This window comes from Elephantulus edwardii, unplaced genomic scaffold (assembly GCF_000299155.1).
Source record: "Elephantulus edwardii isolate Elephantulus edwardi_28Jun2011 unplaced genomic scaffold, EleEdw1.0 scaffold00011, whole genome shotgun sequence".
Taxonomy (NCBI): domain Eukaryota; kingdom Metazoa; phylum Chordata; class Mammalia; order Macroscelidea; family Macroscelididae; genus Elephantulus; species Elephantulus edwardii.
Genome location: NW_006399761.1, coordinates 5,354,452 through 5,426,103, shown reverse-complemented (window position 1 = coordinate 5,426,103; position 71,652 = coordinate 5,354,452). Strand labels below are relative to the sequence as shown.

Below are 71,652 nucleotides of genomic sequence, written 5' to 3'. Positions count from 1 at the left end.
ATACTGGCTCTGGGGGCATAATAGCATGTGGTGCTACTGTCCAAAAGGCTATGCTTCTGAGGGTTTGAATCGACACGTTAGGGGGGAAATAAATAGTCCCTTCCTTTGAAAGGTTTACAGCCTGGGAAACTTGGTGGAGTGTCACTAGGAGCAGAGCAGGACTTTGTGGAAATGAGTTAGAGGGTGGGGAAATGTTAAAGCGTCAAGTAATTTTTGACTTGGGTCCAATAACATATTACTGATTGTGGTAGTATTATTGTTAGGGGGTCAGTATAGAACAGAAGGTAAGACCATCAGTTCCTGAATCACATCCCAGTTCTGCTACTTCTGGGTTCTCTTTGCCTTGAATTAGAACTGACTCGTATTTGGAGGGTAAGTGAAAGAAAGATCCCCAATAAAAAGCATTGAAACAGTAATTGTAACAGTGGGCTCAAATGTGTCAAAGATGGTGAGGATGACACAGGTTAGGGCAGGGTTCAGATCTGTTGTTCATAGGGTCTCCACGAGTAGTACTCAGCTCATCCACACTTAACATGTTAACAGCTCATATGGGAACAGATTTCATATGTGTCTCAGACCTTTTTGTGGGTTCATACTGACAACGGCATCTTCTTTGAGTTAGCAGAGCAGCGCCGTATAGACTATGCTACTAGAGCCAGCCACAATGGGCTTGTGTGTGTGCCAGAAATCGTCAGAATTGCACAGGACAGAACAGGGTTCAGATCTCACTATGAGTCGTACTAGACTCAACAGCACCTAACTACTAGAGCCTGACACTGACTAGCTGTATAAATTCTACAAAGTTAACTTTTTCAGGCTTCAGTTTCCAATCCATAGTAATAGTATCAGCCTCTTAGGGTAGTTAAACCCACTATTTTTGAGTTACCTTCCCATTAGGTTTCTGAGGCTGTAAATCTTAGAAGGATACTGTCCATCTTCTGTGAAGCAGCTGGTGAATTTTCAGCCACCACCACTTCAGTTGGCAGCCTGGCAGCACACTAGGTTCCTACTCGTCACTGCCGTACACTGGGTTTAGGGCTCTAAGTCTCTGGGAGCAGACTGTCCCTCTTTCTCTTACAGAGCAGGAGGGTTTTAGCCACCAGTTTCTTGGTTAGCAGCCCAGCGTTATGCCATTAGGGCTGCCCACGATGACGGTAATAGTAGTGGATGTTCACATTCTTAACACAGTGCCCAGTTTCTAAGAAAAGTTTAGTAAATGTCAGGTATTATTACTTCCTAGCTTGGCTCTTCATCCTGTTTGACTCTGAGGGTTATCTAAAAAAATCCTGTGTGCCCATTCAGGATGAGTTACTGTCATAATTGTAGAAACAGAGGTCTGTGGGCAAGATAAAAATGGGGATAGCTTTAACAGATTAATTAAATAAATCAAGGCCTTAGAGTCAGTGTACCAAAAAGAATTTGTCAGTATTCAGAAAAATAAGTAGGTAGATCATGTAACACAGCCATTGAAAATCCTGTTTCAGAAAAAAATTCAGGATGTTTATAATAAACATATTCCTTCTTCATATGAAAATTAGAAAGATACAAAGCAGTACATATAAGATTTTAATAACATTATGTAATTTGTGTTACAGAAAACACAAAAAAATAAATTTAAAAAAACAAAAAAAGAATATTTTGAAATAATTAATGGTGATAAACAATAATGAGATTTTAAAGAACCTCTTTTCTTATTGTGTACTTTTCTTTGATACTTTCATCATCTAAAAGAACAAATAATGCTTTTTAAATTAGGGAGGAAAATAGTATGACACATATTTTTGAACTGTGCAAGGGTTGTTGAAATTATTTTATAGCGCTACAAAGGCTATAGGTAATTTAAAGGAGATAGTATCCCTTTTGTCAGTGGTCAGCCTTTGGCGATTGTGCATCTGTTTGAAATCTCTTTTATTGTGACAGGGCCTGATACCTTCCTTTATTCATTCTTCACTCCTTTCGCAGTATTTGTTCAGCACTTGTGCCAAACTGTCTAGTATGGATATATCTGTATTGCCTGTTGAAGTGAAACTTTGTATGTATTTTTAATAGTGTTTTAAGACATCAGAGATGTGGTTTCTGAAGATTGTTTTCAGTAGCCAAAGTATGTCTGTAATTTTGTTGTTGTTGACTCATCCAAAGTAAGTGAGCTCTCCTGGCATAATCCATAGATAGTTGTGCTGGCTGCTTTGCTAGTTCGAATCTGGTAGTAGCTCCATGGAAAAAAGATGTGTAATCTCAGGCAGTTTACAGCGTCCAGAAACCTGCTGGAGCAGTGAGTCAGTTTGTACTTGAGGGCAATGAGAGAGAGTGGTAATTTCAGTAGGTCATGTTGTGGTAAAAATTCAGCAGGAGTTTATATAAATATATATTTGTTCTAATTGAGTACATTAATAAAAGTATTGTTACAGTATCCTGAGTAATTAATTAAAATTTATATTCAGAATAGTTAGAAACTATCTGACTACATACAAGAAGCTTTTTAGAAACAGGTTTTTTTATAATATCTACTTCTGGATACCCTACATTAATACTGCATTTAAAATAAATTGAGTGTTGATTTCACTTTATTCATGAATATTTTTAGTAGTTGGAGAAAAGCTGTGGTAGTTCCCAACTGTGTTAGAAACAGTTGTCAAGTGTGGTTCTTTAAACCGTGAGACTGGGAGCTGTTTCTAAACACAGTTGTTACTAGCACAGATTGGCCTAAGTTTCCATCCAGTCTGATCTGCGGCTATGGGTAAGGAATAGAAACTATATATAGTGTTTGTGGGGAGTGAAATACTTAATTCCAGAAACTACCTTCAACTTTAGAACTTTAGGCTAATCTGTAACCAGAAAATGTATGGATTTTAACTCTTAGTTAAATCAGTAATATTGTTTCCAGCAAAAGCTGTAGTTGTAAAGGTATTCAAAATTGAGATATTCAGCTCTCTCACAATGTGAGATTTAAGTCTCTTATTGAAGTGAATCCCAATATAAATTTTCACTAGGATTTAAACAAAAAATCTGGAAGATTATTTTTTCACTAAGGAATCATATTTAAACTCTAGGAAATTTTACTTATTCCTGTGATTCTTATTAGTAAGGAAGATTCTTATTTTTACTTTAATGGCGTTTGGTGAGGATTTTTTAAATATAATCTAAAATTGTACTGACCACACATCATTGCTAATGAGTTCTTGGGGTAAAATAGTTGAAATTGGAATGTGCTGAAAGTGTTAAAAAAACGCATTGAAATTTGAAGATTTAGTCTAAAAATGAACTATCTCTAATTTTACTGATTACATGTTGAAATGGTAATAGATGTTTTGGGTTGAGTAAATCATTGAAATTCATTTCACTGGGTTTTTTTTAACATTTTAAATGTTACTGCTCAAAAATTTATGAAGATATAATTTCTTTTTTAAATTAAAAGATAAGTGTTCTAGAACTTATGATTGAAATGTAATATTTTTGTATTGAGAATTGCTTTGTGTTTTGTTGATTTGGGGGTTTGTTCCCTTCTTTTAAAATGGGCTTGTATTACAGTTTGATGTCTAAATATTTGCATTCATAGCTGTCAAATTAAAAAGCTGAAAATTCCAGTAAAAATTATTGAGGCTTTGTAGTTGTCTCCAAAGTATAGCTAAAATACTTTACATATTTATTTTTATTTGGAACCAGTTTGGCAGTTACCATTGATTACTTACTGGATTTATTGTTTATTTAACAATTTTTTTTTATTTTGTATGTGTTAAGTCTTTTTGAGGGAATGTTCTGTAGCTTTAAAAGGGAATAAGAAAATAGTGTATGTACAAGTAAGTTATTTTATGGGTTTGGAGATAGGAACTGTGTCTAGCCTTTTCTTTTTCTGTGAGATAAAAGTAATTCATAACCTCCTACTGATGATTTCTGGAGGAAAAACTTGTTGAAATGTATAATATTAAAGAGTTCTTGGTGGGTGAGAGCCAACATATATTGAGGACTAAACCATAGGTAGGTACCAAATTGAACACTGAGGAAGAATATATAAAATCTTTCAAAGGGCTCGTGCCATCCTGTTTTAAAGTTTTGTTAGAGAATCATGGCATATATACCGGAAAAGTGAGTAATTAATCAAGGAGGGCACATGTGCAGCACAATAGAGGAGTTTACGTGATGATGAGACACTGAGGACTGGTTGTTCTGTGTCAAGTCAACTGTGAACCCAATCTGAACCCTGCTGTGTGCCATCTTCACTGTCTCCAACACACTTGAACCTATTGTTAGTCTTGTTAGTGCTCTAATGACATCAAGTTGGAACTGACCCATAGCAGACCCTCCAGCAGGTTTTCCGAGGTGGTAACTCACACTGGAGGAGATAGTCCACTGGCCATGTTTCTCCTGGATTGGAACCACTTATTTTTGGATTGGCCAAGTCTCTAATGACAAGTTAGTGTTCATAGAGTCATAACTGACTCATAGCTGACCCTCCAGTGGGTTTCCAGAGGCAGTAAAATTGTAGGGGAAGAGATTGCCCAGCCTTCTCCCAAAGAGCAGCTGGTGGATTCAAATCATCAGCCTTCGAGTTAGCGCAGCTCTTTACCACTAACACACCAGAGCTCCCTCTAATGACTCAAGATTCTTACAAAAACTCATTGCCATCAAGTCAGAGCCATTGCTGCCCTCCAACAGGTTTTCTAGAGCAGATTGCCCGTCTTTTTTCTTTTTTTTTTTTCTTTTTTTTTTCAGAGCAGCTGGTAGTTTTCAACCATCCACCTTTGAGTTGGCAGCACAAAGCTCTACCCGGTAGGCCCCCAGAGCTCCTTGACTAGAGATTGTTGTTGTTAGATGCCTGCAACTCATAGCGATCCTATGTACAACAACCCTAAATCCTGCTCTATCCTGTGCCAGTTTCATTGTCTCAGACTCACCTACCACCATTACCCCAGTCACTGAGTCAATCCATCTCATCGAGGGTCTTCCTCTCCTGTGCTGTTCCTACATCCTCCCAAGCATGGTGTCCCTATCCAAGGACTGGTCCGTCTTGCAACATGTCCAAAATATGTCAGATGAAGCTTCAGAATCCTTGTATCCAAAGAGCAGCCTAATTTCACCCTCTTTAGGATGAACCTATTTGTTCTCTTACCAGTCTATGATATACTCAGTACTCCAGCACCACAGCTCAAAGGCATCAATTCTCCTCCTATTATCCCTAGTCATTGTCCAGCTCTCCGCATCAGGCATACCTTAGTCTCCAGACTGACATTGTTGCTCTTCAGTACTTTGGAGAAGTTTCTGACAGCAAACTTTTTTCAATGCAATTCATCTTTTCATTTTCTGACTGCTGGTACCAAAAGTATTGATTGTGGATCCTAGCAAACTAAAGCTGTTAACAATCTCAATCTCTTCACCATCTATCTATCATGCTGCTGCTGCTGCTGCTGCTGCTGCTGCTGCTGCTGCCAGTTGGCCCAGATGAGAGAATTTTTGTTTTCTTGCTAATGAGTTTCAATTGTTATTTAAGGCTGCAGTCAGTCCTTGACCTTCTGCAGCAAGCGCTTCAGATCTTCCTCATTTCAGCAAGCAGGATTGGGTCATCTACATAACGCAAATTGTTGATGAATCTTCATCCAATCTTGATTCCACAGTTCTCATAGAGCCCAGCCTCCCAGGTAATCTATTCTTCATTCAGATTGAAAATGTATAGGGATAGGACACATCCTTGATGTACACTCTTCCCAGTTTTAAGTATGCAGTGTTTCCTTGCTCTATTCTGATGACTGCCTTTTTCTTGGTCCAAGTACAGGTTTTGCATAAGCATAATTTAGTGTTCTGGGATTCCCATTCTTCTCAGAGTTAGCCACAGTTTATTGTGATCCACACTGTCAAATGCCTTTTAGTTAATGAAACATGCATAGACATTCCTCTGGTACTCCCTGCTTTCCTCCAAGATCCATCTAACATTAGCTATATTATCCCTAGTACCATAGCCTTTCCTAAACCCAGCCTGCACTTCTGTCATTTCTTTGTTGATGTGCTACTCCAGTCGTTTTTGGATAATTTTCAACAGAAGCTTGCTTACATTTGATATTAACAATATTGTTCAATAATTTCCACACTCTGTCAGGTCACCTTTCTTTGGAATGGGAACATACACAGATTTCTTTCAGTCAGTAGGCCAGGTGGTTGTCCTGCAGATTTCTTGGCACAATTTGGTGAGACATCCAGGGCAGTATCTATTTGTTGAAATATGTTAGTTGGTATGCCATCAATTCCTGGGGCCTTTGTTTTTTGCCAGTTCTTTGAAAGCAGCTTGAACATCTTCCTTCATCACCTTGCTCATACATTGTTTCATTAAATTCTTCTGTTTCGGCCATATTATTTTGGTACAATGACTCTGTATAGTCTTTCCATCTTCTTATAATAAATACTTCCTGGATCATTTAATATTCTGCCCAAAGCATCCTTAAGTATTAACAACTTGAGGCTTGAATTTGTTCTTCAGTTCCTTCAGCTTAAATGCTGAGCAAGTTTGGCGCCTTTGATTTTCTTACTCCAGCTCTTTGCACAATTCATTATAATACTTTGTCTTCCCACACTACCCTTTGAAGCTTTCTGTTCAACTTAATATCTTGATTTCTTCCCTTTGCTTTGGCTTCTCGGCGCTCTAGTGCAATATTCAGAGTCTCTTCTGACATCTATCTTGTTCTTCCTCTGACTTTGTAATAACTACCTGCATTATTCCTTAACGATATTCTTGATAGCCTCCTCCCACAGCTCATCTGGTCTTTGCTCATTAGTGTTCAAGGCATCTAACCTGTTCCTGAGATGGTTTTGAAATGCAGTTGGGATAGACTCAAGGTCAGATTTTGGTTCTCGTGGATTTGATTTTCCTTATCTTCAGCTTAAACTTGCATATGAGTAGTTGGTCTGTTACACAGTCAGCACCTGGCCTAATTTTCACAGCTGATGTTGGTTTCTCCAGCAATTCTTTCCACAGATATAATCGTTCTTATTCCTATATATATAATCAGGTGAAATCCGTGTATATAGCCTGTGTTTGTTTCTTATAAAATGTACTTGCAATGAATAATTGTTGATTGTGCAAAATTCTGTTATTCTATCTCCAGCTTCATTTGTCACCAAGTCCATGTTTTCCAACTATTGATCCTTCTTCTCTGTTCCCCGCTTTTGCATTCCAGTCACCCATTATTATTAATGCATCTTAATTGCATGTTCGATCAGTCTCTGACTGCAAAAGTTGGTAGAAGTCTTCATTTCCTCCTTTTTGGCTCTGATTATTGGTGCATATATCTGAATGATGGTGGTATTCTCAGGACTTCCTTGTAAGTGTATGGCTATTACCGTGTCACAACATTGTATTTCAAGATGGATCTAGAAACGACATTTTTTAACTATGAAAGGAACCCCATTTTTCCTCACCTTTTCATCTCCAGCATAGTAGATCATACCACCGTCTGGCTCAAAATGTCCCATGCCAGTCCATCTCATTTTGCCAATATCTAGTATGTCCATATTTAAGTGTTCCATTTCTTTCTTTCCAGTACCCAATTTTTCCTACATTTGTGGTTCTCACATTCCATGTTCCACTCACTATTTCTGCTTAGAACTGTTCCTCCTCCTTTGTGCTTCCATACTTGAGGGCTCAGTCTCAGTTGCAATATTTGCTAGTCTAAGTGTGCTCTATTGTACACAGGGTTTTTGAAGGCCTGCTGTTTTGGAAGTGGATAGCCAATCCTTCTTCCTAGTCTGTCTTAATTTGAATACTCAGATTAAGAACAGTATCTGATAGACAAACTATTTTGTTGTGTGTTTGTTTTTTTTAAAATTCTTTTTTATAGACATTTTACAGAAAAGAGGAGATAAAAGGTATTTCCCCAGTTGTAGAAATAACCAGTAGATTCACGTCTTTGCTTAAGCCAGAAAGATCCCCTTGTTTGAGTCCCTCTTTTATTATGCTGATTCTCAGAAGAGGTAATGATAGTTTGTTTTGAAAACTGTATTAAAATTTAGCACAGTTATTTTTGGAACTGAGCTTTGAGTGCTGTAGAATAGGAGAGTTTTTGGAAAAGGAAAGTTGAGAGATCTGTGACATGCATGATGATTTAAATGTGTAGCTTCTTGGATTTATTTGGTGTGACTGTCAGGCTGCAACTAAATTAGCTAACACTTTTTCTTTCCTAGTATCACCTCTGACTTCCCTCTTTTTCACTATTTGCTATGTTGCCAGTGAGATAGAACAATTCAGAGCTGGGGATGGGCATCTGCCGTTAATAAAATCTTGCTGACTTTAGACAGGTTGGATGAGGTGGGAGAGAGAGAAGGAGTTATGTAGACTACTAGTAACTGGCCCACTCCTGGGAGCATGGCCCACAAGAGCTCATGGCAGTGTCACTTCCACACAAACACAGACATCAAGCACATGACAAGACTAAATTGTAAGGAAAGAAGGAGCATATCGCGGGCTTCCAGAAACAAAGCAGCAGGTGGAAGCTAGAATTGCTGTGAAGTACAGGGGCCTCATAATCCCAAGTATACATTTTAAGAAGAGTTAATGGCGGTGCATTGTGTAGCATGTTGAACAGTGGTTCAGACCCACCAACTGCTCTGCAGAAGAAAGATGAGGGCAATCCCCTCGAGATAAGATTTATAGCCAGGGAAGCCCAATGGAGGGTTGGTATGAGTCAGAACCAAATCTCAGTGGGTTTGGTTTTATGATTCGTGTTGTAATGGGTATAGGGTGGGATTTTAGTGCAGGTGGGGCTAAGGGATGTGGTCTTGGACCTTTTCAAAAGAGGAGAGTTTAGCAATGAGACTTAAATGTGAGGAATAGGGCCTAAAATAATTCATGAATTGTGTGCATAGAGATTAGAAAAAGTTGCCACTAGTTAACCCTCTAATAAAAACAAATCCAATCCTAGAATTTTCTAAAAGATAATGTAAAATAAGTATAAAATGCCTGAAGGGATAAAAGGAAAGGAAACATGATGAAGTAACAGAACAGTATATTAAAATGAACAGTAAAACTTGGAAAACAAAATCAAGTAAACTTTTAGAAATTAGAACATAGCTATGGAAATTAGAGAAATGGCAGATTAAACAGATAATCCTTCCTTGACTGAAACAAGTAACTGTGTATGTGTATATATATTTGGTGACAGACCTAAAATACACACAATTAAAAATAAAGGACTAAACACGTAACTTACTCTTGCCTTCCAGGAAGAACGGGCTCATAGCTGATCCTCCATTGAGTGGTTCTGTAACTGTAAACTGCCCAGGAATAGATGCCCACCTTTCTCCTGCAGAGCTGCTGGTGGATTCAAACCCCACACACCCCTGATGGACTGTGCCACCAGCACTCTTTAGACATAACTCATCAAAAGCTCATTGCTCTGGTGTGGGAACTGACTCATAGCTGACCCTCCAGTGGTTTCTGAGGCAGTATACCACACAGGGACGAGATTGCCCATCTTTTTCCCCTTGGGGGGACCCAGTGATGGGTTTGACAGACAAGCACGCTGTGCTTTTGAGTTAACAGCACAGCCTTGACAGACTAAGCCAGCAGAACTCCCAAGATACAACCAGACAAAAACCCAAAACTTCAAACTGCTTTTATCAGGAAAAGTGGATATTTTAACAGAGAAAGCATTATTGGCAGAGCCATCACATAATGATGAAAGGAGTGATTGACCAGGAAAGTATGAGGTTAAGTCTTCATGTCCACATGACATTATCTCTGAGTACAGAACAACAAAAATGTAGACTTCTGAGAAGAAATGGGCTTCCTATAAATACAGTGGGAGGCATTAGCACATACCATTAGAAACTCACAGTCCTCCGCAACCTCCAGAAAAATTAAAGACAGAATACTTGAACAGTACAGTTAACAAGTGTGCTCTTTTGGACACATTTAAACTGTCTTCTGGGAAAGACTGTTTATATTCGCTTTCAAGCACATGTGCAGCATTTCTAGAAACTGACCACATTCACATTAGGGGGCTCTGCTGATGTAGTCCATACGGGCAGTGCAGTGCTGACCTAAAGGACTCTGACTCTGCCCAGTGGTTCAGATCCACCCAGGGCTCTGAGAGACCAAGATACAGTCTTTTCACTGGAGATCAGCTGTGAGTTGGTTCCATCTTCACAGCAGTGAGTGAGTTAACCACATAGATGACCATTTCAAGGCTCCCTTAGTGGCAGTTGTCATGTCACACAGCTATATTTTCTTAATACAGTGTTACTTGTTGTTGGCTACTGAGTTGACAGCAACTCGTTGTGACCTTAGGAACAACAGATTGGAAATTTGCCCTACCCTGCAACAACATGGAGATCTCAGCCCTGCTAAAGAACGTTGTTGCAGGCTCATTGTTGCATAATTAATGGAAACATTAATTTATTTGGTTTTCCACATTTCATTTGAAAGACATTTATATAGAAATGAAATAGCTAAAACATTGAAAACTTAGTATGAACTATAACATCCTCAGACATAGGTTAAGCTTGTTATGAGGGGGAGACAGTCCCTGGAGAAGGGCATCATGCTTGAAAAAGTAAGTCAGCAAAGAGAGAAGACTGTCACCGAGATGAACCAACGACACTTGCCCTTACATGTGGCAGAGATGGTAAGGGTGGTGCTCAGAAGGGTCCCTGTGAGCTAGAGCTGTTGTGGTGATGTGACAGTGTTTTGTATATGTGGTTTTATTTAGTTCTTAAATATAAGACAATACTGGGAATATCTCTTGAGAGATGGAAAAAACCTGAGGCTTGAAAATGTTTATTTGCCCAATAGCTGTTAGCCAGAAAAGTTCTACTTATTAAGTTTTGCATTGTTATAGCTTCCCCCTTTCAAATACTTTTTTTTATTGCAAAATGTAGCCAGATAGAAGAAGGTATCTAAAAGCAAAAATATGACTTAAATTATTATTACATCATTACCCTTCTTTCAATACATAAGAGCGGAAAACCCCAGATGAGATGGATTGACACAGTAACTGGGGGAATGGGGATTAGATGTGTTGGAGTTAGGGAGACTGGCTTAGGATAGGGCAGGCTTCAGAGCTACTGTGCACAGGGCCGCTGTGAGTCTCAGGCAACTCTGTGGTACCTAATACAATACCTAGAGGTCAAGAACTAGAACTTAGTTGACCATTACAGCCTTTTTTTAAAATTACTTTTTTATGTGTGTACCGTCATATCAGATCTGACTGGTACAGGAAGAGATTGTTCCTCTTTCAGCAGAGCATCTGGTGGATTCGAACCACACACCTCTGGGATTGCAGTGCAGCTTCTTGCCACCATTACAGCCTTTTTATGTGCCCCGTTCTGATAGCTTCCTTCCCATTAAAAATGTTTTATAGTAATCCATTTCCAGCCTTCTTTTTTTTTAATAATAGCTTTACTATAAAAGTGTATATTCCTAAACAGTATATTTTGGTCTTGCTTTTTCTTGTGCAGTTTGGTTTTGCCATGTAGGATTTCCAGTAGGTGAGGTTTGAGGCAGCCTTCCTAGGTCTTGGTGTATACTTTCAACAGGAAATATATGATGTGCAGTAACTTTTCTTTCACTAATACAATACTCATTGTTAAATTTATTAACTCATTCTAGATTACAAAATAATCTGATTTCCCCCCCCCCTCTTAAATTTTCTGTTCATTGCTGGAAAGTTAGAATGTGTCTTTAGGGAACCTTTCTTCCTTTCATCAGCTAATACTCCAGGTGGGTCCCCCAAGTATAAGCCCTGCCCTTTATATTTATTTACATACTTATATTTTCATGAGTAGACACATATATGAGCATAGGTTATGTTTTCATTTACTTTAAAACATATGCACAAAAAACCTATATGCACATACTAAACACATTTTTGTATAGTTTGGGTTTTATACTTAATATGTATTAGAAATACTTTCACATTAGTCTATATAGAACTGTTTTATATTGTTTGTACTAGCTAATTCACAGGTGCCCCAAGTTACAAGCATCTGACTTATATGTTGTTATGTGCTACTAAGTCACCAGTGACTCATAGTGACTCTGTGCACAGCAGTTCTGAAGCCTGCCCTATCCTGAGCCAGTCTCACTGACTCCAGCACACCCGTTACCCCAGTTACTGTGTCAGTCTGCCTCATTTGAGATCTTCTCCCCCATGCTGTCCCTCCACCCTTTCAAGGATGAGATCCTTCTCCAAGGACTGGCCCCTCCTGGCAACATGCCCACAGTATGTGAGATGGAGCTCCAGAATCCTTGCTTTCAAGGAGAAACTTGGTTTCATCCTCTTCTGGACAGATCTGTTTCTCTTGGTAGTGATGTTTTGTTCAATACTCCAGCACCACAGCTCAAAGGCATTTATTCCACTTTTCTAGTTCTTAGTCATTGTTCAGCTTTCTGATGCATGTGAAGACTGACTTATGTAAACAACTCTTAAAACCAAAACATACTGCCATTGGGTCAGTTCCTATTCATAGCAACCAACACAGAGAAAACTGCCTTCTGTTTGTCCCAAAGAGTGTTTGGTGGGTTTGAACAACTGACTTTTTGGTTAGCAGCCTTAACCACAGTGCCCCAAAAGATTTTAGATAGCTCTTCCACTCCCCAAAAATATTCTCAGTTAACTACCACTGAATCAGTTTTGACATAAAATCACCCTCCCTTGTGTTTCCAAGGCTGTACATTTTATAGGAGGAAGTGGCCCATCTTTCTCTGGTGGTGGATTCAAACTACTGAAGATGGTTATCAGCACAACACACTACAGACAGCACAACCAAAGCTCCTCACACAACTCTTAGTTGCCATTAAATGTATACATTTGCCCTCACTTTGCAACAGTTGAACCTGTCCCTACTCTGAACCACTATCTCTTCTACTTTGCTACCTGCTCAGGAAGCTTTTAAGAGGACTTTGAAGGCCAGAGCTTGTTTTGTTTTGTTTTCTCTTACTGCATTTTTCTTTTGTTTTGTAATTTAAAAAAAATTTGTATTGGTTTGCTTACAACATTCGTATACATTGTGTTTCGGGCTATCCTTGATTTAAATTGTGTACATGAAGCTTTTAAACCATTGTCTCGGTTTCACTCCTTGCACTAAAGTAAGGCAACATAAGAACCACATGCACCTGTTCTGACTCACAGGTTCCACTTAAACACAGAACTAACTAGCTAGCTCGTGTTTGTGAGCTGGAGGCTGCCTCCACCACTAGCTGCCCTCAGGTTGCTTTCCCCTCATGGCAGCCCCATCTGCCATTTCAGTAGCATTTTGCGTCAGAGAGTTTCCAGGGGCTGATTTTTCAGAATTAAATGCCAGGCCTTTCTTCCCAAGGTGTCTCAAACTCATTGCCATCAATCTGGAACCAAGTCATAGCTGTTTCTGAGGCAATAAATTGCATAGAAGGAGAGTTTGCCCATCTTTGACCCTCAAAACTGTGGGTTGATTCATTCAACCAGAAACGAGGCTTCTGGGTTAGCAGTGCAGCTCCACCAGAGCTCCCTAACGTGTCCTGGATGGCTTCAAACTGCCAACCGGTAGGTTAGCAGTTAAGCATTTGCACCGCCCCAGAGACACTATAATTTTATTTAACATATCCTTATTCATGTGTGTTTTCTTGTTATTTGTATTATAAACAGTGCCACAATAAATATCTTGGTACAGACTACACCTACTCCTAAATACCTGACATTTCATTTTACAGTAGTGGTAAAAAATATGCCATCCAACTGTTAATAGTGCATTAATAGCTTACATCTGCCAATAACAAAAGCCACGGTGTGAGGCAAGAGTGTTGATGGCTGTTATGGCTAAGAACCATGATTTTCAGTATTTTGGCAGGTATATATGTGATGCATTGTGACAGTCCCTGGGTTACAAATGAGATCTGTAAGAATTTGTAGATGAGTTGAAACAAGTGCATGTGGTTTTTATTTAGGGTTACTCTAGCAGTAGTTGGTTTAGCTTAAGACAGAAGCTCAGGTGATGCAGTGGGCTAAGCACTGAACTGCTAACCAAAAGGTGGTTGGTTTGAACCCTTCGGCCATTCTACAGAATAAAGAGGAGGCAATCTGCTCCTGTGACAATGCCTCAGAAATCCTCTGTCCTAGACTGTGGTCAGAGCATTCAACTGCTAACCAAAGACTGGCAGCTGGAACTCACCAGCTGTTCTATAGGTGAAGATGAAGTCTGCATCTGTATGGATAGTCCTGCCCAGCCCTGCAGCATAGCTGTGAGTCAGAATGAAATTTATGGCAATGGGTTTTAAGTTACCTAACAAATGAAGGCGCTTGTGATGAGTTTGTTGGAACTAGAGGTTGGTTCAGGGAGCTCTGATGGCTGTAGTACATAGAGTTGTGCTGTTGACTCAAAAGACCATGCATCTCAGACAGTTCAAATCCACCTTCTTAGGGAGAAAGATGAACAGTCTCCTCTCATGACATTGGAAAACCCGATTTTCTACTTAGGATTGGGAAAACCCAAAGGAGGGGTAGCTATGAGTCAGTTCTGATTCAAAGGCAGTGGTTGATTCACTTGTTCCAAAAGTGCGAGTAAGTTTACATGACATTAGCACCGACCTTCAAATATGGCAGCCAGCTGATTCTCTTTGAATATGTGCTCCATGGTCCTGCGACTAGCTAGTCGTGCACATCCCACTCCTGAAAGGATTCTGCCTCTTCTGAATTTCCCCCTCCAGGGTTATGGTCCATAATATTCTATTCTAAAAATTTGAGTTTGTCCCTATCTTGCTTCTTTGGTCCTGACAAAACCTTCCAAAGCCTTGCAAGAAGGAGTTATCCTTAAGTTAGGCACTCCTAACTTCAGGACTGCTGACAATGATTTAGTGATGTGTTTTGTGATGGTGATGGGTTTTCTTTATAATGGCCTGGTCTTTTAAGCATGTTGAAAAATGAGGAAATAAGTAGTTTGTCCACATTTCATAGCTGCAGAAACAAGTTCTAAAAATAGAATGGCTCCATAATGACTATGACCAAATTTTCCTCCACCACACAGTTTAGAATAAGTTTATATTATTAACTTTGTGATGTTTGATCATCTGCTAGATGAAAAATGTTACGTTAGTGTAGGTTTTTATTTAAATTTCATTTGTATTCCTTAATTCTGAACTGTTTATACACTTGGGTGAATCTCCCCCATATTGACTTGCAGCCACTTCGGTATAATAAGGAAATTACTCTTTTGTGGTATGTGTTGTAGATGTTTTTTTCCCCCGAATGTAGCACTATTTTGTCTTAATGGTGTTTATTTCCAAGAAAGATTTTTAGAATTTTATCTTACTCAAATATATTAGTTGAGTTTACATTTAGAGAAGTTCCAGCTTGATGTCCTATCATTACTTAATTTTTTGTTATGTGTTTCCTACAAATACACACAAATTGGAAGCAGGAGTAGCGTCCACTTCCTAAACAACATGCTTCCAGAAACACTGAACTTTGATAAATGCCAATAGTTGTAGAGGGGCTTCAGGCCTTTAGTTCATATGGTCACTATGAGTCATGCTTAACTCAAAGGCAGTAAGCAACTACAACGTTTCCAACAAACAAAGATGTTCTCTTAACCATATTTTTGGTGTGTTTACCATTGAATCTGGTCCAACTGGCACAGGAGGAGAGGAGATTGCCCCTCTTTCTTCCGCAGAGCATCTGGTGGATTCATATGGTGTGCCTTCAGGATTGCAGCACAGCTTCTTACCACTAGGTCACCAGAGCTCCTTTAACTAACCATATTTTAGTTGGAGTTGGAAGCAACTCATAGATGACCTTCCATCAGGTTTCAGAGGCTGTATGTGTGAAGATTGCCTGTCTTTTCTCCGTGGAGCCACCAGTGGATTTGAACCACCTGTCCTTAGGTTGACAGTGCAACTCCTTACCAACTAACCCACCAGAGCACTCTGTCCAGGCTATGTTGTTGTTGTTGTTATGTGCCATCGAGTAGCTTGTGACTCTTAGTGACCATATGTACAGAAGCCCTAGACCCTGCTCTGTCCTGTGCCAGTCTCACTGTCTGCGACACATCCATCCCAATTACCCCAGTCAATGAATCAATCCACTTCATAGAGGGTCTTCCTCTTCTGCACTGTCCCTCCACCCTCCCAAGCATGACGTCCTTCACCAAGGACTGACTGGTCCCTCCTTGCAACATGTCCAAAGTATGTCAGACAAAGCCTTAGTATTCTTGCCTCTGAGGAGCGGTCTGATTGAATCTGTTTGTTTTTTTAGCAGTCCGTGGTACATTCAGTACTCTTATGTAGCACCACAGCTCAAAGGCATCAATTCTCCTTCTATCCTCCCTAGCCATTGTCCAGCTCTCTGACACATAGCAAGTGATTGCAAAGACCATGGTCTGTATCAGGCACATCTTAGTCTCCAGAGTGACACCATTGCTCTTCAGTACTTTGGAGAGGTCTCTAACAGCAGAATTGGCCATCGCCGTACGTCTTTTGATTTCCTGGCTGCTGGTGCCAAGAGTGTTGACTGTGGAGCCAAGCAAACTAAAGCTCTAAACAATCTCAGTCTCTTCATTATCCATCCTCATGCTGCCAGTTGGCCCAGTGGTGAGAATCTTTGTCTTCTTAATATTGAGCCTCAATCCATCTTGAAGACTGCAGTCCTTTAACCCTTTGTAGCAAGTGCTCTTCAGTTTCAGCAAGCAGGGTTGTGTCATCTGCATAACAATACATATTATTGATAAATCTTCCACCAATCCTTACCCCACACTTCTCCTCATACAGCCCAGCCTCCCAGATAATCTGTTCTGCGTATACATTGAAAAGATATAGAGATCAAAATTAGGCAGTTAACATTGGTGTATTACGTCATGTATTCGTACGAGCCATTTCTAGTTTTCTTAATTGTATTAGTATTATATTTTTAGCAAAAAGATCCATTTCAGAATCTCATGCCACAATTGGTTGTTATAATTTAGTTATTACCTCTAGTCCCTCCCTTCCCTATCTTGGAGATCCATTATTGTGGTTATGTCAATAGTTGGAACTGACCCTTCAATGAGTTTTTCGAGGTTGTAAATTACATGGAAGGAGATGCCTCTATAACAGAAATAACAGGAGTGAGTGCCTTTAACATTTGTTCTCTCACAATTTTGGAGACCAGAAATTAAAATTCAGCTCTAGGGGAAGGATTTCTTTTTCTGTTGATTCAGAGGGAAGGTCCTTCTCACCTATACTTGTAGATGTACGCATTTCCTGGTATAATTCTTGGCTTGGGTCTTGGAGGTTCATAGCACAGGGACTGTGGTTCCAAAGGACACATTTTGCTCTTTGTTGGTAGTACTGCTCCTTTGATCTCTTACTTTAATCTCTTTGGTAAATCAAATCTTATTGTGTCCTGTCTTGTTAATATAACTGCTACCGTTGTTATTGTTGTTAGGTGCCACTGCGTCAAGTATGGCCCATAGCGACCTTGTGAACAACTGTTCAATACAGTGCCATCGGAACCCTGTTTTACCTCCTATCATCCTCATCATCTCTGGCATAGTCAAGCCATTGCAGCAGTCACTGTAAGTCCATCTGATTGAAGGTCTTCCTCTCCTCTGCGGACCTTCCACCTTTCCAAGCATCATGTCCTTCTCCACAGAATGCAACTAAACTTGCCTTAAGAACATCATAAATGTTAGGATTGACAGTAGTATATCATGAGTAATGAGTGTTACTGGCTTCTAAAAGAAAAAATAGATACATGTTGGAGAAAGTGTGGCCAGAGTGCTCCTTGGAGGCATGTTGTAGGAGAGAAACATCATGATTGGAAAGATGGAAAGTCAATGAAAGAGAAGGTCCTCAACAAGATGGACTGACACAGTGACAGCAGTGATGGGCTCAAGTGTGTTAGACTGGAAGAATGGCGCAGCCTAGGACAGGGTTCATAGGGTCACTACGAATCTAACACAACTCAGTAGTGCCTAACAACAAAAACATCACAAAATGGAATATAATGGCATATAATGAGAATCCTGGCCTAGTCAAGTTGACACTCATTTTGGGGCCACGTAATAAATCCATAATAAAAAACTCATTGTTTTGAGTTGGAACCAACTCGTTGCTGATTCTCCATCAGGTTTATGGGAAGCTTTAAATCACCAGGAGAAGATTGCCCATTTTAGGGGCCGCTGGTGAATTCAGACCATTGAAGAAGCACCACCTTTGGGCTGGCACTGCCACTTCCTGTAGACTAAACTCCCAACGTGCTCCCTAAATCCATAGTTCCCTTCAGTCCCAAACAGTGTCCTTCATTTGGAATAACTCTTTAGTCTTTTCTTGACTTGCATAATTTTTGACAGTTTTGAAGATGATAAGCTAGTTATTTTGTAGAACCAGTCTTTATGTTTTCTCATAATTAGAAGAGACACTGTTATCTTGTATGCTTTCAAGAAGCATACAGTTTCAAATTGTTCTATTGATGATTTTCACTTTGATCAGTCTATTTAAGACACTGTCTGCTACCTCTAGATTTTATCTATCCATCTGCCATCAAGTCGTTCCCTCCTCTTAACAGCCTTGTACAGAGAATTTCCCGTAGAATTTCCAAAGCTGTAAATATTTACGGGAGGAGACTTGCTTCATTTCCCTCAGCATAGCTGGTGTGTTTGAACAGTCGACTCCTTGATTAGCAGCACAACACTTAATCAACTGTGTCACCAGGGTTCCTCTTTTACTGTTCAATAAATATTTTATGGGGAGGTACTTTGAGTATTCTATACCTTATCAAAGTTGTTTATTCATGAATGTCATGTATGTGTCACTATGGACTTTGAACTTACAGGTTTATATTCTTTCGCCATTTTAATGCTCCAAAACTATTTTGCCATTGTGAGCCCCTTCGTGCTGACTTCTCTATCCTTTTGATGGGTCATCTTCATTCTTTGAGCGTTTTCTTGCTTTTTTTAGCACAGCTTCTTCTGACCTCATTTTATATATAGTACTTCTCTACTCAGCTCTGTAATGAGCAATTTCTCCAAGTAATCTTCATTCCTTTTAGGATAAATGGTATTGAAAATTCAAGATCCACTTGTTAGATACATTCATTGCTATGCAGTATTGTTGCTTCCAGACTCTGGCAGTAACAGAGCTAGGAAAAGCATGCTTATATCTATATCTTTCTATATGTTAAATTGAAAACCAGATTTCAAACTGACTACAATCACAGTCTCACACTATAGGGGTTATATTTGCTTTCTCTTCTCTGAGAAATTGCCTTTATGATGTAACATGCTCAGTCCCCTCTCGTATGCAGCCAGTCTCCCATCTTCACCGTCCCCTTTCCTGTATGCATGTTTTCCTTAGTGCCGGCTCTGATTCCCTAGTCCTCCTCCTTAATCCGCTTCAGTTTACACACTGCCTTCTACCAGGCTGCTCACTTCAGCTATAGTACCCCTTTCCCTGTTGTCATGTATTTATGGTTTTTCCTTTCCAATTAGTCGGCTCCAACTAGTGGTGACTTGATGATTATTGTTGTTATTACCTGCCAGGGAGCTAGTTCGGAGTCGTGATAGCCTCAGGTGTGAAGGGTAGAACTGTTCCTTTTGGTTTTCAAGGTTGTGACCTGTCTCCTGAGGTACCTATGGGTAGATTTGAACTGCATCTTTCATTGGATAGTCAGCCAGTTAACCTTTTTTACCACCTTGGGATTCCCAATTCTGATACCCTTTTGCCGGGCTGTCCTCCTCACTCCCCATCTGTAAATATAAATAGTACCTACTCCTTATCTAAAAGGAGTTAGCCTGGCTGGCTGTGTACCATCAAGTCAGAACCGACCCGTAGCTGACCCTCCGAAGGGTTTTCAGAGAAAGTTAATTGCATAGGAGGCCTCAGGACTGCAATGCAGCTTCTTGCCACCGGGCCACTAGAGCTCTCTTCTCTTAGCCTAGTGATAAGGAACTGCACTTGGCAACCCAAAGGCAAGTGGTTCAACTCTACCAGGTACTCTGTGGGACAAAGCTGGCAATCCCTTTCCATATGATTTCAAACCCACCATAGGGTCAGCTGTGCTTGAGTTCTGACTTGACAGTGCATAAAAATAGCAGCAGACTTTACCTCGTGTGGTTAGGTTCCAAAGGCCATATCATAATGCAAGAATTAGGGGTAACCACATCAGATCACAAAATGAAAAATGACATCATTATTATGTAATTGTCAAATTCCATCATTGTGTAACTTAACAAACCACTGAGAATTATGACCCAGCCAGCTTGACACATAATCTTAACATCACAGCTAATGCTACGCTTGCCTTACAACTTGGCATCCGTAACTGCCATACTTACATTATTAATGCACTAAATAGGTAGTAAGATTGTTTGTTTTATTGCTCCCTCTGTGTTTATAAATGCATAATTTCAGCTGTATTTTTCAATAAGAAATGACAATGTCACTGCCGTTGAGTCACCTACAACTCCTAGTGATCCTATGAACAAGATCGAAACCTTGCTCTGTTGTACACAGTCCTCACCATCTCTGCCATGTTCAACCCATTGCAGTCACTTCACTGTGTCCGTCCTTCTCAGTGAAAGTCTTCCTCTCTTACCCTGAGCCTCCTCTTGCCCCAGCATTATGTCTTTTTCCAAGGAGTGACACTTCCTGACATCATGCCCAGAAGAAGTATACGAGACGTGTGCCCCACCTTGGGAGTTTTGGATCATTAGGTGGTACTGTCCAGAAAACTATGTGTTTCTCTCTGATGATCTCTTAGTTATCTGATGTGCTGCTAACAGAAATAACACGAGTGGATGACATTTTCTCAGAATTTTCTTGCACTTAGGAGATAAGGAGTCTATGTTCCAGTTGTTGACTTTGTAGGGGGCGAGCTTCTCTCTGTCAGCTTTGGAGGGATGTTCTTGTCTTTGCAGAGCCTGTGCACCTGGATGGTGTTCGTGTGACTTGGCATCTCTCTTTTTCTGTCTCTGTCTGTTTAACCACTTTTATATCTCAGAAGAGATTAAGATACAGCCTTTGCTACTTTTGACCCGTGGAAATAGCAAAGATAACCCATTCCGAAATGAGAATGTAATCACTGGCATAGCAGTTAGAATTTACAATACATAATTTTGGGGACTACAGTTCAATCCATAACAGGTTGATTAACTTTTTTAATAAAAATTTTAATTTTGTGATTTTAATGAATGTTTACAGAAAAGTTAGATTTTTACTCATTGTTGCACTTCTTATCCCCTTAATCTCCTTTCCCCCTTCCCAGTTCCGTTTTTCTGTTTGCTGTTTTAGATATTTATTCATTGTTGCACAATTACCTGTTTCCCCTACTCCTGCCAGTCCTCTTCGCAATGTACCTTGTATTCTGGGCTATTGTTATGCATGGAATGCCTAACCACATATTCCTTTTAAAAATAGTTCTTTCTTTACTGTTCCAGTGCCGTGTTCACTATCTTTCACTCTTATCCTATTCACCTCCCAACCCTCCATGTCAGACCTGCTTGAGAACAGTGGTGCTAGGCAGTTTTTGTCTTTTTATGACTGAGATATTTACTCATAATGCCCTCCAGGCTCACTCATGTTGTTTAATGTTTTTTAATGTTCATTGTTAATTGTTTTGCAATGTGTAACGTTCCATTGTATGAATGTATCATAGTTTTTCTGTCCGTTTGTTGATAGGCAGTTGGGTTGCTTCCATCTCTTTGCTGTTGTAAATAAGACAGCAATAAACATGGATGTGCATAAATCTTTTTGAATGGCAGTTCTGGATTCTTTTTAATGGCTATTCCCAGCCGCGGCATTGCTATTTAAATTTTTTTGAGAAAGTGCCAAATTGCTTTCATAGTGGTTACACCATTTTACACTCCCACCAGCAGTGAATAAGGGTTCCAGTCTCTCTACAACCTCGCCAGCATTTATTGTTTGCTGCTCTATTAAACTTTGGTATTGTTGCTGGGTTGAGATGATATCTTATAGTTGTTTTTATTTGCATCTCTCTGATACCTAGGGATTTTGAACATTTCTTCATGTGTTTGCTTGCCATCTGAATGTTGTCTTTGGTGAAGGATCTGTTCATATCCTGTGCCCATTTTGTGATTGGATTATTTACCTTTTTCTTGTTGGGGTGCTGGAGTATTCTTTAAATCTTAGATATGAGTCCCTTATCACATATGTCATTACCAAATTTTTTTTCCCTAGTCTGTGGCTTTCCATTTTACCCTGTTGGAGAAGTTTGGGGACATGCATAGGGATTTGATTATTAGACGGTCCCATTCATCTGTTTTGTTCTTTCCTGCTTATAGTTTAACTAGAATTTTTTTATAAACATTTCAGTCTGTCCTTCTAAAAACCAGAGTAATTTGAAAATTTACTGCATACATACAGCTTTCAAAAGAAAAAAAAAGCCATCATTTTTCTTCTTTGTTTTGTTTGTAATAGATGATGATGTACCTGCAGATATGGTTGCAGAAGAATCAGGTCCTGGTGCACAAAATAGTCCATACCAGCTTCGCAGAAAAACTCTCTTGCCGAAAAGAACAGCGTGTCCTACCAAGAGCAGTATGGAGGTAAGTTAAATTTACTGCTTTTCTTTTGTAGCAAAAGAACTTCTGGGAAGCATAAATGCCATGGTGAAAATATTTAACTTGGTGTTTTCTTTATGTAGGGTGCCTCAACTTCTGCTACAGAAAACTTTGGTCATCGTGCAAAACGTGCAAGAGTGTCTGGGAAGTCACAGGAGCTGTCAGGTATTCCTCATGGGAAAAGCAAAAGGATGCAGCAACATTTTAAAAAAATTAAGTTTGTTCTAAAAAGTGAGATTTAGTGAAGTATTATTTGAAATTGAGATACACATTAAAACCCTTGGCTGCCTCTCATTAACTCTTACTGTTGTATATAGATGCTTTTAAGTATTTAAACAATTTTTGAGATGATACCTAGTCACTAAAAGAAAGAATCTTTGTTAAATCAGGGTAAGATAATGGTGTGTCCTCTATGAAAGAGACGTGTTTATAACATGATGATTATCAAATCTACTGCTTATTAGATAAAATGAAAATTGAGCTCCCTAAATTATGAAAATCATTGCTAGCACAGTAACTAGATTGTTTATAATCTGCTTATTAATGTCTTTCTAGCAGCTCCTGCTGAACAGTATCTTCAGGAGAAACTGCCAGATGAAGTGGTTCTAAAAATCTTCTCTTACTTGTTGGAACAAGATCTTTGTAGAGCAGCTTGTGTGTGTAAACGCTTCAGTGAACTTGCTAATGATCCAATTTTGTGGTAAGTGAAAACCTATTCCTTATTATTTTGAGATAAATTGTTTGCTGCCCAGAATGCTAAAGACAGTAGAGAAGTTGAAATGGTAAATTAGTTGCCTTTAAATAGTTGAAATAAAAATAAAATGCTTAGAAATTCCAAGGTACCTGTTTATCACAGATGTGCTTTGTCAGTCATGGCAGTATTTATAAAACAATAAATGATGTACTTTCTGTGTCATTAAATGGCAACTAAGTGAGAACAGGACAAGACCTAATTTAAAATAGTTAATGAAACATAACTGACAGTTTTGTGGACCCAGTAATTCTAGTGAAAATTCTTTTGTAACAAATTTTCATAATAGGAGTTTAGTGCAAACCATTTGTGCCTCCTAGAAATCTTCACAGTTTATAGAGAAGTAGAAATAATCAAAATTGCCAACAAAGGGAATGAATTAAATAAAGTGTATAATATATTCTTGGAGAGTGGTCAGATGGCCATTAGCTAGAATCTTAATAATATAGGTAAAGGCTGTATTTAAAAAGAAACTATTAATTATGGATATATTGAAATTAAAAGTCACCTTTCTGTTTTGGAACATTTTTTATATATTTGATTATAAAAATAAAATACACCTTATATGTTTGGTTTTATACCTTGTTTTAAGAAGGAAAATTCTATTTTAGAAAAGAAAAACAATAAAATGCAGAGAAAGATAAAAATGTTTTCTAAGAAATAGTTACTATTAATCTAAGATTCAAAGTTGCATTTATTGTTCTTGATGTAAATGAGTTGAGTTGAAAATAGAGTTAAAATTAAGATTTGGTGAAAATCTTCGATTAAATAATTATCTGCGGCTTTCTCAGTAGGGGTGACTTTTTTTTTTTGCTGAGTTAAAAAATTTAAATTGTTTTTCATATGTACTTGCATTGTTGTAGCTAAAATGTATTACTGCCTTTAAAGTTCTTTAATGTTAACAATAGTTAATCTGTTCTTATTCTTTATTTAGTAATTCTAAATATTTTTTACAATTTCAGTGACTTCAAATTCTTGTTATCCTTACTTAAAATTTTATTACTCTAGAGAGTATTTTATGAAGAACTCTTTTGATCTTCCCCCACCGCCCCCAGGAAAAGATTATACATGGAAGTATTTGAATATACTCGTCCTATGATGCATCCAGAACCTGGTAAATTCTACCAGATTAATCCAGAAGAGTATGAACATCCAAATCCTTGGAAGGAAAGTTTTCAGCAATTGGTATGAAGTACAAACTCTAAATACTACTGTATTTGTTTTAAAATTTCATATTCAGTTTCAATATCATATGATCCTTAAAAAGTGATTTCTCAGTTTTGCTTCCCTGAGAATCCCAACTGGAGAGGCAGAGTGCTACCTTATCTGCTGAGTGAGGGTGGGTTTGCAGTTGAAACATCCTACAATGGCAGGCCAGACCTACACCAGTGCATTCTGTGTCCCAGAATCTCAGTAGCACTGGCGTCAAAAAGCCATGACCTTTCTTACTGGGTTTTACCAGGTGCAGCCTGGTCCAGATTTGACATTGTACTGTGCTGCAGACAATTAATTTGAATAATTGGGTTTTTCCATTTGATAAAAGTTACTAATCTAGTATAAAATTCTAACTTTTAAATATAATGTTTCTAATAGTAGTCAGTGATTCCTTTTGTTGCTTATTTGTTTTTGACATTTTAGTATAAAGGTGCACATGTAAAGCCAGGATTTGCCGAACATTTCTACAGTAACCCTGCAAGATATAAAGGAAGAGAAAATATGTTGGTATGTCTGATTTGTATTCTTCTACAACTTAAAATGATGCCGCTCAGGTCTGTACTGACACTTTTTTCCTTCTCCCTTAGTATTACGATACCATTGAAGATGCCCTTGGTGGGGTTCAAGAAGCTCATTTTGATGGACTTATCTTTGTTCATTCTGGAATATATACTGATGAATGGATATATATTGAATCGCCAATCACCATGATTGGTGCAGGTATTTTATAATTCATTATCATTAGAATTTTAACATTTTACCTATATTTGCTTTACATGGTGGGTTATTTTAATACTCACCCATTGCTGTCGAGTTGGAACCAACTCATAGCTGACCCAAGAGTGGGTTTCTGAAGCTTTACATTGTCCTGAAGGAGATTGCCAATCTTTTTCCTGAGGAGTGTTAGTGGATTCGAACCACTGGAGAGACTGAACTTTTGGATTAGCAGTACACCTTCCCTACAGACTAGGCCAGCAGGTACTAGCAAACTTAAAAGCCGCTTGAACCTAGATAAATACCTTCATGGTTAGGAAAAATGGGAATAAAGATAATGAAGACCCAAAAAGTTACATATTTCTTTTTTATTTGTGATTTGAGTAGAAAATTAAAGAGCAAACTAATTTTTCCTTCAACTGATAAACATTTGGTTCGTGTTATTGGTTGCAGTCCCCGTAATGTAATAACATTCTTCTCATTTCTTTATTCCTCCTGTTTCCTCTTTATTCATCCTCCTCTCTGTCTTCCTTGCCTTCTGAACTTTGCTTTGCCTTTTTGGTCCCTTTGCTTGATTGATCTAAGGGGTGTTATTGTTCTCCTGGTGGTATTTTTACCATATAAGCCTTTCTTTTGTTTGACTGAATGTTGATCTATGGGGATGGGTTTAGTTCTAGACTTGTAGGTGTCTGAGGGCCATAGCCTAAACAGTTCCACTGGCTTCTATCAGGCCAGCAAGACTAGTGGTGATGATTTTGAGTTTTGTTCTTTTTCTCCCATCCTTTCAGAACTTTCTCTTGTGTCTTAGCTATCGTCTTCTGTAACAGAGATACCACAGGTAGTTGGCCCTAACAACTGGAAAGTTCCTCTCTCACAGTTGTCAAATTGAAGAGCAAAGTCAAGCCTGGAGTGGCAGTACTTTTGTCTTATGGACAAAATATTGAATGATGCAGGAACAAAATGGAAGAAGTACACAGTCACTGTTCCAAAAAGAATTGGCAGGCACCAGTCCATTTCAGAAATTAGCATATGATCAAGAATTAATGACGTTACACTGAAGGCATTGGGGGGTGGGTGGGTAAGACTCTAAGAATTGCTGGAATATGAGTTGAGGGATTCAGCAAACAGATTCACTCAGATGTGGTTCCTTTTCTGCACCAAGAAATTTGCAAGAGAACTACCTAGCCAACTTATAGAAGGTCTATATTTGTGTCCACTGAAAAATTGTTTTAAGAGAATGTTGAAATTATTGAGTAATATCATTAATACCAAAACAACAACAAAAACATCTCAAATTCATTGTCATGGAGTAAAAAACGATTCATAGCTAAGCCACTAGCAAATTTTCACAAGCTGTATATCACACAGGAGGGTACTTCCTATCTGTCTTCTGCAGAGCAGCTGGTAGATTTGAACCACCTGCCTTTGGGTTGGCTTCACAACTCTTACCCACTAAGCCAAGTAAAATTTTTATGAAAATTATTTGGAAAAAGCTTTGACAAAGATCTGCTCGAAATTGTAGTTGGATTTAGAAGAAGTTGTAGAATGAGAGATGTCACTGGCTGGTGTCAACTAGATCTTTTCCGGAAGCAGAGACTATCAGGAAGAGGTATCCTTGTGTTTTATTGACTATGCAGATCTCAGTAAGTGATGAGAAGAAGGGGAATTCCGAAACAGTTGTAGTCATACAGAACCAGTATACAAACCAACAACAGTTGTTGAACAGGACAAGGCAATACTGTATGGATTAAAATCGGAAGAAGTATGTGTCAGGGATGAATCTTTTCACCATACCTTTTCATTTCAAATGTTAAGAAGCTGAATTATATGAAGAAGGATGTGGCATTGAGGTTGGTAGAACACTCTTCAACAGCCTGTGAAATGCAGACGACACAGCCTTGCTTACTAAAAGTGAAGAGGGCTCAACACTTCTATATGGATTACACCTTAACATCAAGAAGACAAATATCCTCACAGATGGGCCGAGAAGCAACATCATGATAAATGAAAAAAGGTTGAGTATATGAGCATTTACTTTTACTTGGATCACAGTCCGCACTTCTGGGAGCAGCAGTCAAATCAACGAGGTACATCTAGAAATGATTTCGTTAATGTGCTGAAGATGGGCTTTAATTTGACATAATGATGCCAGTTACCCTGACTCCAAGCCATGATATTTTCACTTGCTTCCTTTGTTTGTGAAAACTTGGCAATGGATAAGGAAGACCAGAGAAGAATTGATGCCTTTGAATTACAGTGTTGGTGGAGAGTATTGAATATCCTGTGGACTGCCCGAGGAAAACAAGTCTTATCTGGGAAGTATAGCCAGGGATCTCCTTTGAGGCAAATGCTGAGACTGACCTCACATGCTTTGGACATGTCAGGAGAGGCCAGTCCTTGGACAGAGACATCATGCTTGAAAAGGTAGAGGGTCAGACAGGAAGAGAAAACCGTCAAGAAGATAGTGGCTGCAACAATCAAGTTTCAATCTCTTGAGCTTAGGGTCACTAGGTGTTGCACCTGACTCAGTGACACCTAACAACAACCCAGCCGTGCTGACACATATTTATTTGTGGTCACAACTCATTTCGTGACAGGTGAGTAGAGATAGCTGAACACCATCCAGTTCGGATCTCAGGGCATGGAGGTCGAGGTTCAGATGGGCCATTCGTCCTTTGAAAACTGTTGGTTTCAATGAATCTTTGATTTTCTTCATTCTTTACACTGGATAGGGAGGAACCAATAGCCGTCTTTTAGAATGGCTGCTCATAAGCCTTTATTTACCCGGTCAGTGCTCCCCAAGATAGAATGAAGAGTGTTGTTTCTGTGGATGCTGTGATGCTAGCTGACTTTGACAGTCTCCAGGACTGACAGGCCCAGGTTCTCATTTCCTTACGCTGTTTAATTATGGCTAAGAAGGTTTCATACCTTTTCCCCCAGTGTACTCTGCTGTATACATGGATATATTCAAAATGTGCATAAGTATATACATAGCATGATCCATTGTCAGACCTAATGCTCGCTCATGGGTGTACTACCTCTCACTGACTTGCACTTGTGAAGCATCCATGCCTGTGTATCTGGGTTTGTCATTAAGGTTCTTGCAACATTGTGCATGTGATAGTATTTTAAAAAATCTTAATGTGCAACAGTGAATGAATGGAAATCCAAGTTCTTTATAAACTTTCATTAAAATCTAAAAAAAAATAATCTTAAGTTCTCTTTCATCTGTCTGATCAAGGTTAACATACTTTAAAATATCTTCTCCACAGCACCTGGAAAAGTAGCAGACAAAGTTATAATTGAAAACACTAGAGATTCAACTTTTGTTTTTATGGAAGGTTCTGAAGATGCTTATGTTGGATATATGACAATAAGGGTAAGAAATTACAAGATTTAAAATAATACATATTGAAATCATTTAAGGCAGTAGTTGTCCATTTAAAGCAAAATTTCTACTTTCAGTTCAACCCTGACGACAAATCTGCTCAGCACCACAATGCACACCACTGCTTAGAGATAACAGTCAACTGTAGCCCTATTATTGATCACTGTATCATCCGAAGTACATGTACAGGTGAGTCTTTCATTTCTTCTTGTGATAAACTTAGTCCCTGGTCTTGCCCAATCTCTTTCTCACTCTGTCCCTCCCCCACCTCTCTCTCTTTTGCCATCAAATTGGAACCAAGTCATAGCTGACCTTCCATTTGGTTTCTAAGGTAATAAATCTTCCAGAAGGAGATTGCCTATTTTTTCCTCAAGAATCACTGGATTGGAACCACCAGAGAGGCGTGGCCTTTGGGACATCAGCACAGTCGCCTAAAGACTCTGCCACCAGAGCTCTCTTTTTAATTGTGGTTAAGGGCTATCTAGTCCATTAAGGGAGCTCTCCTAAAGGAACACTGTTTGAATCCATCAGCTCCTCCAGGAGAGAAGGATGGACATTGTCTTCCCCAGTCTCCTCCCATGCAGTTTACTGCCTCTGAAAGCCCACTGGAGGGTCTATTGTGGTTTGGGAACCCTGGAAACAATCTTTGCCATGTTCAAGGTCACTGTGGTAGTCTCAGTCCGTCTCATTGAAACTCTTGCACTGACCTTCTACTTGTGCCCACCCAGCATGGTTGACCCTTTTTGAACAACATCCCCAAAGTATGTCCAGCCTTGCCTTAGAGGAGCACCCTGGTTTCACTTCCTCCATGTGACTGGATAGCACGTAACAACAAATACGGATTTTTTTGCTCTTGCTAGTCATGGTGTAGTCAGTACTCTTCACCAGTCACATGGTTCAAAGCCTTCCTTTTTTTTTTTTTTTTCAGTCTTTACTCATTGTCCCAACTTTCAGATTCATAGGAAGCAATTGAACATAACCATGCCTGGCAATAGGTACACCTTCGTCTTTACCCTGACACCCTTGCTTTAGCACTTTGAAGAGATCCTGACAGCACACGTCTTTTGATTTGTCGATTGCTGCCACCATGGATGTTGATGTAGATCCACATAAAATGACATTATTGATCATGTTCGTCTTCTAGGAAAGCAAGACTAGTAATCTCCTTCTGAAATAAGGGGCCCTTGAAAACCTTATGATTTACCTTGACATATTGCTCAGTTTTCAGAGAGTTGTTTTTGTTTTGTGGTTTTGTTTTGTTTTTATAGTTGGTTCTGCAGTGTGTGTTAGTGGTCAAGGAGCCTGTCCCACCATCAAGCACTGTAACATCAGTGACTGTGAAAATGTTGGACTTTATATCACAGATCATGCACAGGTATTTTTTAATTTTATTTCTTGTTTTCCCTTTTTACTTTTTAAAACCCTTCTAATTTTTATTTCTGAATAATTATTGTAGGGAATATATGAGGATAATGAAATTTCCAATAATGCTTTAGCTGGGATTTGGGTTAAAAATCATGGAAACCCCATCATTAGACGGAATCATATTCATCATGGACGAGACGTTGGTGTGTTCACATTTGATCATGGCATGGTAAGAACATTTATGTTTACTCAGAAACACTGACATTTGGTTAAATTTCAAATACGCTTCTGCGATGGTTTCCTATCACTCCACTCACTTATCTAAATTGAAAAGGAAAGTCCACTTCACCATTATAGTTTAAAATAAAAGTCTAATATTTTTCTCGGTAAAAATGTTTGTCTAACATATCTATTTAGAAAAGATGGGATTGTTAGAAGTCACTATGATCTTTGAGAGGTGTAAGGTTTAATCCAGTAGTTCTCAAACATAAATGTGCATACAGATCACTCAGCATCTTTTCTAAAATGAAGATTTCTATATTCTGCCCCAGACATAATACATTTCCAAGGATGTGGCCGTGGATCTGAATGTTTTGGAAACACCATACTGAATGTGCAGTAGTGACCTGCACTTGAGAACTGATGCTCTCATCATTACTTTTTTTTTTTTAAACTAGCAGAACTTGGGTAGTGAAACCACATTTTAATAGAGTCAATTTTTATGCCTAGCAGTTGTGCTGAGCTGCTCCTGCATGTTCAGTAGGCTGCCGATCTTGATGCGTACAGATTGCCACATCTTCCTTAGAGCAGGAGTCACTGATGGGGGCAGACCTTTTGGTTAGTGGCCACGTCCTCTGATCATTGTACCACCAGGGCTCCTTTAAGAGAGATTAGAACCGCACTGTCAGCCAGTCACTTCTGACCGCCAGCAGTCGTGTATAGAAACCATTGCTGTAGAGCCTGCTCCAACTCTCAGGAACCCTCCACCAGGTTTCTTAGGTCGTAGGCCTGTGGGCAGGAGAGTGCCCACCCTTCTCTCAGAAAGCAGCTGGTAAGTTCAAACTACCCACTCCCCAGCCTTTCAGCTGCAGCCTGAGATGATCCACTCGGGCTCATGAGAACAGAGGTAGCAATCATATTTTATAATCATATTTCTAAAATGATTTCTTCATGGAGTTCTTCCTCTCACTCACTGCTCTTGAGTGAGGACCAACTCCTAGCTGGCCCTCCATCATGTTTCTGTAAATCACACAAGAGGAGATCGCCCATCTTTCTCCACTGGAGCCTCTAGTGGTTTCGAACCACTGGAGAACTTGGTCTTTGGATTAGCAGTGTAACACTGCACCTACTAGGCCACCAGCCAGCGGTCCCTGTAATAGACTATAAAATAGCGGTTCTCTGTTAGACTGTGGTTACTTTAAGTATTCTTGCAAGTAACACTGTGTTTTAAATACTAATTTTAATTTTTCATGGTTCTTGACTTCAAAATACTATTCTGTCTCTACCGATAGGCTTTTGATTTAGTGTCTTGTCTTTATTTGGGGTAGTCTTCTAGTCCTAGTACAGCATTAGCAACATTTGTGTTTGGGTGTTTTTTTTTTTTTTGTGGAGTTGGAAATTGGAGAGGGGGTGGAGGTAGCAGGCCAATTAGTCAAGTGTCTGTGCTGTTAATGGTGAAGGAAAATCTTTCTTGTGACTACTTGTGCCTGAAAGTAAAGTAGAGCCCCTTTTTGAAACTAAACTACATTGTGAAAATATTCATACTTTTATCATATGCTCATTAAACTTAAATAGTTTTCAGACCAAAAGCCAGTTAATCATATTAGCCAGTCCTTTATAATCTGAGGAAGTGAGACTATTACTGGGCCAGTAGCTAGGAGAGCAGAGTAGAGGTGAGCGCTCGACTTTTTCCAGCTGGAGCCAGGAACTTGACATTTGGTTGCAGACACGGCTCAGTTCTGATGATGGGAGGACTGGAGGAACCTGGGCAAAGGCATGGAGCTGTGTGGTCTTGAAGATCTGCCCAGTGTACAGCTCAGAGAACATCCAGATTTTCATAACGCTAATGCTCATAACTGGCATGTTTAGTTTGTGAACAGGTTGAGCCAGCCAGAGGATGGCCTACAGGTGATACAGAAGCATTGCTTAAGGCATGCTGAATTGATAAAGGGAGTCCTTGTGTGAGCAGACAGTTAATGAGAAGTGTTGAAAATGCAAAGATACCTCAGGAAAAAAAAAACCCTGTTCGTGGGGTGTTTTTTGGTTGGTTTTTTGTGGGTTTTTTTTAAGCTGTATTTTACTTTAGGACAAATGGTTGTGTCTGTTGTTGTTTTCTTTTTTAATTGGTAAAAGTAAAGGTACCGATAGAGTTTCAGACATATTGACATGAAAAAAAGACTGGATAATCACAGGCATTAAAAAGATTTTTAGTCACTGGCTGTATTTTCTCTGCCTGTTATTTGTTGTGTAGGGACTGTATACTATGCCAGTGTGTCATCTCTTGCCTTACCTTTAAGCTGTGCCCTTGAGTTGCACATCATTTGCAGTACTGTGATATTTTTAACTTGAGTGCGAGTTCATTACTTTTTGACACCCCAAGTGATGGTCGTTTAAAGTAATGTGTTCCTCATCATGAGCTCTGACTGGTGCAAGTGGGTGTGGTGTGTTTTTTGGTGTTTTTTTTTAAGGGTTTTTTCCTCCCCCGATAAATTTAGGCTTAGGCATTTTATACCATTTTTTAAAAATAGCTGTAGGCAATGTTGTAGAAAAATATGTCCCTTAAAGTCTAATGAAGTTATTTGTAGGTGTGATTTGTACGAGAATAGGAGAAAACACACATCTGTTATGTCTGTTGTAGGACTGTGGCACAGTCTTGAAAAGCTCTTTGGTGAACTATTTTTCCATCACCAAGTAGTCTTTTGGCTTGTCTTGTGTTGGGAAGTTTTGATTGATAGGTTGCTGTCCCTAAGGATACCTCTGTCTGCCTGTCTTTGCTTTATATAAAACTTCAAAGAGTATAAGAATAATTATTTAAACTAGTTGTTCTGTCTGTTCATGTATTCCTATTTATTGTTCTTGGAAATTGTCTTTCTTCCTCCCTTGTCCATGATCTACCTAGAATCCAGATTTTTAACTTCCTTAAAGGAAAGTAGATGATTGGATAAACCGAGGAAGACCCTCAGTAGGATGGTCTTGAGTGACACGTTGACCTAACGGGGATTCACACATAGCAGTGATTTCTAGGATGGCTGGAACCAGGAGGGCTTTCTTCATGGGGACACCGTGTTAGAATGATTTGATGGCATCTAACAACATTATACCTAGTCTTCTGAAAAGATTTCATATGTTTATTTATTTTTTTTATTTTATTTTAGAGAAAGTAAATGAATTTGTAAACACGTTTAATGAGAAATGTTGGAAAGGCCCAGTAGAAAAGATCCTTTTAGAATTGTTTAAGGATAAGACTCCAGAGTTTGTCTTGATGTTGTGAATGGCATGCTTGAACTTTGAGTCCCCCTCTAGTGGCGTAGGCCATGGACGGTTGAACTGCCAACCCAAAGACAGTACCTCTTACGGTTTGCGTCCTCCTGTGGCTCTTCAGGAGAAAGGGGGTCCCTCTCAGCCTGTGCCATTTACAGCCTTCTGAAACTTGCCGCAGGGTCAACTATGAGGCATTTCCAACTCCGTAGCAGTGAATTGTGGTTAATAAAAACTGTGGCAAGCATACAACAGATACTTGTACACCATCAAGTCAGAACCGACCCATAGCTCACATTTTAATGGGTTTTCAGAGAAAATTAATTGCTTAGAAAGACATTGCCTATCTTTATCTTACTTTTGCAAAGCAGCTGGTAGATTCAGACCATATACCTTTGTGTCGGCAGTGCTGTTCTTACCACTAGGTCATCAGAGCTCACTTCCTTCCTTCATATCCTTTTGTAAAGATTTATGAAACTTTACTTACTGCTAAGATTTTATCATCATTTCTCCATTCCTATATGGATTTATGGATAATATAGATTGAGTTCTTGCCACTTAATAATGCCAGTTGGTGTCCTTTTAACTAGGCTGCTTTACAAATTTGGTTATTTTAGACACTGTTCTACAAATATCTGTAGATACTTGTTCTGTAGATATTTTTCTGGTATGAGTACAGATGAACTCGCTCTTACTTTTTCTTCTTTCTTTATTTACGTTTGTATTTCAATATCCAAATATTAATGCTTGATTTTATTTTTAATATTTTTCTATTCTCTTTTTCTTTTTAAACTTGTCTTTCTTTTCTGTTGCTTATGTTACTGTGTTCTTTAAGTTATGTTGCTTTCCTCAAATCTGTCTGTGATCCATTACTGTATGTCCACAGTTTTACATGGTTTTTGTTGCTGTTTTTCTTCCAAATTGGGATGGGTTTTTCAGGTTTTTTTTAATTGATTTTTACTTCTAATTTTAAAATGAAATTTTCCTAACCTGTGCAATTGTGGGGGTGGGAAGAATACATCCTTATGTGCCCATCACCCATCTTAAATAATTATCCATTCATAATCAGTTTTATTTCCTCTGTGATTTCTCTTAAGCATTTTTACTCACTTCTGTACTCTGACTTATTTTGACACAAATTCCTGTATCATTTATCTATATCATTAAAAGATGAGAATTCTTTCTTTTTACTTGCTGTTGGTTTTGGGTAGTTTTGGGGTTTTATAGTCACCTAAGCACAATGCTAGCCTCACTCTTAAAAAGTAAGAATAATTCCAGTACTGTCACATTTGCTATCTGTGTTCATAGTTCCTCAGTTTATTTTCTTTGTTTGTTAATAGTCAGTCTACTGCAGAGTATTAGTTTTAGAAAATGAACTGAAACTGTCACAGCAGTGTCGTGCCATCTTGTCGGGAAAATGTGTCAAACTTTATTCTAGTTCCTCACTCTGTTTTGCCCGTAAGACACCGCAGGTAGTTCACACACTGACACTCGGGCTACAGTGCTGGAGGGGACATTTCTCTATGCTAAAATCGGAGAAATCTCCCATGGGTTTTGGGCGCTTGTGTACTGTCAACTCAGAGCCAACCGCAGGTGACCCTCCAGTGGGTTTTCAGAGGTAGGAAATTGCTCTGGACTAAGTTTCCCTAATAGGTAACTTAGTTTCTAATGAAATAAATTGTGCATGAATATATTTTCTCTTTCATATTTACTTCTGTTTCTGAGTGATTCCTTAGAAATACTACAAATAAACTGTTTTTAGGACTTTCAGCTACTCGGGTAAACTGCCTTGATAAAGGTCTAGTAACATCACCATGGAAATTGTGTAGTAATTGGTGTTTTAGTGATTGCCATTTGGAGTTGTGAAGTTTATTTCATTAAAGGCACTGTTTTTTTCTTTATATTTTTTATTCCTTTTTTTGTTTATTTGGACTTTTGAAAGACAAAGATGTGTACCTTTTTTCCATATTTAGGAAAAGACTTTGTCTCCAGAAAATATAAAATAAGTATTTAGTCGTAAGTTTTTATTGTTACCTTAGTATTAGGGTCCTAACTGTTACTAGAAGGATAATTTTCAAGAATTTACAGTAATATGAATTGCAGAGATTTTAAAAAGCTTGTCGTGAGACATTGACAAGCTTCTCAAAATAGTGGAAGCTCTTCACAGGCTGCTATCTCAAGGCAGTTAAATCGGTCCTTTCATAATCTCTTTTCACGTAGATTACGTACAGTGCTCATCCCTTTGGGATTGTGTGTGCGCACGTGTGTGAGTGCATGCACGCGGCTAAATTCTATTCATAACTCTGCATTATCATACTATTTCACACTGGAGGGATAGCTTAGCAGAATACTTGCATTCTATTAAAATGCTATTTTTTAGCTACTTCAGAACCTGGAACCCTTTAACCCATTATAAAACCCTAAGGCACTCCGTGACCTTTCTGCATATAATAAAGTCACTGCTGTAATACTCTGTGTGTGTGTGTGTCTCGCATGTGTTGGAAACTCCAGCTTTGTTCAAAGTAGGAACATTCTAAATCCTTAACCTAAATTGATTAAGTGATTGATACCTGTGATTCAGGCAACCAGCTTAGATTGAAAAAGGTTATAAAGCTTCTTTTTATGCAGGAAGATAAATTGGTAAACCTAAAAATCAAACCTCCTGTCATCTAGTTGATTCTGAGTCACAGCGATCACACAGTGCAGAGTAGAAATGCCTTGCAGGGTTTCCAAGGCTGTGGATCTTTGTGGAAACAGACTGCCTCATCTTCCTCCACAGAGTGGCCTGCTAATTTGACCAACCATTCTTTCAATGGCTGCCGAACATTTTAACCTCTCTGTCGGTACCAGAACTTCTTAAATTGATAAACTGTATGAATTGAGTATATTAAGAGATGATTTAATAAATTGACAGCAGATTTGAATAGTATGATTGCTAGAAAACTAAGGAAAGAAAAAAAAGATACTAACTTCAAGGATTAAAAACATTGTACAGCAAAGAATATATGGAAATATTTCCATAGGACAGCTCTGAACAGCACTCTGTTCTAACAGATTATGATGTAACTGAATTGTACAGATTGATAAAATACACAAGTACATAAAGTGGAAGATAGATAAGAGAGCTAAATCTTCCCCTTCCATACATAATAAAAATTCCATAGAGAATACCTAAAACTGATGCGTGTCACTGTAAAGAGAAAAAAAAAGATAGATCAGAAGAATAGCTGAAAACTTGCAAGTGGTGAAATAAAGAGAGGAGGGGACACCTCAACAGATTTGCGGCCCTAACTCAGAACTGTACAAAATAATGAAAACAGGACAAGTATCCCTTGCCTCTGAATGCTGCTTAGTCTCCTGTATAGGAAAGGGCACTTCCAGGCTGTGTAATGTTTAACATAGTAGGATCTGACAGTAGCTGTCAGGGAGTGAAACCTTTAAGGGAGCCTGGTTCAGAGCTCACCTGTTACCTGTCCTGTGCCTGAACAAATGAAAAATAAATCCAGGAACTGGCATGAGGGGGCACACATATCACCTCTACTTTTCCTAAAGGTTAACGTGAAGGACATAGTTTAGAATAAGAGTCAAATGAGTCTATTTAACTCAGATTTGGTTCCCACTTGGTCACCGTGGTGTTCGGCGAGTTACAGAAGGCACACTGCTTTAGGGCAGCTCACCCCCATGTGGAGAAGAAGTGAAGCGAAATTTTGTGTACTCAGTACAGTCATCCCCAGATCCTCAGGCAGAAACCAAGGACTAGGCTCCCTGCTGGTGGCTAGCAACATTACGGTGCTCTCTTCTGATCGAAACATTAAGATCTTTTCATCCAGCCTTTTTTCATGGTTTGTTTCTTTAATGATCAGTTTTGTCATTATATTCTATATACATTTCACTTTTTTGTTTGGTATAAAAGCCAAGAAGGAAAAATTTTGTGTTTGAAAATGCTATTCCATTTTATGTAATTCTTTGATTTTAAAAAAAAGAAATTAATACACATGTAGATACGTAGTTTATAGATAATTTACAGTTGTGAAATATGAAACCTGAACACTGTTCTTGGATTTTTCTTTCAGTTACTCAATTTATAGATAATTTACATTTGTAGAGTATACTTGAAAAATTTTGAATGTTCTTTTTAAAAAACTCAAAGTCATTGCTGTTGAGTTGGGACTGTCTCGTAGCTGGCCCTGCCACAGGTTTTCTGAGGCCATGAATTCCACAGGAGTCTGCCTTTTCTGTCTCCTGAGGGGCTGCTGGTGGATCTGATTCACCAGGGAGACTTGGCCTTTAGGTTAACCGCTCACGGCTCCCTGAATGGTCTTCTCAATGTTCTTAAGAAATTAACTGTTTGACATTATATCCCATTTTAAACCTCTCATACCTGTGAAGAAAAGCTCAGCAAATCCTATTTGAATGCTTGCATGCGTGTATGTCAGTGTTCCAGAGGTTAAAATAGTTCTTTCCTGTTAAGGAGTTAATGCTCTAGTAGAAACAGATGAAACAAATATAGAATTAGTGCATAAACATGACATAAGAGATATTTAAAGAAAGGAGAGAGGACATTCTGTTTTCAAAGGGAGAAAGGAAAATGAAACAGCTTTTTAAAGTGCCATTTTGTAGATATGTTATTTTTCCCCATAGTATTTAGTCTTCTTAATTGACTCAGTATATCCATGTTATAATAAATGTCATTCTCATTATAGAAGTAGAAGGCCTTCACTATGGAAAATTAAAGGAAAAAATGTCAAAACTATAAAAATCACCTATCCATAGGCCTACTACTCAGAAAATCACTCCCTCATATTGTTTTATCTTTATTAATTTAAGTAAAATTGAAATTATACTTAATACAGTCTTTTAAGATTTTTCTTTTATGATCATAGTATATCTATAGCGTGAATTTAAGTCTGCAAGATTATTTGACTTAGCCAATCTCCAAATACTGCTCTGAGATGAACATTTTCTCATTATTGACTTGGATAAATTGGATAGATCTCTCTATTCTTTCCTGGCTTTGAATTTGCTCAGACTTTCTGAGGATCTCTGGCTGGTTGGTTGATTTTTGTTGTTGGTAGTTGCTGTTTCAACACTTGCTCTCAACAGAATGAGACGGCAAGTTTCCATGTCTCATCCGTGATGGGTTGTCAGTGAGACTGTTAGAATCCATAGCATTTCCACTTGTCATATTTTCAGAGGCAGATGGTCAGGCCTTTCTTCCTCATCTCTTTGCCTGGACGGATGAGTGGGAGCTGTGCAGTCCTGCGTTGGCAAGAATGAAGTGCATGTCTCCCTCTTAAAAGGGGAGAATTTTGACTTCACCACAAGTGCCTGTCTTTGTTTTACTAAACTATATGAGTCCTTATTCTTCAGTATTTCTGGTACTTAATTTTTAGGTATATTGGGATAGGAGAAAAGAATTTAAGATTTGTTTTTGCAAAGTGGAATGTGCCCAAGTGATTGAATTCTTTATTTTTCAGGGTTACTTTGAGAGTTGCAACATACACAGAAACAGGATAGCAGGCTTTGAAGTAAAAGCCTATGCTAACCCCACAGTGGTTCGATGTGAAATTCACCATGGGCAGACTGGAGGAATATATGTTCATGAAAAAGGAAGAGGACAATTTATAGAAAACAAAATCTATGCAAACAACTTTGCAGGTGTATGGATTACCTCAAATAGTGACCCCACAATAAGGTATTTATATGTAATTCGGCTTAGAGATCCCCCCACACACACACTTGGTTTTGTGTTATAAGGAAAGACAAAATACCTAGCTTAAACTCTTAGAAGTTTTTCCTGGGTTCCTCCATCTGTAAAATAGATTTTACCATACATCTGAATAAGTACAGTTATTATATTTTTTATCTAACCTTTTGGTTGTATAGTTTTATGGATACTTTCAAATGCTGTGACTTTTGTTTTAAATTCATCAGAGTGCTTAATAGATGAGTAAACAGATGTGATCCTTTGCCAGGAGCCTGAATGCTCTTTTCCTGAGAGTCAGCAGTTAGAGATGCCTGGGCAGAGGGAACAAGATTGTAAAAAACTGTACTTCAAGTTTTCACTTTCTTAAATAGTTCCTACGGTCTCCTCTGGCCAAAGAAAGAAAACAAATAGATCTAGTCTTAAAAACTAAATGTATTTAATTGCCAAATGTTTCTTCCTCTTCCTTTATAAAAAAGATTATATATTTTCCAGTGTTTTTAGATCAGTAAGAATTTTCTTTTAAATATATTTGCTGTTTTGAAGAGAATTATTAATAATGCTTTTGCCCCCTCTAGTAATAGATTTTCCCAAAGCCATAGGTCTAAGAACTGGAAGGAAACTTAGAAATCATCTACTGTGTGTCCTTCATTTTACAGATTAGCAAATAGAGCCCAAAGAAGTTAAATAATTTGTCCAAGTTTATATAACCATGAATGCCCTTACAATTGTATAAAATAAGCAAGCTTTGTTGAATAGATACTTCTTACTATTATTCTTCTTTTACATTATTATAGAGGTAATTCCATATTTAATGGAAATCAAGGTGGCGTTTACATCTTTGGTGACGGAAGAGGCCTTATCGAAGGAAATGACATTTATGGTAAGCAAATGGTTTTGTTTATAATATTTTAGAAACTAGCTTCTCTCTTATTGTCAGAATGGGGCCCTTCGAACCTATCCATGTAGGAGAATTTATCTCATTTCTTAAAATTATCAGTAAATACTATTCTGTGATACCTACTCTAGTTTTCTTATATTCATTCCACTGTTTCATTATTAGTAAATTTCTTCCGTGGTAGTTACTTTTTTTAATACTCTTCAGAGAAGAAAAGTACGTATTCCTCATTAAAGCTTTTGTATTATCGAGTCCTTATTAAATACGTGAGCAAAAAAGTATTAGATGTTTATGGGCCCGAACACCAGTATGTCCCTTGGCTTTCGCTCCTGGGAACATTTACCTGGATACTTCTATAGCTTATTGAGCCCCTACTATTCTGACTTCCTGGTTCATTATTTCCTTAAACTGGAATTTTATAATCTACATACCACCCTGCTGAGACAGATCCTGCCAAGTCTTCCCCACTCACTGATCAGGAGAGAGGTTAAGTAACTTCTTCAGGACACACAGGCACTACATAGACCTGCGGAGTAGAAATCTTGGTAGATGACCTGCTGCCAGAGTCTCCGTTCTCAGCTCTGCTGTACTACCTGCAGCCATTTGCATTATAGAAACTTCTCGTTCCCTTATTTTTGTCTTGTAATGCTTGTGAATTTTAACTAATAACAAATGTAACATGCCATATGGTACTAGGCTCCAAATGTTGACATTGTAATTTTCCTCTTCAAATAGGCAATGCATTGGCAGGCATTCAAATTAGGACAAACAGTTGTCCAATTGTTCGACATAACAAAATTCACGATGGCCAGCATGGTGGGATTTACGTGGTAAGTAAATGAGTGCAGGTCTGAAACCACATGTCCCTAAGCCAGGGGGAAGCGGGGAGGGAGGGTCATGCCTACCTGCAGGCAGGTGGGCAGGCCACATGAACTGTTCTTGAAATTTAAGCAGGAAGTGAGATTCTTATTCTCTCACTCAGCATATGAATCTAGAGAACAGGAGATAGACCTTTTTATTATTAATGTTTTTAATTATGAAGTTATTGGCAATACGGGTTTAACTCCTTAAAAAATCTGAGTTAAAATCTAGTTGTTAAACTAGAATTTTGCTAATAGCAAGACTGCTATGTAATAATTTTTCAAAATTATTAAGTAAAACTCTTAACCACGGTTGTTGTTGTTGTGTGTACCATCAAGTCTGAACCAACCCATAGTTGACCCTCCAGCGGGTTTTCATAGGCAGTTAATCGCATGGGAGGAGATTGCCTGTCCTTCTCTCATGGAGCAGCTGGTGGCCTCAAACCACTTGCCTTCAGGCTTACAGTGCAGCTTCTTGCCACTAGGCCACCAAAGAGCCCATATCATATCTATAAGTACTGATAGTAGATTTTGTATGCTTTTATCTCCTAAAACAAGCCAAGTATTTATCTGAATTTATGTTGCTTATAATTGAGTGTCTTGGTACATAGTTTTAGAACGTGTATATTTTCCTGTATCGTTTGTCACCATGGTCTGTGGGACTGTTAGAACCTACTCAAATAAATAATAGGACATTCTGAAACTTGTATTGTGCCAGGTCTCGTTCTCATTTTTGCATTGTGAATGATTTTGTCTTAAGAGATCTTGAGCTCTGGTGGCCACAAAAATAAAAATTTTGGTAACCTATGACCTCGCCACGTTTAAGTGATTTAATCTAGTGAAAGAAATCCTCAGTTTGCTGTGTATCTTAGGATAAAATAGATTTTCTTTTTTTTTTGTTTTGTGAGTGTGTACCGTCAAATCAGATCTGACTGGTACAGGAGGAGATTGTTCCTCCTTTTCCCGGCAGAGCATCTGGTGGATTCGAACCGTGTGCCTGTGGGATTGTAGTTGCAGCTCCTTGCCACTAGGCCACCAGAGCTCCCCAGATTTTTTTTTTAAATGAAATGTTAACACTTCTGTAACTAGCTGTAAATGTATTTGAAGATAAACCACACTGAGTATAGAAATTAGGAAAATGAAACCTGAGGCCACACAGCACAGACAGCATGGGGTCAGTGCATCCAAACCCAGATGAGTTTTTGGTAATTGATTTATTTTCTGGTAACTATGCTTAAGGAAATACATTGTAACTAGTTTAACTTGTATTTAGCATGAAAAAGGACAAGGAGTAATAGAAGAGAATGAAGTCTATAGTAACACTCTGGCTGGTGTCTGGGTGACAACGGGCAGCACCCCAGTGCTCAGAAGAAACAGGATACACAGTGGCAAGCAGGTGGGTGGCCTTTGGTTCTTGGAGGGAAATATGTTGGGTTGTTTTTTTTTGTTTTAAACACTCTGTCAAATTTTTTTTTCTTATTTTAGGTTGGTGTTTATTTTTATGACAATGGACATGGCGTGCTAGAAGACAATGATATATATAATCATATGTATTCGGGGGTGCAGATAAGGTAAACATTTTCACATTCACCTTTCTTTTGGGAGGAAGTTGGGTCTAAGGGGTATGTAGAAGACATTTTCCTGTTTAATTTTTAATCTCCATCACAGTCTTAACTCATCATTGTATCGCTTTCCGTAGACTATGTGAGGACAGCAGCCTGTGGAACCTATTCCATAAGAACTTATTTCCACTGTTCTGTCGTCCCCTGTGAGCATCACATCAGCTGTTCTTGTGCTTTGCTGTATTTGGAGAGTGGATCCTCTCTGCATTGTGTGTTAGGTGCCCTACTTGTGGCAGGCTTCTGAGTCTGGCTGTGAGTCGCACTGCACCCCAGGCTTTGCTGGGTTATAATTGGCCAGGAGTTTATTCTTTTGTACATGGGGTTGCTATTAAAAATCAGAGTCAACGCGAGAGTACCTAACAATAGCAACATTTTTATGAGACAGATCACCAGTTCTATTTCCTCACAGTCATTGGTTGGGTTTTAACGATCAGTCTTGCAGTTCACAGGTTCTTTGAATTGTAAGACTAAACAAAACCTTTGCCATTGTGTGGATTCTAATTCATAGTAACCCTAAAAGACAGACTAGAACTGCCCCAGTGTGTCTCTAAAGCTGGAATCTGTCTAAAAGCAAACCACCCACATCTTCCTCCTGAGGAATGAATGGCTGCAGAATGTGGACCACCATCCCTTTAGCAAAGTGCTTAACCACTGTAACTACCAGGGCTTTGCTGGAGGAATCTGTTGTTTCAGAAAAAAAAGTCTATGAAAAAATATTTGTGTTATGCCTGGCATATTGCAAGCACTCTAAACAGGAATGTTAGTTTTTAAGTTGTTATGTGCTGCCGAGTCGCCTGCGACTCCAATAGCAACCCTATGTACAAGAGCCCTAAAACCCTGCTCGAGCCTGTGCAAATCTCACTGTCTGCAACACACCTACCTCGATTACCCCATTCACTGAATCAATCCACCTCATAGAGGGTCTCCTCTCCCTCCATCCTCCCAAGTGTGACATCCCTCTCCAGGAAGTAGTCCCTTCTTGCAACATGTCCAAAATATGTCAGACGAAGCTTCAGAATCCTTGCCTCCAAGAAGCAGCCCGGTTTAACCCTCTCCAGGATGAACTTGTTCATTTTCTTAGCAGTCATTCAATACCCTCTTCCAACACCACAGCTCAAAGGCATCAGTTCTCCCTATATCCTCCCTAGTTTATTGTCCAGCTCTCTAACACATAGCAAGTTTTTAATAGTTTCTGTATCATTAATATTTTATATTCTTTACTGTATTTAAACAGTTTTTTAGAAACTAATATTCCTGTGATCATATGAGTCAGTCTTTCATTTTACAAAAGGAGAATAATACGGTAGTCATGTAAATGAAGAAGGTTCTATTAAAGGACTCATAGGAGACTGTAGTGTTAATTAACAGGAAGGTTCTGAATGCAAAGTAAAGTAATAGAAGGAAACTTGCAAAGACTTAGAGTTAGAAAACCAAAAGAATAAGCTCTAAAGAAGATAGAAGAAAATTAAAAAAAAATCAAACCTGGAGTTACAGTAGTGAAGAATTTTACTGGCAAAATATTGAATGATGCAGGATGCATCAAAAGAAACTCAAAGAATTGGTTGGTATTCAACCATTTCAGGAGGAAGTCCAGTGGTCTTGAAGGAACAAGTCCAGGCTGCATTGAGGACACAAGTGGGAAACAGGACTTCCGGGACTGACAGACTATTGACACACGATGGCTACCACACTGGAAGAATTCATATATGCCAAGAAATTTTTCAGTCTGACCAGCTGATGGGAAGGGATCCATTCTTGTGCTTATTACAAAGAAAAGGGATCCTTTGGAATGTGGGTGCAGTATCATTAATATCACGCACAAATAAAATTAATTCCTGGGCGATAATTTTACAAGGGTAACAAAAGTGCATCAACATAGAATTGCCAGAATTTTAAGCTGAATTTATAAGAAGATAGGGAACAAGTATAGTCGCTTATGTCAGATGGATCGGGTTAAAAGCCGAGACAACCAGAACAATACTTCCCTGGGTTTTATTCTCTATGCAAAGGCAGACAGTGTGGGTACCAGTTTACAGGGAGCATGGCAGAGGGTTGCCAAACACCTAACGGATGCTCATGTGAAACTGCCACACAGACCACAGGGCAGTCATTCAAGAACAGGGGCCAGCTACGTGACTGCAGATCAGGAAGGATGCGTGTCACGGTCCCACCCCACCCTTAAAATATGTATGCTGAGCAAATAATCCAGGAAACTAGAGGGAGAGGAATGCATCAAGATTGAAAGACAGGTTGCTGAAGACTGCAGCCTTCAGTGGGGATTACACCTTGTCATAAAATCTTCACTTCTGGACCAATGAACAGCAGCATGATAAACGGGAAAAAGATTCAACTTACCGAGGGTTTCATTTTATTTGAATTCATCATCAGTGTGCGTGGAAACAGTACTCAGGAAGTCAGAAGTCATGTTGCATTTGGCAAAACTACTGCAAGAGACTTTAAAAATGTTACTTTGAGGGCTAAAGTGCTTGTGACTCAAGCCATCAGGTGGTATTTTGAGTCGCCTTGTATGAATAAGAAGGCTGGGTATTTGATACAGACACGACCAACAAAGGACTGATACTTTTACATTGTAGCATGGCCAGTGTGGTTGTACAGAAACTGTCAGAATAGACAAATCCTCTCTTGGAAGAAATAGGAAATAAATAGATAGTAAATTGGATGAGGGTTTGAAAGGAAAGATACAGTAAGGAGTGGATCACACATTGTAAATAATTTTATATAACAAAATGTGCATGAGTGTTATCATTGAAAAGCTAATACCTTCAGAATGTAATGAAAGGTCACCATGAGTCAGAAGACAGTCTGTGGAAATGGGTTTAGGTATTATGAGTACTCTAGATTATTTTAAGTCTATATAAGAAAATGTGCTCAAGTTGTGTACAAATACTGTCATTTTATGTAAAGGACTTAAGCATCAAAAAAATTTGGTAGCCACTGTGGGTCTTGGAACTAATCCCCCAGATTTTTTTTTAATGGGTTTTTTTTTCTTGTTTTAATAAATTATTTAAGAAAAGTCTATAGAAAAATTGGATTTTCACTCATTCGTTGTTGTACATTGTCCTCCCTCTTCCCTTCCCCTAGTTCATTTCTTTAAAAAATGTAGTCATTGATTGTTGCACAATTTCACTCTGCAGTGTGCCTCTTGTAGGTAACCGTTTAATTCTTATTACCTCATGCAACATGGGAAATGTGTATAGAAGTAACTAAAATGACATGATTTTCGTTTATCACAGAACTGGAAGCAACCCCAAAATTAGACGCAACAAAATCTGGGGAGGACAGAATGGTGGAATTCTAGTTTATAATTCTGGTATGTTTCATTTCATCTGTCTTATACTGTTAATGGATAATGGAAATGGACCTTCTAAATACCGTAACCTAAATTTTTACATTTGCAGGTCTGGGCTGTATAGAAGACAATGAAATATTTGACAATGCTATGGCTGGAGTCTGGATTAAGACAGATAGTAATCCTACACTGAGGAGAAATAAAATCCATGACGGAAGAGATGGCGGCATCTGTATATTTAATGGGGGTCGAGGTATTGTTGTCAAGCTTGCAATAGTGAAAAATCCCGTAAATAATTATTCTTCCATATCTTTAAAGATCTGTGACCCTGCCAACTGATTTTATAAATGAGTGGATCTCTTTTTCTTAATTCTTGAGATGGTTTAAGAGACTAGTGCCTAGAGTTAAAGTTTACAGAACTCTTTTTCCTTTTATAGTCACTTTGAATTGCCGTTTGTCAGTAAAGCTTTTTATGGTAGCAAACTTTGTCTACATCCTCTCTTGACCTTTTATTACTCAGAATGTTGTTATGGTTGTCATAAACTTCAAAGTCAGCTAGTAGAAGTAGGTGTGTAAATCTAGGGAAATGTCTGTAGTAGACAAGTACTGATTTCCCACCAGTGTACAGCTGAGTATGGCATAGTGAAGCCAACGTGCCGAGATTCCTGTCCGCAGAGGTCAGCTCATACTGCATTGAAGCATAAGTTTCAGAGTCTCTGCCTCTTGTCAAATGGTTGTTCATAAAGACAGATCAGGAAAGATGACTGAATGAATGAATGAATGCAAACTGATCACTAGCCCTAAAATTACAATAATCCAATTTTGTATACATCTTATGCAAATTGTAACTAGCTGTCACAATGATACACGGTCCAATCAACAGAGTTTACTAAAAATGAGCAGTGATAATTCATTGGCGACATATAGGGACTCGGATTCTTAATTATTTCTATAATGTGATATACCTGTAGTAGGAATCTTTGCAAGGTAGAGAGAAAGATCATGGAGTAACTTAAGCTGTGTGTTTAAAAACAGGTGGGTGTTGAGTGGTCAGAGTAGAAGGATGTTTCCAGAATTAACACCACATTTGAGTACACGCTTCAGCTTTTCCCCCTCATACTGGTTCTGCATCTCTGAACCAAGCACTGTGTGATGCAGTAGTACTAAAACAGTACTGCAGACAAAATGTCGAGTCTGGTAGTGGAGTACACTGTAAACTAAGGTCTCCAGAGAACAAAGCTGTGTAGTACGGCAAAGGGACTACTAGAAAGTGAGGCAGGACATAAAGAGTTTGGACTCTATTCGGGAATAACCTAAGAAAGAATAATGAGCCTGAATCAGGTAATAGCTGGAGAGTGGAAAAGGGAGGGAACTACTTTAAAGACCATAAAGGGGCAGCAGAACCGAGTCGTCATTGAATACAGGTGTTGAAAGACAAACAGATGGTAATGAATGGTACCTTCCACTGAAATAAGGTAATAGAGAAACAACGCTTTTGTGGAAAACAGTATGGTGAGTTACAAGCATCTAAGTCATGATTAGACAAGTAATTAAACTAAGCTAAAAGAAACGTACGTAAGCTTTAGCACCTGGGGGACTACAGTGGGGTCCTGTGTATCAGAGGTGGTCATAGGATTCACATCTGCTCCCAGAAGTCACTAGTAGTTGTACCTGACTTGAGGGCACCAAACAAAAATGGTAACGTAACGCAACAAAATGTGACCATGGGAGTCTAAAAAAGTCACAAGACTGGATGGAGGTACAGGGTAAAGAGCCAAGAATAGGACCCTAGAATACTAGCATCTAACGGTTAAAAGGAGCAAGGGAGAACATGGTCTCCATGGGGAAAGGAACCGATGGATGGCTGCTTCCTGAAGTCCACCAGTCCACAAGCAGTTGGAACTCCCTGTGCCACAGGGTTTGCATTTACACGAGTGATGAGCACTAGCACACACTTCCTGACCAATTTCAGAGTCCCCATATCACTAAAAAGGGGTAGACCCTGTTTTGCCTAATTGTATATAAAATAACTTACAGAAGAAAGAGAACGGAGAGAAAATGAATAATCAGGACATGGGAGCATCAGCCAGGGCAGAAGTATCCACCATGGGGGCTATTAAGCCAAAAATATCTGGGATAGAAAAATGTGGAGCCAGTAGTATGACAAAGAAATGGCAGCTTTTTATTGCCAGATTGATTGGTTGGGTTTTACTTCTGGGAAGTAGTTACTTAAGCAGGAGGTAGCACAATCAGGCAGCCCTTTCAGGAAATGGGAAACCAAGCAGCAGATGAAAACTCTGGAGAAAAGGAACTCATCAGGGAATGATCAGTAATAAAGGCTCTCAACTCAGAGCACAGAGGTTCTAGAAAGAGCTGACCCCTGTCGAGAGTAGTCAAGCCGTCATGGAACCTTCTCTTTATTGGCTAGAATGATTTGCTGATTGTTCTTAGAAATAATTAGAATTTAAACAAAAATTGCTAATAAACTTTCTTTTTGGCTGAGAAATTTTACAGTTTACAGTGATTTTTACAGTGAATTTTGCAGGTTAGTTGATAGGCAACCCAAAGTCTAAATAACCCCCAAAGGTTAGTAAAATCTGTTAATATGCATTAGCCTTCATCTAAGAAATATTTTATTATAGGTCTTCTTGAAGAAAATGATATTTTCAGGAATGCTCAAGCAGGTGTTCTCATCAGCACTAATAGTCATCCAGTCTTAAGGAAAAACAGAATATTTGATGGATTTGCTGCAGGTTTGTATTTTCTTTCATTACCTGTGGCTCCTTTCAGACAGCAATGTTTGGTTTTAATATATTCAGTCTTTTTAAGTGTTTTTAACGATGCACGGTCTAGACCTTCCAGGGTATATCAGACTTGTAGGAACCAATGCCCTAACGACTCAATCATTGGGATAAATGAAGCTTTGTACTTAACGGAGTCCCTGGGTGGGGCTCAGAACTCACTAGCAGGCCCCTTAGGACCATGACTCAAAGGGCAGCTAACTGCAAACCATGTTGTTTGTTTGGTTTTTTTAAAACCTACTGGGTAAATGTGATCAACTACCATTTGCCAGCGAGAAAGCAACTACTTTCTAGTTCCTCTCTGTACCCGTCAGGCTCCAGTTCTCTTCAGTGTCAACTGGCTGGGCTCGCTCTCTCCTCCTTGGTTTACAAAGAATTACAAACATTAAGTTTTTTTTTTAAAAATGCCCTAAAATTTTTGAACCATCAATCTTATTAGCAAGGAAAATGAACAATGAAAAGTGACTTTGCCTCTTACTGATTTCAAGTAAACATTTACGTTCCTTTAGATATTACTATGCTTGTTATATTTCAGGGCTGCTCTTTTAAAAACTCCATAAAGTGATGCATCTACCATTTGTAAATTTTACTTTAGGTATTGAAATTACAAACCATGCAACTGCAACATTAGAAGGCAATCAGATTTTTAACAACCGATTTGGAGGCTTATTTTTAGCATCTGGTGTTAATGTGACAATGAAAGGTATGTTGGGGGTCTGTGTTCTGCCTATAAATATATAAAATATGCCATGAAAAGATCAGGAGCCATTGTTTGCTATTGAGGAAGTGAATTCACTTTATCACTATGTTGACACCAACCTAAGGAATTATTTGGAACAGATTAGGTTGACTCTAAATAGGTAGATTGAATAGCTTTCATAAGGAAAATGAATTTTAATTCTCAGCTTCTTATAATAAAAGCTTCACTGGTTATCCTTTTAAAACTAGTAATTATTTTATTAGGTTAATTCTATAATCTTTACAATAATGTTTTAAAATTCTAAAAGTTTTTGCCCTTTAGAATTTATTTTTTTCTTTTATTACAGATAACAAAATAATGAACAATCAAGATGCCATAGAAAAGGCTGTTAGTAGAGGCCAATGTTTATATAAAATATCCAGTTATACCAGCTATCCCATGCATGATTTCTACAGGTATAGTTCTTAATTATTTGAGTCTTGCTAAGAGGACATTAGTATTTTCCCCCTCTAAACTGGTAGGGAGGGTGGGCTTAAACAAGGAGATGGGCTGATTGCTGGTAGAAGTACTACGGGGTTTTGTTAGCAGTCCGCTTGAGGTTCAAAAATATGGAAAACTTCCAGTTTGAGCATGTAGTTAACTAGTGATAGCAGCAGCCCTTTTAAAGTGCATGGCTTTCTCAAAAATTTCTAAGCAAAACAGGCCATTGGCGCAGTAGTTAAAGAACTTTGGCTACTAACCAAAAGATCAGTGATGAAAGCTGAGGCCATCTGCTCTCATAAGTTTACTGCCTTGAAAACCCTGGGGCACCTTCTTCTGGGTCCCAGAGGGTCATTCAGTTGGGACCCAGTGACTAAATCCATCAGTGGCAGTGCGATTTTTCACCTTGATAGGAGCCAAACTCCTTAAAAGTAGAAGTCTGAACTTTCTATATATTGTAAATTTCCTGCAAAGAGAAAAAATTCACTTAGTAAAATGTCTGTTCTTCAAAATTAATCCGGGCTGTATCACACCTAATTTTCCCATTTTGGTCCTTGTTATAAGCAAAAAGTCAAAGGTTAATATAGGCTATAAAATAATTTCAATAAACGTTCTAGGAAAATAATACAAACTTTTTCTTTTTAGATGTCACACTTGTAACACCACAGATCGAAATGCCATATGTGTGAACTGCATTAAGAAGTGCCATCAGGGACATGATGTAGAATTTATTAGACATGATAGGTATGTAGCACACTTGATTGCTATGTTACCCTATTCTTTCCCCCTCACTTTCTTTCCTAATATTTGGGTTTTCATTTTGCTTTAGGTTTTTCTGTGACTGTGGTGCTGGAACACTGTCTAACCCATGTACATTAGCTGGTGAGCCTACACATGATACAGACACACTATATGACTCTGCTCCACCCATAGAATCTAATACATTGCAGCACAACTGAACTCCTTCCCTAAAGAAAAGTCCTGCCATTTAACATCATAACTTAAAACTTTTTTTTGGAAGAAGAATTAAAATACTTGCCCATGCTACAGGAAGAGACTTTATTAAAAATGGATACACAAGGTCAGTTGACACTATGAAGCTCAAGCTACCAAAAAGAAAGTGGCAATATATTGACTCAGGATCTCACAGCTGGGTGTTTTAGCATTACTGTGTAAAGACTTTGGAAGGGACAGAAGTGAAGAAAATAAGCTGCAATTTTGTACAGATACCAACTTGTGAAAAGCTGGTGTTTTTACAACTAGCATTGAATGCAGTCCAATTTGCAGTAGAATCTTCCATAGACAAGCAGCTTTGTTGCTGCCTTTATGGACATGGGTACCAATTGCTTTTGTAATATGGTAAAAATGTGAGCTAGCACTTCTGCGTTTCTTTTGATTTTTTTTAACATGTATTCAGATTGAGAAATATGATTTTAATGCTTTAATCTCATGTAGTTTGTTTTTAATTTCAAGCAAAATCTTATTGTACTTGAATGTGCCCTGTTTTGTTAGCACACCTAGACTTGCTGTAACTGTACTCATGTCCCAGTATGTACGTTCTTTCTATGAAAGAGAAAACACTAATCTTAAATTATATCCAGCAATGTTTCTGGTATCCTTTAAGAAAAAGTTAAGACTATTATTTCCTTCCCTTCCCTGTGCAGCATTCAAAAGCCACCCCTAGAAAAAGTGAGTGTTTTAATGAGACTTCCTAGGAAGGGATGCACTGTAAAACAAAAAAGTATTCTTGTAACTCAGTTTTGTGAAAGGTAAAAACTACTATGTTTTAAAGTACACTTTAGAAAGTCTCTTCAAAACAGTCCTGTATTTGAACTCTGTTCATAGTTTTTTTTGAACAGTCTAGACAAAACTGCTGGAAATTAAAACAATTTCCTGCATTAAGCTGAGACAAGTATATATACAGCCCTATACAGTTTCATAGCTTTTTTTCTTCCCCCATTTATGTGTATTGGTGACAGTGGGTATAAACAGCCTGAAAGTGTATGCATGTACCATAACATCTAGACTTAATATATTGTGGAGTATTCAATAACCATTATGTAGAAGGTAGATAAGAATTAAAAGGGTTTAATTTCCTAGAAAGAAAATGGAAAAAAAATGGTCATTTTTAAAAAATAAAGTTTATTAGATCATAATGTTGTCTGAATTTACCACCTTTTGTCAAGTCAAACCTTTCAATGCAGTCTATAGTTCCTTAATCAAAGTCAGCAACTTATGGACAGCTTCAGAATCTAGAGTTGACCTTTCACTAGCCAGGCAAACTTCCCTTTAAAAAAAAAAAAAGTTTAAATTCATTTCCATTTTCTGCAGTGCCTCATCTCCCACCCCCATGTCTAAAGTTAGCTCTGACTGAAATTACCGAAAGAGTCGCAGAGACTTGGTCGTCTTCTCAAATTCTCTTGCTTTCCTGTGTCCCTTCTGAATAACCTCCTCCGGAAGATTAGCAAGTCTTGCTGCATTAAAGCCATAGCTTTTAGGACAAGCTCCCTTAATGAATTTATAGAGGAAGGTAATAGTCTCCTGGCTGGTGTCTTCGCATTCATTTTCTACCATGCATGCCTTTAAAACAAACAGAAATCATTAATATCTAAGCTGTGCAAATACCTAAATTAAGTCCCTTCAAAAAAAATTTTTTTACCCTGCACATACCATATGTCCTAGGCGCACAGCGTAATTTTGAGAGTAATCTTCCACTAATGAATGGTAGTGGGTAGAAAATAATGTCCGGCACTTTATGTTCTCAGCAAGCTCCTTAACAACTGCGTTTGCTATTGCTGTCCCATCAAATGTGGCCGTACCTCTGCCTGGGAGGTAAATGTAAATAAAAGGTATGTAATACAGTTTGCCTTCTAACGTCAAATTGGACTAAACAAGGCTGCCCATCCCCTGGATTTCCTCTGCACAGACTTCGCCCGTCTTCATAGCTTTGCTTTACAATGGGGATTGCTCGAGGCTGAGAGAGCAGTGTAGGCAGCTGTGAGGGAGAAACTGTGGCGTTCCCTCCTCTAAAGCAACTCTGGAGTGTCATTGTGAACCCTACTCTTCAAGTAATTTAGCTGCTAACAAAAAGGGGGCTTCTATAAAGATCCGTGGATGTGGCAGTCTGTCCCCTACGGTCACTCGAGTCTTGGCACTGGGTTCTTCTCATGCACGAGACCTGGGTTCAGTGAAGGCTTGCTTCCTGAACAGTTTCCAGACTAAAATGGACAAGGTCAGAAGGCCCAGTCCCACCACTGTGCCTGGGACAGTACAGAATACAGTGCAATTCACTGCAGCAGAGTGCCTCACCTAGTTCATCCACAAGCACCAGAGAATGCGCTGTCGCGTGTTTAAGGATGCTGGCTGTTTCACTCAGCTCCACAAAGAAGGTACTTTCACCTGAGGGGTGGGGGCAAATCACAAAACAAGAGTTACCTAGTAGCTCCATGTTCTAAACCTCTTAAGATTCATCATGTTATTCACCAGAAAATGGAAAAGAACTTTAAATGTCTATTAGCATGCAGAAATTAACTGTCATAGTATTGAAAAAGGCCAACTTTAGGTGGAGGAAAAATCTTACCTGACATTATTCTATCTGAGGCACCGAGTCTAGTAAAGACTCTATCAATCGGTGTGAGCCTACACACTTCAGCAGGTACATAGCAACCCATCTGGGCCATTACAGCCAAGAGGCCAGCCTGTGAGTGGAGGAAAAGCCCTTTTATGACTAGTATTAATATACAGAATTTACAAGTCTGTAAACCAAGCTAGTAAAACACCTTCACAGTCCTAACCAAGCAAACAAAAAAAGTGCCACCACCGCTGTGGTGCTTTCAAGGCTAGACATCTTTACAGCCCACTCAGAGCAGCAGCTAGTGGATTCAAACCCTGACCTTTTAGTTAGCAGTGCAGAATGTTACACAGCATGACACTAGAGCTAGCTCCCTAGAGACTTAAGACACTGTCCTAAGACCATAAGTCCTCTTTCCATTATTATAATAAAGCCACAGGCAGTTTCACTGCTAACCCAAGTGTGGGCATAAAGCTCTGATTTAGAGCTTCAGAAAACCCACTGGAGGGTCAGCTGTGAGTCAAAACAATAATGAGGAAGAGCCGCAGGCCTTTCATAGAAGCAGGCAGTGATTCAAGAAATTAGCTAATGAAAAGATGCTAGGGTTAAAAACCTTCCATTGCTGAGACAAGAGTCCATTTATAACCTTTGAAATTAGCCCAGTTAAGAGTTGGGTTCAATTCAGCGGCCCAGGAGCTGAGATTTGGATGGGGATTTTTAAAATGACAGACTCAGCCTGTAAATATTAGAATCAGAGTTGGTTATGTTGTCCAAAAGTGATGGTTGCATGTCACTTCACATTGTGGGTCTCCAGTCCTTATCACAAGAACCCTAGGTCATGTAACAGGGTAAGGACTGAGCTATTAAGTGGATGGACTGACTCAGAGTTGACCCATAAGGAGACTCTTCTCTTTGTCCAGCGGGGATGCCCTAAAGATGTCATTTTAGCAGCTCTTGTGACACACTCCAGTGTACGCTGCATGCTAAGCACGAGGCCCCAGTTCTGCAGTATTTCACATCCACCGTGTGATTTACTCAAGTGTAGAAATCTGACCTTACCTGCCTCATGAGTGTAGATTTCCCCCCCATATTGGGTCCAGTAACAAGCACACAGTAAGCTTTGCCATTCTCCTCCTCTTCCTCACAGCCTATCAGAATGTCATTAGGAATGAAGTCATCTCCAAAAAAGGTCTTCGTAATGCAGGGATGGCGTGACCCTCTCAGCTCTAAGAAGGGAGGTGTGTCATCCTCAGGCAGCATAATCACCGGACGGCACATGGGACCATCACCCCCTCGACTGTAGTTAGCCAGACACAACAAGACATCTGTCAGAGAGGAGGAAAGGGAGCTATTGGCTGGCTCAGTACATTATCAAAGATTAAAGAGCAGAGCCCTAACTTCTCTGTCATACACTGATAATGACATCTGCCTCATACCTGTGCAGAAAATGAAATCATTTGCCAAAGTGTTCTTAATACTTAGAAGATGGGGAGTAACTTTGCCCAATAATCTCCCTCCTCAAAGGACTGAAGTCCTTGAACCGCTGGAGTCAAGGACTAGGTAGGTATACTTACCCAAATAATTTTAGGAGGAAAACAGATTGACTAATTTTGAATAACTACGGTCTAGCAACTATATGGGAAATGGCTGAACGGGAAAGAGTAAAATAAGGGTCGAGGTAAGTTGCTCATAACATTGAAAAAATGTTTGTCTCATTAACTACTAAAATGAATCAATCTTTGATTCAATTATTGAAGACTAAGAAAGGCTAGAAGCCTACTAAGAACTCGAGTTTTAAGTGACAAATACCCGTTACCATGGCAAGCTAGTCATCTTGCCTAGTGAGGAGGTATGTATGTAAGTACGTACCTTGTTACTTGTTTCTAAGATTATGTGTGAATTATTAGCATAAGCTATTTAAGGTCTTACCCAACACTGCAATGCACTCAACAGCAGATTGCCAATCCTTGTAATTTTTATCGAAGTTAAAGAACAGTCGCCTCATGCAGTCTTTCAGTGAAACATCTCTCCGTTCTTCAGCATTTATCAGATTAGCCAACTTCTTCTCGATCGTTTTGGTCCAGTATCGTTTACAGCCCTTCTTGGTAGATTTTAACTCATATTCTTCTGGCAAATTCCGGGTGGTGAAACTCTCTGGAATTTCCAGCTGATACCGGTTTCTGCCAATTCCCCAGTAGACAATGCTCCTACAACCAATTCGGCTACGCTGTTTTTCTAAGTACTCCAGGAGGCTCTGCTCATTTTCTTTAATGTCAGCAAGGGCTTGGTCATAATCAGAGTCAAAACCTGCTTTGGGAGTTATAAGTCCAGTCTTACGAGCCTTTTCATGGTCAAAAGCCGTATCCCATCGGTTCAGCTCTGTAGTCAGATCAGGAAAGCGGCAGTTAGGATTTTTTGTCTGGAGAGTAATGACTTGCTTAAGGAGTTTGGACTTAAAGTCATCAGCAACATCTTCCATTATCTCTATAATTTTACACATCCCTTTGAACCCTTCCAGAGCAGAGAGAAAGTCAATAATCTTTTTTTTGCTGTATGTCGTTTCTTCGTACATGATGGCCCTGCTATCTGGATGGTTCTGGCTCTTCAAAGGAGACCCAACAGTATGTATTTTGCTTAGCAGCCTCTCAAGGTCAGGAAGCTTCTTCAGAAGGTCTGCAACCTCAGAGATCTTGTCAGGCACCGCCATGAGGTCTTCTATGGCATCCAGCCGATCATTGATGGGGAATGGGCTGCAGAGGGGGGCACAGAGCCACTGCTTGAGGAGCCGCTTACCGAAGGGGGTGTGGCAAGTGTCAATCCTCTCTAGCAGGGTCCCTTCAGTAGACCCATTTGTCCCATTCAGAAAAATTTCCAAGTTGTTTAATGTCACTGCATCGAGCACCATTCGTTGATGGGCTTTAGCAAAAAGAGCACTGGACTTTGGGGCACTGACCATGTCAGAATCCAAGGGAATATACTCTTCAAAATTAGCCATTGATAAAAGTTCCTGGTCAATGAGGCATTTTTTGAGGTAGAAGACACAACCCCCCAGAGCAGAGAGGGCTAATTCACTCCTCTCTCCGGGGGTCAAGCCAATAGAGTCAGACTCGGAGGTCATCTCTTTAAGTGCTTGAGGTAACATCACCCCTTTGTCCTCATTTAGCTTTTCTGTAAAATACCCTCCTTCAAGGAGAGTTCTCAAAGTTTTGGCTGCATCCCAAAACTGGGAGCCTGGTATCAACCCTTCCTGGAGAGATGATGATAACGAACTCTTCAGAACCATCTTGGTTTCTGCAGAGAGATTGCCTTTCTCGAACAAGACCTGCACAGGAGTGTAGTGTGCCACGAGAGTCCTGAGTCTGGAGCAATGGCGGTCATCTGGAAACTGACCAACATGGAACTTCCCCATTGAGGTGTCAACAAAGCACACCCCATACACACGGGTGTGGCCAGAAGACTCTTCCTCCTTCTCTTTAAGGCTAAGGAGGTACTTGCTGTAGCTCTCGGAGGGCTCGCCTTCCAGCACACTGTAGGTCTGGGTGCCCTTGGTGATGATCCGGCAGATCTCCCGCCTCACCACCCGGTCATGCTTGGATGTGTGCGCCATTCTGCGGCACCGTGCCTCCATCATTTCAGGGGTCTCAGTTTGTTCCACTCGTGCTACTTTGTAACCCTTCTGCACCAGGGAATCGGAGTATCGGCCAAACGCAATTTCTGGGAAGCCAGAATGGGCCCAGTTGCCTTTCATGAATACCAGTCCCAGCTCACTGACTCCAATGAGAGCATCCATGTGATACAGCTCATAAAACTTGCCCACCTTGTAAAATATGACAAGATCGAAATGCTGAGACTTAATCTGCCACCACTTCCTCATTCCAGGAGTACAGGAATTCAGGAAATCTTCAGGCACGTAGAGTGTGGAGCCATCAAAATCAGGGTGGTCAGGCCGCCGTCTGCGCTCATCTCTCCTCTTCTCCTCCTTAAGCCACTCCAAAGTCTCATGATACCACAGAGCCGGCCGGCTACCGTCCTCACTGCCTCCACCAACCTGGGCTGGAGATTCTGAATTCTGGGAAGCAGAAAAAGCACTTAAAGTATTCTTAGTTTCCAACGAAACACCAGCTGGCCTTCTCGTGGCCGAGGGTGCTTCCTTCTTTGGATTTTTCCTTTTAAGAGAGCCGTTTCCAGTCATCATTTTCTTCCGTTTTGGACCACCTCTGACAGGACTGTATGGGCCCTCGCTCTCACTGTCACCCATCCCGCTGCTCATTTCATCGCTGCTGCCTCCCTCCTTCGCATCCGGCTTGAACTCCACGTCTGAGCCCCCAGCGTCGCTCTCCGAGTCAGACAGAACCCTGCGCTTTTTAATTTGGCGGCCACTGCGCCTGGACGCTTGTATCTTGGGCTGTGTGTCTTCTTCACTCTCGACTCCCTTATCATCGGCATATACTGCAGCTGCCTGCAAAGGATGGAAAGAATCTTTTTTTAAACAAAATAACCCTTATATGTGTAAAATTAGCTTCCTAGTATGTTTCAATTTCTTGTACTCGGAGAAGACTCCCCCTCCAGAAATGAGAAACTCATTTTCCTCCTGAAGGACTATCAATGAGACCATTGTAGTTTCAACTACCATTAAAATAGGCACCACTGACAAGGGCGTTTGTTAACCTATGGCGTATTCTTCAAAGTTAATTCTTAACAACGCAAAATACAAGTGTAAGAATGCAAAGCATGTTGTAACTGAGCAAGACTCACAGCAGACCCTACGAACAATGAATAGATCTGAACCCTGAGTGACTGTTAGGCAGGGCCTGACTACATTTCACAGGGAAGTACATGGCCAATTATTTACCGAGCCAGTACTGTCCCTAATTCTGCTTGCTACCAAAATGGTACTATTTCCCATAGCACATGCCTTGCTCTCCTGGGACACTCAGTAAAAAGGAATCAGAACTTACTGGAAAAATGCAGGGGGGCACACAGAAGCCTGCACGAACACTTGCAACGGTTAACCAAAAGGTCAGTGGTTGGAACTCTCCAACAACAAGACAACAAGATGGCAGTCAACTTCTGTGAACCTTAGAGCTCAGAAAACCTAATGGGGAGGTCTACGCTGTCCTTAAAGGTTGCTGAGAGTCAGGATCACCTGACTGAAACACTAACGTCCCACCTCCACCTCCTCCTCCTCTGGCTCTGAGGGCTCATCACACACTGCCAATTCCAGCCTCTTCATCTTGTCTTTCTTTAAGGCTTCATCTGCATGTTGCATGGCTCGGAGTATGTCAGGCCTGGAACTGTAAAAATGGCCTCCCTTCTGGGCTTCCTTTGCTTTTGAACCTTTTTAAAACAAAAAAAAAAATTAGGGTTTTTTTTTTTGTTTCCAAATTAAGGCACACAGTTCAAATCCACCAGCTGCTCCTCAGAAAAAGGATGGGCAGTCTCTCTTCCCATGCAATTTATTGACTCTGAAAAGAGGGTCAGTTCTATGAGTCAGTTCCAACTCATGAGCACACAACAATAAACCTGTGCTAGTGAACAGAAAGGAAGCTCTGGTGGCCTAGTGGGTAAACACTTGTACTGAAAACCTAAAGGTAGGCAGTTCAAATCCACCAGCAGCTCCGAGAGAAAAAGATGGACCATCTATCTCCTCCTGTGCAATAAAGTCTCTGAAAACCCAATGGAGAGTCAGTTGAGTCAGCTCCAACCCAAGGGCTCTTAACAACAAATATCATGCATTTTTAACACTCCCATTTTTTTTCTAATTGATCTAGATCTTCAAGGAATCATGAAGGGGAAACCACCAATGAAACAATTACTTCTTTTGCCTGCTTGACGTGGCAACTTCTGGCTCTGACAAGCCCACTTCTAGGCCTGGGGCTGGTGTTAATTAAATGAGGCAAACCTCTTCAAGGAAGCCTTTAGAAGGGTTCCCCCAGTATTAAAAAAATGTTTGTCCCACAGCTTCACAGTTTCCTTTTAAACTCTATTTTCTAGGATCCAAACATTAAAAGGTCCTAAAAGCATGAACCATGACTTTGGCAACGTAAGACACTTTTATCCACTGGCAAAATACAACATATTACAAATCTAATGGTGTAATGCTATTCTTTTTCAGGAGGCAGAAGTAGAAACATCTTTGTTTCATACTTCTGCACATAAGTAAGTAGGGGGTGAGGGAAAGGAGGGTCCTTAAAGCAATCTAAATTTAAGTGATTCCAAAACATTAGATACTATTGCCTTCTTTTTGTGTCCTAAAACTAAGCCAACACCTATACTTCCAAAGAATTGGCAACTTTTACGGAGGGTGCCGTGAACCTTCCCAGAAGTGCCTACTCCCCATTCTGACCCCATCCCACATCTCATTACATAACGCTTGCCATGTAATCTATAAATGGAAAATACAAAATTCCCCTTCCCATACCCTATTGCTGACTGAAGCTTATACTGCAACAATTTAAGATTATAAAGGATACACAGTATGCATAGGGTAGATGTTATAAATTCTCATTTCAACAAAAAATGGCCCTGGCAAGGTCTTCCCTTAATCATCTGGGCACACTATGAGTAAACAGTGTCAACAAGTCACCAGAACTAGATTTCCTGGTTCTTTTCCATGTGTCAGACATCAGTCTCTCCCATCCTGACCAGACTCCCCCGACCCCTATTTAAAGCCCAATTTACAGAGAGACTCTCCCTCAGTTTCTGATTCTAGAATAATGAACCCAGTAACCAACCAATCCTGAAGCCTGAGGATCTAGAATCAATCAGGACTCACTCGTTCATGCTCAAGTGTATTTCTGTGCCACCCAGCTGAGCCTACACAGGCAGAATCACTGATGGTGGAAAATGAAGGTGGGCCTGGGGCCCCACAAATCTGCAGGAACACAGACCCCCAGTGAGATCTGGAAGCATACTGATGCACAGACCTTATCTATTATTCTCCTGGATCCTTTGAACTCCCCCCGACTTTTGTCTGATCTCTAAAGCAGACCAATTCCAATCATGAGCTCATTTCTCTCTTTAAGGACATAATGCCATAAATCACAGGAAAACCAGAAATAAAAGTTCCATTCTACAGCCTCAAGACTAGCTGCTCTCTTCTCCCCCAGAGCCAGCAGCTTTGACAACTGCTCTCCTGCAGTGAAATGCATTCATCCCACCAGGCTCCTGCACAGATCTCTCACCCACAACCCCCAACACACACACCTGCCCAGTGGTTCTCTCCTCACCTGTGTATGGCTTTACTAGACGTTTGCTAACCCAGCCCCTTGTTGGGCTCTCATCAAAGAACTGGACATGAACGCGAACTGATTTTCCTTTCTCACGGATGAATGTTCCATCAAAAGGGTGGTTGTACACCAGACAAGGCCACCAGGGATAACCCTCCATCTTGGCCCAGACCAGATCACCTGGTGAAAAGTCACAGGAACTGCTGCCAAAAGAAAAGACAGAACTTGGTTAATAATCAGCCTCACAGCCAACTACCTACCTCACACATCCAAGAAAGGCATCATTCTGGCTCCCGGATAGTCTTCTGGCCTTAATTAATAATAAAGTTTAGATATTATATAACTGATGATTCTTTTTTCTTTTAAAAAAATGTTCTGGTCATTTTCTAAAATAATGCAAATATCACAATCAGTATTAAGGCTTTCTCAAAATTTCAAGTCACACCTAAACAATCATATGGCTCTTAACAGGAAAACAATCAGACCCACAAACTTAAAACAGCATGTACTGACTGTGATTTGTAAGGGACATGAAATGTTCTCATATGAGACTTTGTCGTGGAAGCCATTTCCTGTCAAGGTCCTACATATTTCAAAAAGCTCCAGTGCCCAAAAAAAACCAAAGGAAGATCTAGAAAAAGGGCTCAACGAAGACACCAGCTAAGGAGCTCTGGTTGCTTAGTCGTAAAGGGGCTGTACTGGTAACACAAAGATCAAGAGTTCAAATCCACCAGCTGTTCTGTGGAAGAAAGGAGGTCAGTCTCCTCCCTTGCAAATCAACTGGAGGTTCAGTTTAGATAGGGATATATAACAAGATACCAGCTATATAGATAAATCCAGTCTGTTAGTGGTTGTAACTATGCTCAAGGACAGAGTTAACAAAAACATACTGAAAGTGAAGGGATTCTCACACCCAGTGGTTTTGCCTGCTTTGTGACAAATTCACAGTAATCTAAGGCCATCTAACTGACTCCCAGAGAAACTACATGACTCGTCTCAAAATCAGAGCAAAAATGTGATCAGCTGACCCCTCAAAAGTTCCTTTCTGGCCCCACAGTAATTGCGGTTTCTGAGAGACACCAAAAGAGAAAAAAAAGTTTTCTATAGCTATAACACATTATAAATTATTCTAGATTTTTATTCCTTCAAAAAGTACCATCTAAAGTGAGCTCTATCACTGTCATCTGTATAAATTGTTTTAAAATTATATACAAAAATCTTAATTAAAAGATAATCCTTTTTAGTAACCAATTTTTAAAATTTTTAGCTTTATCTTTACATTTATGTGGAAGACAAATGTTCGTCTTCTCTAGAGAAATGTTTGTAAATTTCAAAATAAATTCCTTATCTATAAAGTTAAAATACTGTAGTAAACTGAACTGTTTATGGAATGCTTTCACTTTTCAGCATCATCTCGCCTTTCCCTCCATATAGCTTACTACTAACAAAACCTTACAATTCTCTGCTATTGTAAGCTATAAAAATGTTAAGAGAAATTAGGGGATATTCATAAACACATGTAAACTTACTGTGTAAAAATGCCGACGACTGAAATGTTAAAATGCTACTGACACAATGCTCGGGTCTGTTCTTCGTGGGCTGTCATGAGTGCAGTCACCCTGATGACTCCCAACAGCAGCAGCAGCAACTGACCAAACAACCTGGTTGGTCAACTACTAACTGGGTTAGCGGCTGGAACCCACCAGCTGTTCTGCAGCAGATAAGGGGCAGATAATGGAGAATTTACAGCCTTGGGAAGTCTGTGGGCCTTCAGTCATAAAGGGTCAGTGTCAGGAGGGGACACAATGCTCGGTTTTGGTGATAGTATTTTAACAAGGAGAGCCAAAGCTTGCTGGTCTAGCAGAGAATGCTGGAAGGTTCAGAAGAAAATTCACCCCCCGGACCCCATATTCAAGATAGGAGAACCAGTCAATGGTTGTATATCCTGGCTTTCTGGAACAGAAAGTGCAGCTGACATCACAGCTCATAGCAACTACTTCTTTAAGGCTTAATCGACTTTCAGGATTAAGACTTTGGAACAAAGAACTAGATTTGGCCTTTTTTTTTTTTTGGTTTCTGAAAACAGCTTAGGCAAAAAGCAAAGTAGTCACACTGAGGACTACAATGTGTGCGTGACCCAAACCACAGTTATTTTCAATAGGTGATAATAAGAAGCTGGGCAATGAATAAGAATGGCTGAAGGAGGACAATGCCTTTAGATTAGGTATATACCACAGACTGAAAAAATTAAACTTGTATTGGAATTAGTGCCGCCAGAACGTTGCTTAGCAACAAGAATGACACTATCTCAAGTGCCTTTTCGGCAGGGACTTGCCCCTGGAGACAGACATCATGCTTGGTAAGGTAGGGAGTTAGTGGGGATAAAAAGGGGGAGGGGCATCTTCAGCAAGATTAACTCAGCTGTAACTGTTGCTGTCACTCAGCAGTCTCAGCAGACAATTTTCCAGGACTGAGCAGTTCCTTCCATTCAGCTATATCAATTAGCCAATCAAGTAGGTGCTATACAGACACTCCCACCCCGACACAAGTAAGGGAAAGACAGACTTGCTGTAATCATGCATAATCAGACTGAGGTGATTAAAACTATGTATTAAGGCTCCAGTCATGCCTCCTTATTAAGGCCCCTCTGACAAGGGGACCCTCCATGGAGGATCTCTCCTCGGAGACTCCAAGGGATAAAAGGATTAAGAGGAAAGTGGTGTGGTCCTGAGGACAGTAGACAATGAATGCCAGAAGCTTCTCCCAGCCTCTGTCTGATGCTTCTCTTTGATAATACCTTTTCTAGTTTTGATAAATGCTTAACTAAAAGGAGGACAGGAAGTAGTCTCCATGAATTTAGTGACTGGAGAATTAACGAACCCACCAGGAAGCAAGCAAAGAGCCTGTAAGGCCTGGATGTCACTTTGTACAGACCAAACTGGAGCACGGGGTGTGTGGGCAGTTGATGAAGATCTGTCCTAGCTTGTGACCGAGGCCAAAGTTTGGGAGGCAGTCGGGAGCTAGCAGTTCCCAACTGCAGGGAGCTGTACAGAGACTCTCGAGTCTGGGGTGGCCAGAGATGTTCTCATCTAACTCTAGGGTTGCCTCTTGAGAAGCTGCCAAAGAAGAAATGCTTTTGACAAGGGTCTTGCACACGTGGGCAGGGGAAGCCTGAAGGGAAGTGGACTCATGCTAAATCTCACCAGAGTGATCAAGGGGGGATGCGCCCACCTTGCCCCTTGAGCAGAGCTGTTGGTGACTGACGCTTCACAATGTCCAGTGTCTTGGTGACCCACCAGCCTGTCTGTGACTGGTCTCCAAAGTTCTCTTTCCTTTCTCTTCTCTGGCTACCTCCAGTTTGTCCTTCTGGCCTCAAAGCTGAAAGCCTACCCTGGTGCCCATCCTGCATCACATATATATAGCTTGTAATGCTTCTGTCACTCTACTACTGCCTCATTATTTACTGTTATCTCAGAAACAAAACGTTTACTACTTGGGCCTGGATGAGTGTAAAGCACAAGCTCTTAAATGAATGCATTTAACATCAATCATGTTCAAGTACAAACATTCATGATGAAGACGAAAGCCTCTTCTCAAGAAATACCAGGCCTGTTCTTTGCAAGCGGACTCTGCACTAAGGAATTCTGCTGTGCATGTCAACATTCAAGAGTTGTTCAAACCAGCGTGACTCTGTCAAACTGAGACAGAAAAGCTGAGAATCCTTGTAAGGAACCTTCAAGTCAGGACATTTGATATCAAATACTCAGTGGTGTTAGAATGTCATCCACCCACAGTGGCCCAAAGAAAAGATCTGACCCCTGTCCTTTCCTTCCACACAATACCCTTGAGTCCACTGTGTCAATTCTCTCTCCTTCACTGGTCTTCCACCTTCCCAAACGTGATACCCCTTCCAAAGACCAGCCTCGCCTATATACATATCCGAAGGATGACATGAAGCTGCACTTTCTCAAACATTTCTGTTCCTGAAAGCCAGGATATACAGCCATTAATTGGTTCTCCTACTTTGAATATAGGGTTTGGGGGTAAGTTTTCTTCCTGAACCTCTTCTCTCCTTCTGCAAAGAGCTTGGGAACTATGGTGGCCTACTGGTAAGAAGATGCGCTGCCAACCCAAAGGCACACACAGTTTTGAATCTGCTCCACAGAGAAAGATGAGCAATTTCCTCCTGCCATTTTAGAGTCTCTGGAAATCCACTGGAGGGTCACAGGCAACTTGATGGAACATAACAGTGTAACACATCTGTACCTAATATAGTAAGTGTCCAATTCTAGGAAAAATGTACATCCAATTGGTTTTCCCTAACCAAAGAAATATGAAAAAGATTTTGATTTCCAAAGATAAAGAGAGAAGCAGAACTAGTCACCAGCATTGGCTTAGCATCCAGCCTTCAAGAGGCAGACACTGTACGTGTACACACACACACAGAGTGGGAAGAGATTGCCAAGCTCCGTCCCAGGAAAGACCTCAAGATCAAATTTTCAGTTTTGAATACTATGAACAGTGTGGCTTAGTGTCTTCTTAGATGCAATGTGGTGGTGGTGCTGTTATGTGCCTGAGTCACCTGCAGCTCATGGCAATCCATGTACAACAGCTCTGAACCACTCCCATCCTGAGCCTGTCTCACTCTCATTACCCTCGTCACTGTGTCAAACCGTCTCATCCAGGGTCTTCCTCTCCTGCACTGTCCCTCCACCCTGACCTTCTCCAAGGACTCATCCCTCCCAGGAAGTTGAATACTCTTCACCAGCACAACTCAAAGACAAAGCTGCTTCTACCCTACTTTTGGGTAGAAAATGAGACCTGTGCCTAGTTTATCAAAATCTCATGCAACACTCCAAGAAAAGGCCAGTTAAACTTTTAAGCGTTTTGGCTTTTTCTTTTATCTGAGATTTTAATGAAGAACTTGGATTTCCATTCATTCGGTTTAAAGTGCTTCAACTGCCCCAGGTCATACAACCTTTGCCCCAGAGCCAGATCTTAAAGGTCCATTCTTTAAGGGCCATTAACAATCCAACAGGTCTTCTCAATTACTTATGTACATTTCACAGCAGGACAGTGATAAAGATACCCTTGAACTGTAACAGTACAGCAGCCCAAACAAGTGAGTTGCGGGAATCCTGCAAAACAAACTGTGATCTTGAAGAAGGTGCAGCCAGGGTGCGCCCTAGAGTCAAGGATGGTGAAACTTCATCTCACATACTTTAGGACATGTTGTTAAGAGAAGCCAGTCCTAGAAAAGGACATCATGCTTGAAAAAGTAGAGGAGGAAGGGTCAGTGAAAGAAAGGAAGACTCCCAACAAGGTGGATTGGCACAGAAGAGTCCAAGGTTCAGGGTCCTACAAGTCATACTTAACTCTACAGGATCCAAAACACAGTAAAACGCTACCTGGAAAAGACTTTGGGAATGGTCATCTCCCTCAAGTTACTCATTGCACTGGAGTGAGAACCAACTCACAGATGACCCTCCAGAGATAAATTTCTGAGAACGGATTACAGGGAACAGAACTACCTCTCCTTCCTCGGAGCAGTCATCTTTATTTAGCAATGCAATTCTCTACCAGCTGGGTCACCAGAGGTCCATAGGACGCCAGAGGAAAACATCTTGCTTAGCGTCATACTAACAGCAACTGGAATCCACCAACTAGTATAAAGATCAACCTAAGCCATCAGGTTGTTTTTAGGTGCCATTAAGGCGACAAACAACAGCTCTAAACTCTGATGCTGCCTGTGCCATTCTTATAACCTGGTACTTGAGCCTACTGCTGCAGTCACTGTTGTCAAGCCATCTCGTGGACGGTCTTCCTCTTTCCCCCATCCTCCACCTTTCCAAGCATGAGGTTCCTTTACAAGGAATAACCTCTCTGAAAAACCTGCCCTAAATATGTGAATTTCTTCATAACCCCCCCCCCAAAAAAAAACCAAGCCATTGCTGTTGAGTGGATTCACAGGATTTGCAAACTGGAGGAAGCTTTGGAAGTCTAGTGGGTAAGGAGTTACACTACCAACCCAAAGTCACCAAGTTCGAATCCACCATCTTCTCCACTGCAATTTACTGTCTCTGTTGAACCCGAAGGAGTCAGTTTCGATTTAGTAGGACTTCTCGACACTATGCCCCAAACTAATGGATTCCAGTTTTGGCCAACGTGCTTTCGGGGTTTGAGCTCAGCTTGAACGCAACATTCCTTGGCTCCTCCCTCCGCGCAAAAGCGCACAGACCAACCACGCCTCCGGGGCCGCCCCAAAACACACCTCCTCCGGCGCTGGGGGGCAGACCCACCCCCCCACCAGTCCCCGTCCCCGGACATCGAGCAAAGACCCCACTCAAGGGGTGAAGGCGTCCCCGCTCAAGTCAACCCAGCAAACACGTGCCTCGAGCAGCAACTGACCTAGCTCTGAACTTGGGGCCCCTGCCCCCATCGCCCCGCCAGGCGTGCATTCCTCCTTTCCCGCCCCAGCGGGCCCCACCCCCTCCGCCATCCACCTCTTCCCGCCCCACATGCAGCGCTTCCAACTCGGGCAGCCCCTCTCTCCTCCTCCACCCAGCCCCCATCGGGGGAACCACTCTCCACGTCCCTCTAAGCGCCTTAACTCTGCGCGCCTCCCCCCCCACCCCTGTATGCAACTTAACACCCCAAAATGCTCTTTTAAGGCAGCTGTGCAACCCCCAATCCTCGGCTTCCAAATGCTCACGGCGCACCCCCTCGCCCCTTCCGCTAACCTCCGATGCCCGGGCTCCGGGGCTCCATGCCCGCGCCTCAGGCCTCCCACCTCCCAGGCCCTACCTGGCGGGGGTCGCGGGCGTCCCCGGCCTCTGCAGCCTTCCATTGAGCTTCTTGGTTTCGGTCGGCGTCGCGGAGCTCGCCAAGGGCCCAGGCGCAGCCTCTCTCCAGGCCGCATCCTCGCTGGGGGTAGAAGAGGCCCAGGTGTCGGCGGCCCTGCTGTCTCCGCTTGAGGTCCTGGCTGGGGCCTTGTTGGCGTTATTTAGCGGAGGAGACTTGGGAAAGAAGCTGAACAAGGTGCTCTGTCGCGACATAGCGACGGTGAGCAAGAGCCCGACGCGATGTCGGAGCGAGCGTCCCGAAACGACCGGAACAGCGCGCGCGCGCCTCCCGCGAGCGGAAACCCCGGGGGGGAGAGGGACGCGACGCCGGAGGAACACCCGCCGCGTGCCCAATCAGCAGGCGCCTCGGCTCACGCAGGCGGGGTCACGAGCGGCGCGCGCTGCAGTCCCCGCCCCCCGGGCCCGTGAAGGCGGCGTAGCGGGGGGACCGGAGCTCGGCGTCCGGTCCCGCCCCCGGCCCCCGCGTGGCGGGAAAAGGTGGCGGGTTCCGCGCCTTGGCCTCAAAGCAGGTGTCGGGCTTGCAAAGCTCAGGTCCCAGCCGCTGTTGGGAGTGGAAAACTGGGGTCCGAAGCGGGGTGCGCCGGCGGACTACCCGCCTCGGACAACACTCCCTAACTGGGACCGGTGTGGAAATCCTGCTGCCTCAACACCTCCACATGGGATGGTGCACAATTAGACCAAACCTCTCCCTTGCCGTGTGTGTTTTGTTTCTTTCCTTCCTCTGTAGTCAGAGGCCCCTGGAGCGCATGCTCACTAAAGAGTTCATGCACACAAGAGAAACGAAGGAGGGCCAAGCTAAACAATGCAAATCTTCTCGGGGTGGCGGTGGGGGGTGGGGCGGGGAATGTGCTTAAGATCACAATCGGAATCGTTCCAGGAAGTTCGCGACAAAAATACCTTCTTGGGCACAATGGTCTCAGGCAAAACGGCTCACATGTGGTTTTACCTAGGCTGGTTCCAAGAGCTCGGAAAATGTTTTCAAAGGTTTAGTAATCTTTCAACTGGTAGCTCTGGGGTCCCCTGATAACCTTGCTGCTGACTACAAACCTAAACTAGTCAGCCGGTCAGAAAAAGGACCCGTACATGATGACTCTGTTGATCAAACTGCCAACTCATTGCCCTCCAGTAGGAAGCAATGAGAGCTGTTGTTATTGTTGTTAGGTGCCCTCCAGTCCGGTAGGACTCCTAGCGAGCCTGTGAACAACAGATCTGAACCCTGTCAACTTCCTGACACACAAGAGCCCATTATGGCAGTCATTGTGTCACTGCATCTGGACGTTGACCTTCCATGCTTTCTCCAACCCTCCCTCCAGCTTTCCAAGCATGGAAAGGACTTCCTCTCCAAGGAATAACCTCTCCTGGCTGGTTGCGCTTTCTCCATGGCGCGTTTATTCTTTTAGCACCCCATGAAATATTCCGTACTCTTCTCCAACACCACATCTCACAGGCATCAATTCTTCTGTCACCCTTATTCAGTCCAGCTCTCAGATGCACAGCAAGATTGTGGCCTGAATTAGGTGCACCTTAGTCTTCAAATTGACATCATTGCTCCTCAATAATTCTGAGCTTTCTTTGGTCAACAGTTGCAGATGCAAACTTTTTTTTAATTTTTATTATTATTATTGTGTGTGTGTGTGTGTGTGTGTACCGTCAAATCGAATCTGATTGGTACAGGAGGAGATGGCTCCTCCTTCTCCGGCAGAGCATCTGGTAGATTCGAACCGTTTATCTCTGGGATTGCAGTGCTGCTTCTGGCCACTAGGCCACCAGCGCTCCCCTCGATGCAAACTTTTACTCCTCAGAAAATGTACTTTATATTCTAAGGGAGGTCTGGTGGCCTAGTGAATAAGGAGTTCCTGCCAACCCAAAAGCTAGTGATTCTAATCCACCAGCTATTCCTTGTAGAGAAAGGTGGACAATCTCTCCTCTTGTGATTTACAGCCTCTCAAAATCCACTGGAGGAGCTCTAGTGGCCAAGTGTTAAACAAGCTGCACTGAAATCCTGAAGGCATGTGGTTCAAATCCACCAGATGCTGTGCTGCAAAAACATTCTCCTCCTGTGCCAGTTGGATGTGATATGACAGTATGCAACAAGAAAAAAAAAAAAGGAAGAAATTTAAAACAACAACAACAAGAAAAAAAAAATCCCAAACACTGGAATGTCGGCTATGGGTCATTTCTAACTCCATGGCAATGAGTTGTTCTATTTCTAACAATATTGGCATTTTCTTGACAATATCAATGTACTTAATAGGCACTTCATGAATGGATTTCATCTCATAGACCTAAGCCATTGCTAATGTTAAATGTGATAGGGTCCGTGTAATGAGTAGTAGAACGGAAGAGAAGGGTTTTCAAGGTTTTAAACTTTTCACAACAGATGGCCAGGACTGGCAATTACCTATGTACCTCCAGAAGGGTCCAGCTGCCAGCCTTTCACATACGAGTCAAGCACTTAACCCCTCATGCTACCCCAAAGCTCAATAATAAGTAACTATGTGCCAAGTTGTTTGCCTTCTTATAATAAAAATTTGCTTTTAACGAAGAAAAAATTTAGTAAAAGCTTACCTCAGTGCCATATACTAACACAATCAAGTTGCCTGTATTAGCACATTTAATCCTCCCAATAACCTATAGATAATTCCTGTTTATAAAAACCGTTTGGACCAGACATGCCTCACAACGTAAGACTTTTCATATTTTAGAAAGTTAAGAGCATATGAGAATAAAATTTCTTTTCATCAAAAGATGAAAAAAAAAAAGATACTAGGAAATTGGCAGTATTTTGGCGCAAATGCCAAGATCGTAAACAGGTAATTTTTGTAAATAGATAACTACAGAATTCTTAGTCTGAAAAAACCTCTCCAGCAGCATGAGCTGCACTCTGCTAAAACAGAGTTGTTGTCAGGTGCTGTTAACTTACAGCAACCCTAGGAACAAAAGATATGAGCCCTGTCCTCTCCTGTGCCAGTCTCACAATCTCTGACACACTCAGACCCATTGCTGCACTCACTGTGTCCGCCCATTTGGTTGAACTTTAGAGGGCTAAAAAGAAAGGAGGACAATTTGAAGGCTCGGGCGCCCACGCCATGGTATTTTCATGCCTCAAGAAGCTGCTCTGAAATCCCGAAGGCATGCAGTCCAAGACCACTAGCTGCTGCTTGGGAGAAGAATGGTCAATCTCCTCCTGTAGAATTATATTGCCTTTGAAAACCTGCTGGAGGGTCAGCTATGGGTTGGTTCTGACTGTACAGTACACAACAACAAAATACATGCATACAAGAGTTGGACAAAGAATAAGAAAAGCCAGAGAAAAATTAATGCCTTTGAATTGGAATAACAAAGAGTACTGACTATACCACGGACCATGAAAAGAAGGTCAAAGACTACAGCCTTCAATATGAATTACATCTCAACCTCAGGAAAACTAAAGTCCTCACCACTGCACACATAAGGCAACATCATGATAAATGGGGAAAACATTAAAATTGCCAATGATGTAATTTTACTTGGATCCACAGTCAACTCCCATGGTAACGGCTGCCAAGCAATTTTAAAATGTATTGCATTAGGAACATCTGCTCTCAAAAGTCTTAAAGAGCAAGGATGTCAGGTTTTTTTGGTTGTTTTGGGTTTGTGGTGGTGGTGGTGTTTTTTGTTTTTTTTCTTGTTCTGCACCATTGAGTTGTATCTGACCGGCACAGGAGGATCTTGTCCCTCTTTTTTCAGCGGCACAGCTCGTGGATTCAAACCATATGCCTTTGGGATTGCAGCTCAGCTTCTTGCTACTAGGCCACCAGAGCTCCCTAACAATGTCAGTGTAAAGACTAAGGTGCACATGGTCCAACCCATGGGGTCTTTTCAACTACTTCCTATGCATCTGAAAAGTTGGATAATGACTAAGAATGATGGAAAAAAATCAATGCCTTTGAGCTACGGTTTTGGCAAAGAGTACTGACTATCCCATGATTGCCAAAAGAACCAGTTTGTCTTAGAAGAAGGGCAACCAGAGCACTCCTTCAAGGCAAGGATGGTGAAACTTGCTTCGGCCACTCCTTGGAAAATGACAACATGCTGAAAAAAGTGGAAGGTCAAAGAAAGAGAGGAAGATCCTCAACAAAACAGACTGACCCCGTGACTGTAGCAATGGGCTCCAGCAAATCAGAGATGGTGAGCATGGCACAGGCCAGGACAAAGT

General features: G+C 40.5%; 2 protein-coding genes across 4 annotated transcripts; one reads left to right on the top strand and one right to left on the bottom strand.

The window, feature by feature from the left end:
* The first annotated feature begins 22,368 nt into the window (after positions 1–22,368).
* On the top strand, positions 22,369–51,947 carry FBXO11 (F-box protein 11). The gene is made up of 22 exons (XM_006880902.1): positions 22,369–22,491; positions 22,590–22,671; positions 23,062–23,206; positions 24,313–24,442; positions 24,896–24,979; positions 25,060–25,192; positions 28,459–28,565; positions 28,652–28,763; positions 29,843–29,949; positions 30,031–30,168; positions 38,894–39,111; positions 39,918–40,003; positions 40,754–40,848; positions 42,152–42,274; positions 42,364–42,449; positions 45,755–45,831; positions 45,920–46,063; positions 48,453–48,563; positions 49,207–49,314; positions 49,658–49,766; positions 50,437–50,535; positions 50,621–51,947. Exons 1-22 carry the CDS (start codon positions 22,384–22,386, stop codon positions 50,748–50,750), a joined length of 2,532 nt encoding a protein of 843 aa, XP_006880964.1. The 5' UTR covers positions 22,369–22,383; the 3' UTR covers positions 50,751–51,947.
* Positions 51,914–67,646, bottom strand: MSH6 (mutS homolog 6). Of its 3 annotated transcripts, XM_006880903.1 has the most exons (10): positions 67,396–67,646; positions 60,592–60,791; positions 58,533–58,699; positions 55,292–57,821; positions 54,422–54,687; positions 53,372–53,489; positions 53,101–53,190; positions 52,462–52,616; positions 52,172–52,371; positions 51,918–52,078 (listed from the first exon to the last, which is right to left on the bottom strand). In XM_006880903.1, exons 1-10 carry the CDS (start codon positions 67,644–67,646, stop codon positions 51,997–51,999), a joined length of 4,059 nt encoding a protein of 1,352 aa, XP_006880965.1. In that variant the 3' UTR covers positions 51,918–51,996. The 3 variants fall into 3 exon arrangements, with proteins under 3 accessions (XP_006880967.1, XP_006880965.1, XP_006880966.1); XM_006880905.1 differs by lacking the exon at positions 67,396–67,646 and having other exon boundaries at positions 51,914–52,078; positions 55,292–57,817; positions 58,522–58,699; positions 60,592–60,787; XM_006880904.1 differs by lacking the exons at positions 58,533–58,699; positions 60,592–60,791 and adding an exon at positions 65,237–65,253 and having other exon boundaries at positions 55,292–57,790.
* Between the last annotated feature and the right edge of the window lie 4,006 nt (positions 67,647–71,652).

Coding starts and splice junctions, on each gene's coding strand:
- FBXO11 (XM_006880902.1), top strand. CDS start 22,384: ATGGTTGCAGAAGAATCAGGTCCTGGTGCACAAAATAGTCCATACCAG. Junction 42,450..45,754: donor TATTCGGGGGTGCAGATAAG/GTAAACATTTTC, acceptor CGTTTATCACAG/AACTGGAAGCAACCCCAAAA. Junction 46,064..48,452: donor TATATTTAATGGGGGTCGAG/GTATTGTTGTCA, acceptor ATTTTATTATAG/GTCTTCTTGAAGAAAATGAT.
- MSH6 (XM_006880903.1), bottom strand. CDS start 67,646: ATGTCGCGACAGAGCACCTTGTTCAGCTTCTTTCCCAAGTCTCCTCCG. Junction 57,822..58,532: donor CAGAGGAGGAGGAGGTGGAG/GTGGGACGTTAG, acceptor CATCCTTTGCAG/GCAGCTGCAGTATATGCCGA. Junction 53,191..53,371: donor CTCAGATAGAATAATGTCAG/GTAAGATTTTTC, acceptor CCCACCCCTCAG/GTGAAAGTACCTTCTTTGTG.